Consider the following 71,386-nt stretch of genomic DNA (forward strand, 5'->3'; position numbering starts at 1 on the left):
TCAAGGAAAGTGAGAGTAATGGCTTCACTCTCTCCCAAGCTCTGAAGGAATTTCTCATGTCCCATTAAAGAACTGCAACAAAACCCCCTTACTGAATAAAAAGATGATATAAATCTTTGTTTTCTAGTTTTCTTTTTGATGAGGCTTACAGGAAAGCTAGAGGAGGAATGCTTGTTAGTGAATTTGGATGGAGTTCTGGAGGATGATAACCTCTTGGTGCTGAACTCTTCAGTTCTACCAAGAGGTAACATTCCTTGCACATCCCCTGAAAACTTCTGAACTTTTCATTATATCAGAGTTGGATTTTTCTGCTTACTGATGATTTTTGTTGTTTTTACTTATAATTGCTACTGTTCTCTAAAACAGTTCTGAAAAACTACAATCAACACATGAAGGCTCCTGTGGTAACTGGCACACATCCACACAACTGAGAGCTAGGTACTACAAACTTTAAAAATACTTCTGCCAAGGAACTATTCAGTGAGGTATGTCGTGGCTAGTGCTTCTTCCCTAGGAAAAAGAAAACACCTAAAAGACTTTTTATTAAATTACTCTCCTTTGTAAAATCATATCTCTTTACTATTTGAACATTGATGCTCTTTTTTTTCCTTCTTGTTGGTTTTGCCAAAACTTCAACATCTTTCAGATATAACAGACAAAATGAAAATGTAGTGGAAATTCAGGCATGAGGAATAAAGAATTGAGCTAATGTAATTTGCATGATTTTGATTACTGATGATGGGTCTTTATAGCTTGACGTTTTGGTCTGCCGCATGCACCCCAGTATTTATCTAACTGCCCCACCAAACACAGTCACACTCCAAAACAGCACAGATGGCAAAAGTATTTCCATATATGTTTTGCGGTAGTCTTCTAAAGGAAGCAAGCATTCTGCAGAAGCAGAATAATGCGATTGAAATATGTTTAATTTTTAACCTATTTTAGCGTTAGAGTTATGCAAATTTGATTAAAGCAGAGATTTAAACCAAAACTGAACTGCACACTGAGCAACAGCTGCATATGGTCTGCAGGTGGCTTTCCACAGCAGCATGATGTTCCACGGTCCTTCAGCTCCCTCTGCTGCTTAATCGATTCCCATATTTTTCATATTTGCAATGAGATTTTACTCATTTTTTTTAGCCTCTGTTTTGATGAGAAAAAATGATGCAGATTAAAATTGCACCTAAAGCAATTAAATGATTGCCTGAATTGATAAACAGTGTGTGCAAAGTTTCATGTAATTGTTGTCCCTCCTTTCCTCAGGGAATGACAAGAAGCCCATCAGCCTCTTCTGATTGCTTTCTGGTGAGTTGTAGTGCACATATTCTGCCATTACAATTTGACTTGGTGTAACGAAAATGTATCTGTTGCTAAAGCTGACGTTTCCTGGTTATGTAATTTTGTTTCATACTGATTTTTTTTTTTTTTTAAATAATTATGTCTTTATATAACTCAGGGTACTCTTTATTACCGACATCTCTTGCAGATATCTCTGGAATACTTTCTTTCCTAGATTTTGATGGTGTTCATCTATCAAAAATGCTAAAGAAAAGCAATTTCTAAGTAGACTTGACAAAGCTTATCCCAGATAGAAGACAGCTGTATATATTCAGACAACGTGTTGGTCCAAATGCAATATAAGTGCAAACCACACAAACACACACACACATTCATTAAAGTAGGACTTTGGTTAATAAGGTATAATGAAGGGAAGGAATTATCTGCCAGAATATGTGTGAGAAGTATTATAAAAAAACTCAGTATTATACATCATACTGACTAAATGGGGATTTGAAAAGCAGTAGAGGTTAAGGGAATATTAACACACAAGATTATGCTGTTCCAAGGCATCTCTGTTCCTCAGGGGATTTTAGAAAACCCAGAAGGTCTACCTAGATTACATCAAAGATGGGAAGCTTAGAATTCAATGTGTAATTTTCTCTATAGGTATGTAGGGTATTATATCCATTTTTTTCTGTTCAGATATTCAGCCATGCGATTATGTCAGTCACTGATGCAATTACCCCAAGAAAATAAGATTATGAAATCTCCATTTGAAATTCCACAAAAGTACTGAAATCACAGGTTTGGGGAATCTTGGCCAAGACGTTACTTCCTCTGAGACAACTAGGATGACTTTCCGAGGGATCTGCATTAATGCTTAGCCCCAGAAACAACGGCACCCGTGGGTATGAATTATGCTACACCTGGGAATAAATGCAACCCACCCGCAGTCCAACAGGAACAGAACAACTCAGACAAATCAGGCTTGGTCAGACCTCTCGGGCACTGCTTGGATGCATTGCTTTGTCCTTTGCGAGGATAGCACTTACATTTGAATCTTTTCCAAGTGTTTGCTGCTGTTTGGGAAACGGCGACGGCTCTGCTCGGGGGACAGGAGAAGTGGCTGTCTTTGCTATCGCCTTCTTCATGCAGCTTGCTCCTGAGTGACACCTTAGGAGCAAGCCTGTTGGGCTGGAGACTGATTACGTGACCGAATTCTTCTTGGGAGGAAATGACTGAATGATGGTCAGATCCAAAAGGTGGTAGGCATGTGAAATAAATAGGTGGATCGCAGGAGCCCAAAGCTGGGGTCAAACGAGAGCCCCCTCAGAGGCTGCCTAATTCTGGAGGTACTTGGGAGGACCTTCCCCTTCCAGCCTTAGCGCCTGTCAGGCACTTCAAATTTGTGAATGTCCTGACCTTCCCTTACCTGAGCCGTTCAGCGCCTCAGTCCCGCTCAAGTCTCACCAGGGAGTCTGCTGCCCTACTGCAGCCAAATCTCATGGTTACGTATTGCCTGAAAAAGCTTCATACGCCGACAGTCCCGTTGTCACAAAATATATGGGGACACAGAACAGGAGAAGGCAACACCGATCATCACACCCAGTCCTCCACCACTGGAGACAACCAGAACACGAGCAGCAATTCGGGGCATAAGGGACGCAAGTCACAAAAGCTTTCCCATTGCTGACGAGTGGTAGACCTACGGAAAAAAGGCCAACATCCCAGCTGGGATGTGCCGCCGTCAGGAAAGAGAAAGCATTCGAGGTCACGCCAATGAGCTTCATCCCTGCAGCAAGAAAGACCATCACTTAACATGAAATTCTCAGGCGATTCAGAGGGCTGCTCCATCCAGGTCTGCCTTTCTCGCTGACCACTCTGTCCCAGTGGTCACTACAGGCTCGGGAAGCGTAGCTCCCTACTAACACCCCAGTGTGCAGGGTAACCCGGACCGCACAGGCGTAATTGCCTGCTTCAGGTCTTATTTCTGAGGATCAGATGCACCCGGCCTTGCCACTGTCACAGCTCAGGTCAGCACCGGACTTGTCACACGCGACTCTGCGTTCAGAGGCTGCAAACGTAAAGCTGTGCACTGGTGCCTGAACAGCGCGAAATAGCGTCCAGCCGCTCAACAGAAATACCGGTCATCCCTATCAAATTAATCAAGTAAAATTTCCTTTCTGATCCCAGATTTGGTGATTAGTTTAACCTTGAGCACGTGAGTAAAATATACCAAGGTGGTACGATAAGGGTCTAAGATCTCAAATCCATCAGCTCGTCCTAACCCAACTGTACTCAGCCTATCCCTGCAGTCTCCTGCCAGGGAGGGCAGTGAAGAACTGAAACCCAAAGTTATAGATCTTTGGGGGTGGAGAGCGTAAAGGAGGCGGAATAGCCCTTTCCTTTACAAACTTTGCCAATGACCAGGAGGAATCCTGAAATACAGGATTATTACAACAGAAAGAAAATGCAAATAAATGTGAACACAAAACAATCTAGTTTCAGTTCATCCTTTTTGGAATACTAAAGGACTTAACATTTCTCATTCTGGGATCAACCTTTTCCCTAAACTTTTCATCCTCAGCATAAACAATGCATATTCCTTGTTCTCTATCTTATTTAGAACACCTTTACTCTTCAGATGCTTATATACCATCTTCTAATTTCCTCTTTAAATTAACCATGACCATTTTATAACTGTTCAACCTTGTACTTAAATTCCCTCTCCCAATATATTTATGGAGTCATCACTTCCACTCTCATCCAGTTTTTCTCGCTTTCTTTCCAAACCTTGTTGAGAAAGACAACTGAAGAAAGCAAAACTCATGGCGCCAAGGAAAGCAAGAGCAGAATGACAAATTTGTGGTCCTGCGATAGGGACATTCTTTTGGGAATGGGTGAGTGAGAACCTGGGCTGCAGGACCTGGGTGTCCAGGTCTCCCAGGACTGCTTTTGCATTTTACAATAAGCAGAGAACAAATAAAATTCCTATGTGTACGCAGCTATTCTTCCAAGTGATTAAGCCCGAGGTCTGGGTTCAAACTGCAATTTTGCATGGTGACCTTACACACTGTCTAAGCCCCTCCAGGTAGCAGGTGGCATTCTACTGCTATTTCCAGATAGTTTTAACCCAACAAGTAGCAGGGCAGAGTACTTTTTTGCCTAATTGAAATCAATGTGAACAAAACATGATTGGTAGATTCTTGTGCTTAGGACTCAAGTTCCAGGTAGGGACTTGACCTATCATCACACCTACAGCAGTAAATTAACATGCCTGGAACGGCTTTCTGGCACTTGAGGTAAGTGAACAGAACAATTCAGATTTATATTTTCAAACTTTTCAAATCTCCAGAGTGCATGCATGCAAGCTATCTAGCTGAGATGTTCCTAAGTCCATGTTGATTCTTTAGCCACGTCCAGTACACGTGTAAGGGTGCTAGCGGAGTACCCCAGGTACTGGTGTCGGGGCCAATGCTGTTTAATCTCTTCATTACCAACCGGGAAGATAGGAGTAGCGCAACTTCTGAAAGTTTACAGACATTACAACGCTGAGGTGAGCGGTTGATACACCAGAGGTTCGTGCTGCTATTCAGACAGACCTTGACAGGGCAGAAAAGACACTGGCAGTGCAGGTGGACACCAGCTTGTACGCAAGAAACACAGCCTTGCAGAAAAACAAGGTCAACAGCCCTCTCAGCCGCATTAGGAAGAACATCGCCAGCTGATTGAGGGAGGTGATTTTCCAACTCTGCTCAGCACTGGTGAGACATCTGGAGTGCTGGGCCCAGTTCTGGGCTTCCCAGTACAAGACAGACATGGACTTAGCAGAGCGAGTCCAGCAAACTGCCATGAAGATAAATGGATAGGAACACCTGACCAACAAAGGGAGACCGAGAGCTGGGACTCTTCAGCCTGGAGAAGAGAAAGTTCAGGGAGATCTTGCCAATGCGCATAAATACCTGATGGGGCGAGGGTGGAAGGACAGAAGACTGAGCCAGAGTCTTCTCAGCAGCACCCAAGAAAAGGACAAGAGAAGATTGGCACAAAGTGAAATACAGGAAACTCCATTTACACACAAGGATGTGTCTTGGTTTTGGCTGGGATAGTTAATTTTCTTTCTAGTAGCTGGTACAGTGTTATGTCTTGGATTCAGTATTAGAAGAATGTTGATAACACACTGATGTTTTCAGTTGTTGCTGAGCAGCTTTTACACCAAGTCAAGGATTTTTCAGCTTCTCATGCCCAGCCAGTGAGAAGGCTGGAGGGGCACGAGGAGTTGGGAGGGGACACAGCCAGGACAGCTGACCCAAACTGGCCAAAGGGGTATTCCATACCATGTGATGTCATGCCCAGTACATCAACTGGGGGGAGTAGCCCGAGGTGGGAGGAAGGAGGATTGCTGCTCGGGAGCTAACTGGGCATTGGTGAGCAATTGCATTGTGCATCACTTGTTTTGTATATTCCAGCCCTTTTATTAGTATTGCCATTTTATTATTGTTATTATTATCATTAGTTTCTTCTTTCTGTTCTATTAAACTGTTTCTATCTTGACCCAAGAGTTTTACCTTTTTCCTTCCGATTCTCTCCCCCATCCCACTGGGTGGGGGGGAAGTGAGTGAGCAGCTGCCTGGTGCTTAGTTGCTGGCTGGGGTTAAACCACAATAGGAGGAAAAAACCCAGAGCAACCTACAGGGGCGATCAAATGCTGGAACAGATTATCCCAAGAGGCTACACAGTCTCCATCCTTGGAGACACTCAAAACCCAACTAGACACGCTCCTCGGCAACATGCTTTAATTGACCCCGCTCTGTGCAGTGTGGGTGAAAGAGTAGCGTCTCCAGAGGTCCCTTCCAACCTCAGCAATTCTATGCTACTGCAGTTGCGAACAACTTTACACAGGAAAACTGACACGACCAGCACTACTCGGACCTTAACATCCTGTGAAGTTCAAAGCCTGTCTGAAATGTTTTGCACTTCATATGAAACAGTAGCAATCACGGCACCATCTCATCTTTTGTGGAACTAAATTTCCCGCTTCAGTCTGGATCCAGTAACTGTTACAGCAGCTATGCCTACAGACCTTTGACTGGGGACCCACATCTCCATTACATCAGTGAACCACACCTCTGGTTGAACCACACCTTTAATTTCAAGAGAAGAAAACATGGTTCTCTTGCACCCATGATGATGGTTATAATACCTTATACTTGGAAATAACAGAGGAACAAGACAGCTTCTCTCAGGCTTAGAATGAAGCTAGCAGCCTCTTGCTTTCCTCAGATGGACTTACCTAACAAGAAGACAATGACCATAGGCTACACCAACATTTTGAGCAAAACTCAAGCTGATGGACAGACTCTCGCCCATGCTTATACAGCTTGTAGGTTTGATCTGGTAAGCAGAATTGTCAGTCAAACTCCCCAAAAGCCAAAGGGTTTTATGTACATGTAAAGTTAATGTTAGATGAGCTAGAATTCCAAGAATTTCAGGAGGTGCTCAAAAACAACTGTGGCAGTTTGGCTAAACCCCAAATTTAATATAGTTATTAAATCTAGACCCAAGAGCTGTAGTTCAGTTGCCCATCTTTTAAGATGGAATGATGAAAATCAAGTTTATGACTGTGTATCAAAGATAGTGGAAATGTAAAGATTTTATGAAAAGATTTATTCAGTAACAACAAAACTTTTAGAAACCAAGTCCTAGGCAGACTGCGCAGAATTAAATGTGCATTGAAATGTGTAGATCATTGTTTGACAAGTCGCTTGGTGTACTAAGTTATGTTACTGGAACAGCAGGTGAGGAAACATGGGTTTTCATCTTGTTCATTTACTTTGTTTGCTTCCACGGAAGTCAGCTCTTGGAAAAAGTTTACAAAATTAATTGACACATTTGATAAACTGCCCTTTCCACCAGCACTGTGTGCATATACTGTAACTCCAGATGTTGCAGAACAATCAGATATTAACATAATTTTTCAGTTGTTTTTTTTTTTCCTTTACAAGTTAGCATTATAGCGATCTCTGTTCTGAAAGTCTCTATAAGCACGTTTTGCATCTGTTTTACTGTGCGGGATTCTTCCAAAAGGTTCCAGATCATTGAAGCAGGCATCAAAAACTTCATCCACAGCTTTTTCTGCCATTTCTTTGCTAACTTTTCTAACAGCCAGAATGGAACGAATTGCTCTGTCTCGTACACAAGCCTAAAGTGGGAATTAGAGATAAAGAAAAATCCGTCGTTATTAGGATAAGTAATTTTTTTTCCAGATTTTGTCAAGTATTAACTCCTACTACATACACAATAATTTTGTATCGCAGAAGAGTCAAACAATGCCTGTAATGAGCCTTGAAGTACATTTTTGCTCCATCCTGTGTTAATTAGGTGTTTTAGTTTTCCATGTGCAAATAAACCATCAGATAAGTAAAAGACATTCCTTAGAACAGGAATTAAAATACAATTGGGCATTTGTTGTAGGTACCAAGTAGTTGTACAATTTGACTTGGACACAGGAGAAAATACGTCAGAAAGAAACAGCCATAAACACCAGCTAGTACTTTTCCAACTGAAATGCTGTAAAACATAAAGGAATGACTCCTCTACGGGCCTTCATTTTGATACCTCTCTTTATGGCAACTTTTGCTTATACAGTTTGTCTACTAAAAGATAAAAAAAGATGTAAACACCCCCAGCTACAAGCTAACTGTCACTCTAAAATGAGCAACTACTTGGCACTCAACCCGTAGTCTTTGTTACTATTAAAAAAAAATTAATTGCTGTAAGACTTAACACACGTGGTTATTTAGAACCCTTGTCATTCTCCTTCCTCCAGTTTTCAAAGTCTTTTTAGAGTTTTACCCACTTACAGTGGGTAAGGTATTCCCACTACATTTCCTGCAAACCCCGATTTTTGTTTGGTTCTTATTAACCACCCATTACCATTGTCAGTGGTAATGCTCTATGGTATGAGGAATTTCACTCCAACAAAAACAAGGTGGAAAAAAAATTTATCATTAATCATTAAAGGTTATTAAAGGTTAATCAAGAGAAAGCAGCAAGTCCATGGCATCTAATTCTTTCTCTAATGTTTTCAGCTATGAAAGTGTAGAAGGCTGCGATCAAGTAGGTAGAGATGGCTTGTAACAAACCAGCAGACTTTAACATCTACAGCCTTTACCTGATGGTGTCCTTTTAACCCAAATTTAAACCTGGCTATTTCATTCATCAGTGTACAGTCTCCACTGAGATTAGCAGCTCGAATCTATTGAGAAAAAAAAGGCACACGATCAGAGAAACACATGGAAATACAAAGTCAAAAAAGCTGTAACATTTTCTTCTTCAATATCTTTCTGGTGACTGCTGGTAGAGAATATTCCCAAGGCCACTTCTACTCATTAACTACATATTACCCTTTACATCCGCCCTCTCAGCCTCAATGAACTGCAAAGTATTACTATAGAACCTGTAAGTTTCTCCAGGGACCAAGTCTCACATATTCCCAAAGCTTAAATGAATAAGCAGAAGAGGTCATACGTGTGTGTGTGTGTCTATACACACACACAAACTGCCAGAAGAACATGGAAAGTAGTATTCTCCCCAGTCTATATCAGAAGCTGAAACAGGAGTCAGGAAGAAAGACAGATACCTTTCAAAGACTACAGCTGCAATACCCAGAAGAGCAGTAACCTACCCGCTTTAGGAAAAGCCACATTTAAATGAGCATGTATGTTTTAGCTTGTTAACTGTCTTGTCCTGTGCACTGTAATTTCTTTTGCCTGCCAACTGTTCCACACCCTACCCCTCTGTTAGGAAATACAACTAAAACTAGATTTCCTATAATTAAGTACCAAGATGAGAATAAACGCATGGAAAATATGAAAAGTAAGAATTAAAAAGCTGACAATAAAAATCGTAAACACCATATAATAAAACAAGTATCAAAAGGCCTCCATGTCCTCATCCACGAGCTTTTTAATCTTTTTTTTTTCTCCCCTGTCCTACTGAGGAGGGGGAGTCAGAGGATGGCTTGGTGGGTGCCTGGCAGCCAGCCAAGGTCAACTCCTCACAAATATGCAGAATGGCTTTACTGATACCACATTGGGTTACTTCACTAAGTTTTATCTATAAAAAGATAAAGATAATACATGACTGTGACTCTCTTCCACAGCAAATATGAATTTAATTAACGAATTAAAATTAATTTTTATGAAATCTGGTTTGTTCTATACCAAACTCATTATTTTGCTTCTCTCATATACTGTTTATAGGCGAAACCTGTCCACATCTTAAGTCTGGAATCAAGTATGTTCTCATTAAAAAAACCACCAACCAATCAAACAAAAAAACCCCCACAACAACAACAACAAAACCCCAAACCCCAAGACAAAGCCACTATAACATTTTTGTATCATTTTACATATTTTTAAAAAAAGTTTAAAAGCCACCTAATTCACACAGTCACAAGAACATACCTTCATAATATTAATCATAAGGGTAAGTTCTTCTGTGGTCAAATGATATGGATCACATCAGAAATCAACTAAAAGCACGTGAATACACACAAGTCGTGTGCACAAGAGGAATCCTTCCTAGCCTGTGCTCAGTGTAATTTCACCTCCTAATGCATCAATTTTTAAGGCCTTTCAAGCAACAAATTCCTACGTCCTCTGAAATGGCCATGGAGTCATAACTAAAGCGTACTATTAGCAACACCACAATTAATCAAAAAATGTATGTTATAGGAAAAGACAAGTTTGCTGTTAACCAAAGAAATCTAAACAAAAATAAGGGTACCATACTTCTGTGACAACAACCCAACATCCCAAGACCTGCAGGCAAGAAAAAGAACCCTATAAACACGTGATTAATGTGTGAATGTGTTTTCACCTCTGACTACTCTCATTTGTTATTAAACACTACTTCTTGTGGTTACACTCACAGTGATCACATTCTACTTAATATGACACTGACTTAACCATATTTGTGAAAACTAAATATTTGTTTTCTGAAGGAAACTATTTAGGTTGATCTGACAGAAAGGACAAAATGTCTTAAGAGATTTAAACCAAACGAAGTCTGTGTAACAGCATGCCTATTTAAACATGAAGCACCCCTAATAACCAGCAGTAATTAATATAATGACTACATTAGAAGCATTTTAACTTACCTCTGAACATGCTAAGTGTTTGACATTATTAAACCAGTCAACATGTGCACGGCAGTGATCAAAAGCATGAATCAATTCATGCGTGACCACCCGGTTCATATGGGATTGGTGGCGAATGTTGTTCTGACACAGAACAATCTGTAGAAAAAAAAGATATAGGTAATATTTTCACCAAGTTTGAGTATCTCCCTTACTTCTCAGAGACCCAGCACACATCACCTACAGCATTTAGACTCTTTAGATCAGTGTTTTTCAACATTAACAGCCTCATCATTCTGCAGTGTACTAGTTCCAATACCATGGAACACCTTTCATTTATCTTGTTTTCACAACTAACTCAGATATCACCGTGAGTACATTTAATCCTAGTAACAAAATCCTAAAAAAACTGGTAGTCCTTTGAAAGGGGACAGCATCCAGTGCCTACCTGAGATGTGGCAGAATCAAAACCTCCACTGACACAACCATCACAGTTCTCGCAGGAAAAGTGCCGGTCATTGAAGACAGTGCTGAAAGGACCAAAGAAAGTTGTAGGGAAGAATTTGAAAGAGACCAGTAACTCCATATAATGGTGATGTTACGACACAGAACAAGATGAATTAGTTTACGTACCAACCAGATTGCTTCATAGCCTCAAGAAGAAGTTGAGCATATGGATCTAGAAAAACATTGCTGCAATCAATTTCTCTAGACAAAAGTTTTGAAAGTCATCTATAATCAAAATGTAAAGACAGTCAAGAAAAAAAAAGAAAAAGCACTACACATGCACAAATTCATACTTTGCAATATTTAATCCTAATGCAATGCAGCTGGCACCCTGTTACAGCTCGAGCTATGTAAAGGGATACAGAATCATGATATATACACAGCTATTCAGGAATCAAGTCACTGCTGACACTATTTTAGTAGTAGTGGACAGAAAGAGAGTGGCCTATAGCGACCGTTGTTTTGAGTAAGATTCACAGTCAACATTACGTGGCGAGGAGGGCCCAAGCGAACCAGAAAGGGACAAATCCTCTCAAACTTTCAAGAGAAACAAGCCAGAGAAGGTCCTTCTGGCAGGACAAAAAAAGCCCACAGCCGCCCTGGAAATTCGCCATTTTCCCCGCCCGACCCACAACCGGCCCCCTCCCGCCCCGACACCCCGCGGCCCAAGGTCACCGCGGCAGGCCGCACCGGCGGGGGACACGGACCTCCCCCCGCCACACACACACACACACCCCGGGATCCACCCGGGGCACCGGAGGGGGGCCAGGGTACGGGGGAAGCGCTTACTTGTGTCCAGGGTCATCCTCAGCATCAGCTGGCACCTGTTGTGGAAGGTGAAGAGGCTGCGGACGAGGAAGCTCTGCGGCTTCTTGTTGCGGTCCGGGAAGAGCCGGTAGCCGAAGTCGTCATCCTCCTCCTCCTCCTCTGTCCCCTCGGCCGCCTTCCCCTCAGCCGCCGCCGCCGCCTCCTCTCCTCGCTCCATGGCGCCCGGCGGCGGCGGCGGACCCGAAGGGGAAGAGGCCGGTGGCCAATCGCCGCGCTAGCTCCCCCGTCACGTCACCGGAGGGGGCGTAGCCGGCCCGGAGGAGCCGCGGAGCAGCGGCGGCCGCCGGATGAAGCGGGGCAGCGTTGCATTCTGGGAGGAGGCTCGGCCGAGCGGGCCGCGGCGGTGGCGGTGGCAGAAAGCGGCGGGACCCGGCGCAGGTGAGGCCGCGGCGCGACCGGGGTCACGGGTCCCCGGGATTCCGGGGGTGTCCGGTGTCCGGCCGGGCCCGGTGCCGCCTCCCCGTGGCCCACAGGACCCGCCGCAGGCGCCTGAAGGAGTCAGGGCCTGGTTTGTAATTTGAGGGGGGGGCGAAGGTGGCTGCTAAGCTGTGTGAGGCGAGTGGAAAAAAAAAAAAATACAATAAACACCAAAATTACAAACACGATGGGAAGTAGGCGGGTTTGGCTTCGCCTGAAGTACTTTCTCGCTTTGTTTCAAATGGGCCAAATATTGAGAAGGCTTGAGGAAAAAATACGTTGCTAAGGGTAAGCAAGTTACCGCCTGCGTGTAGGAGGTAACTAGGGAGAAGCACAACTGGTGCGTCGGGGCATCTACACAGCTGCTTGTTCCTGAGGGTGAAAAACCGCTTCTGCTCTGGGAGCGTTAGTTCACTAGTCATCGTGCAGTGTGTTTTTCCATCTTTTATGAGACTCTTGTCCGTAATTATGGACAGCATGTTGCATTGCAGAAGTCATTAGCTTCATTTGGCCCATAAATAGTTATATGTCTATGCTGTTAGGTTATTGTCTTACTGGATGCTAAAAATAAATAAAAAATCTAGTCCTTTTTCTTCCTTAAAAATTTTGTGTGTACTATCTCTGTGACTAGCTTATCTATCCTTACGTGAAGATTGTAACTGATCCTGAAGCTCTCTTGGTTAAGAGGTTGCAGTTATCAACCATTCACAGCTTGCTTTGTCTAAGTTTGTATTTAGTTCATCATGAATTACTTCATCATGATTGTTTTCAAAATACGTTTGCTTCATCCTTTCAGCTTTTTGTGCTACAGGCTGTACAAATGTCGGGGTTTTTTCCCTGAATTGTAACCAAGGCTTTTCTTAAGGTTGCTTTTTACTTGTGACTTGATACTTCTGTGATAATAAAATGTCTTTCACTTAAGACACTAAAATTAAGACAACAAAACTTATGAAGATTATTAAGTATTAGTAATTATTAAACAGTAGTTTAGGGACTTGGAGGGCTACAGATGCGTACAAGGATGCGTACATTCAAAGAATATTCTGGACTTGTAATTCACTAGAGTTCATAGTAAAACACCTCATGCGTTTACTCATTCCTGTGCTAAAAATGTGTGCATATTTAAACGTACTTACTTGTAGGAGCCAAAAGTGCTTTTTGGAGTTGGTTTGTCAGATGGCTTGTTTCTGTTCAGATACAAGGCAGCATGTATATCTGTTTGTTTGTTTGTTTTAGTTAAAACTTAAATGTTAACGTGTTAAATTTTCCTTCGTTCTGTCCTCTGGGAAACACTGCATAAATTGCTTTAAACTAGGAACACCTTGTTATCACTTTCAGGGTTTTCATTGACTGCTTGGGCCCTTTACCTTACACTTAGTTAGGAAAGCATGAGTTGCTGTTCGTTCTGATATACTTTGTTTCAACTAAATAACATGGCTTCCCATCGTTTTTTCAAAGACATTTAAATTGTGTTTCTTCTTAGCCTCTTACTATTTAATGTTCCTCCTATGCTATTGGAAGCCTGTCTTGCACGCAGGTCAGACTAATTCATTTTGAAATAGCTAGCTTCCTTCAGTACATACTTTCAAGTTCTCTTTAGAAAGTTTTTTTCCTTGAAATTCGGCAGATTACAATGAGTGCACCAAATAAAGCGATAGAACTACAGCTGCAAATGAAGCAAAATGCTGAAGAGCTGCAGGATTTTATGAGAGAGTTGGAGAGCTGGGAAAAAGATATTAAAGAAGTGGATTCTGAACTAAGGAAGCAGAGTGGTGTCCCAGAAGAGGTAAAAATCACAAGTCCAGTCGCTATTAACTGAGCTATTCGTAACGTGATAGTGTTTATAGTAGTTACTTTTTGCTTCAGCAAAATTACCTGCGTTGACTTAAAATATCAGAACAGAAGGTATGAGCTCACCCAGCTGACTTGTTCTCCATCTGAAGCAGACCAAAGATTCCTCTGTAAACTGTTCCACCAACAGCTGTGGGGCATTAGCCTCTGGAGGTGGTGGGGCCAGTAAATTTTTAATCATTTTCAGGTAGAATATTTGGGTTTGCAGCATCAGTATTACTTATTTATTGCTGACTTTTAATGTATTGATGTGATACTTCAGTGATACTCTGCAGAGAGTTGTCTTCTAAAACTTAACTTTGTACCATACATGTAATATTTGATATTATTGCCTATTGAAGGATTTATACTTGCTGTCCTTAGTGGTTTTGTAGAGTTCCTGAGAACAGCTTGCTGGATGGATTTCTAAAATAAAGCTAGCGAGTAGATACAGATACTGTATCTGGATATAGGTACTATAGATTCTTCAATACAAGTGACTTTCACACATCTGTTTTATAATAAATTACTTATTTCAATTTAGAACTTGCCACCAATTCGAAACAGGGCTTTTAAGAAAAAGAAGAAAAGCAAAAGTAAAGTCCCTTCAAAGATAACCACCGAGGAAAACAAGAAAAACAAGATCAAGTCTTATGATTATGAAGCATGGGGAAAACTTGATGTGGTGAGTCAGAATATTTGCTTGTTAACTGAGTCTTATCCCCAGTTGATTTTGTCTTAAATAAGATTTTCTTCCTGTCCTGAGAGTTCAGTCGACAAGTTAGTATTGTACTGTGTGAACATAGAAAGTAGCTTTCTTCCAAAAAGGTTATGGGTTGAAAATTTGGGATATTGAGAAATACTAGTTTTCTATTGACCGTGCTTTCATCCAGCAGATTGAATTTGACTAAGGAAAAAAAAAAAAAGTTTTAATGATACATCTATTAAAAGGTCATAATTCTAACAGAATATAAGACTAAACACAGCTGGCAGTATTAGAGGACAGATCTCTTACTTTTGAAGTGTGGAATACTCCTCGGTAAAGAGGACTTAAGCAATAGAGAGTTTTTAAAAATGCACTACTAGTTCTCCTAAAAGTCTGTCTTGATTTATTTTGTGTTGTTAAATTCTAATGAGATAATTTGTTTTTATCTGATTTCAGGATAAAATACTTGAAGAACTTGATAAAGAAGATAGTACACATGATTCTGTATCTCCAGAATCAGACTCTGAGGAAGATGGAATCCGTATAGATGCAGAAAAAGCTCTTGCAGAGAAAGAAAAGGTTATAGCATTATAACTGTTTGTTATACTCGGTATTAGGGCCAGTTCTGTTTAATATCTTTATCAATGATCTGGATGGGGGCATCGAGTGCACCCTCAGCAAGTTTGCAGATGACACCAAGTTGGGAGGGAGGGTTGATCTGCTCGAGGGTAGGAAGGCTCTACAGAGGGATCTGGACAGGCTGGATCGATGGGCCAAGGCCAGTTGTATGAGCTTCAACAAGGCCAAGTGCCGGGTCCTGCACTTCGGTCACGGCAACCCCATGCAGCGCTACAGGCTTGGGGAAGAGTGGCTGGAAAACTGCCCGGCAGAGAAAGACCTGGGGGTGCTGGTTGACAGCCGGCTGAATATGAGCCAGCAGTGTGCCCAGGTGGCCAAGAAGGCCAACGGCATCCTGGCCTGTATCAGAAATAGTGTGGCCAGCAGGAGCAGGGAGGTGATCGTCCCCCTGTGCTCGGCACTGGTGAGGCCGCACCTCGAGTCCTGTGTTCAGTTTTGGGCCCCTCACTACAGGAAAGACATGGAGGGGCTGGAGCGTGTCCAGAGAAGGGCAACGAAGCTGGTGAAGGGCCTTGAGCACAAGTCTTATAAGGAGCGGCTGAGGGAACTGGGGTTGTTCAGTCTGGAGAAAAGGAGGCTGAGGGGAGACCTTATCGCTCTCTACAGCTGCTTGAAAGGAGGTTGTAGTGAGGTGGATGCTGGTCTCTTCTATCAAGTAACTAGTGACAGGATGAGAGGAAATGGCCTGAAGTTGCGCCAGAGGAGGTTTAGGTTGGATATTAGGAAAAATTTCTTCAGCAAAAGGATTGTCAAGCATTGGAACAGGCTGCCCAGGGAAGTGGTTGAGTCACCATCCCTGGAGGTATTTAAAAGGCGTGTGCTTAGGGACATGATTTAGTGGTGGACTTGGCAGTGTTAGGCTTATGGTTGGACTTGATGATCTTAAAGGTCTTTCCCAACCTGAATGATTCTATGATTCTCTGATTTGCAGAGTAGCAAGGTAGACATAGGAGCATTTGTAGATTCTTTTAAAAGATTGTCCACTAAGACTACACTTTGGTGGAAGAACTGCCTGTTTGGAATTTTGTATGTCTGTTTTCCTGCCCGTTATTCCAACATCCAGAATTCTCACTGCGTTTCTGTTTCTTCTCATCACCAATTGCAGCAAAGCCTGTCAGACTCTGCTTAATGTGCACTTATGATGATTAATGTAGTGGGGTTTTTTTGCTTTGAGAAGTTGGATTGCTGTATAGAATTGCCATGTGGAACAAACTGGTGTTTACCTGAACACAAGGTCTGAATGCCCCAAACTAAATCACGAAGAATTTAAGATTGGCTCCTTTGCGAGGCCACTACATCTGGGAATGATGGGCGAACTTGCATGTCTTCCCTGCCTTGCTAATGGCAAGTTGGTTCAGTTTTACTTTATTGTGCAAGTAGAATACAGCAAGACCTATCTTGTGCTTCATTGCTATGTGAGATAGGCTAAGTTATTTGTATGGCAACTTCTGTAGTTCTGAGACACTTCTTTGTTTACAATCACCTAAGACCATTTGTCAGTCCATACTTTTCTTCAGTAGAGTTTCTTAGGGGTTTTTTATTGTCTGCATGGGTGACATCTGCCTTCTTTCCCTGCTGCTGTAGAAATTCCTTGATGTATAATCTGCAGTCTACACTGAGAAATTGAGATGTCGTTAACTATTATCATCTTGGCTGCGGTGAAGCAGTTGAGAGCACACAAGATAAAAGTTGTGTCCCAAAGGAGGCAGAAATGAGAATATTTACCTTGGAAAGCAAAGACGCCCAATTTTCACCAAAAATTAGTAATGTGCCTGTCAATGTATACTTCACTAATAAGACTTTCTTCTATTCACAGGGTAATAACTACTTTAAACAAGGGAACTTTGATGAAGCTATAAAATGCTACACTAGAGGCATGCATTCTGATCCATACAATCCAGTGTTGCCCACAAACAGAGCATCGGCTTTTTATAGAATGAAAAAGTAAGACTTACATTGTTAAATCTTTAATATTTTCTTCTTTCGAATGCTACCTTCAGATTTTTTGTCTGGTTTTAAGTCTTGATTATATTATTTATCCTGCCATAATATAGTCTGTGTAAGACTGCTGTTGCAATCTGCTTTGCAGTTTCAAAGTAAAATAGGAATTGCCAGGATAAGGAATCTGGTAGTCTCTCTCATCTTTTTTTTCCTCTGCTTTCATGTTGGAAGTTCACTGTCTTCTGTGTTTCAGTGTAAGACTTCAAAAAAAAAAAAAAAAAAAAAAAAAGAAAAAAGAAAAAAGAGGGAGGAAAAAGTTCAGTATCTAATTTGCCTTTCAGATTCAGAGAGCTCTATTTCTAAGGCTCTAATTTGTTTTGGGGGAAGAAAGGGTATAGGAGAGTTGGTTATTCTTTCTGTTGCAATAGAGATTGTTGACCTCTGTTTTCCTCACCTGTTCTAATGTATTCTGAATTGAAAGATGTTTAAATACTTGTTCTGTGCCCCTTCTGAAGCATGTAAGATTTCCACTTTAGAGAGAACCTGTAAAGCTTCAGAGTAATCTAACTGGGTGAAGTTTTGGGGTTTGTTACCTAGATGTGTCCAAACTAACTCTTTCATATTTTTGATAGGTATTCTGTTGCAGAATCTGACTGCAATTTAGCACTTGCTTTAGATAAAAATTACACAAAGGCTTATGCCAGAAGAGGGGCTGCTCGCTTTGCTTTGAAAAATCTTCAAGGTGCTAAAGAAGGTGGGTCTTTTTCAAAATTCTTAAAATACATACAAACTGTTTGTCTGTCTGCTTGATTAAAGCTTGTGTGATTTGCCTATTTGTTGTAGGAATTTAATTTTCATTTCCTGTAAACAAAGAAATGAAATAACCATATCGCATATTCTTCTGGCAAGGTAAAATTCAAGCAGCAGGTTTAAATGATTACTGTAGGTATTAGAAGTTATAGAATAATTCAGCTTTAAATATCTTTGAATAATGTGTTCTTTGTAGTATCTCTGGCTTTTTAGGTAACTACAAAAAAGGGTTATCTCAAAAGAGTGCTCTTATTTTATACTCTGGTTACTAGCCTGTAGTTCCTACCTGAAACATTGTTTTCTGATCTTCTGATAGATTATGAAAAAGTTTTAGAGCTGGATGCAAACAACTTTGAAGCAAAAAGTGAACTGAAGAAAATTGATCAGGTAATAAGATTAATAGGCCCTAACATAAATTAATACACCCTGTTCAGTTTGTATCTGTATCAACTTATATTTATAACAAGAACTGAATTCAACAAAATCTCATGAGCTTTTTCTAGCATTTGAAGCTCACTGAGGTTAAAATCTGTAATTGAGTTTCTTCCAGATTAACTAGCATGCATGCACACATCATTGTAATGGTGGATTAGCAGACTAAGACTGGATGTGTGCACCATCTGTGTTTTTTGTTTTTTGTTTTTGTTTTTTAAAATCTTCCCTCAGATGTTTTCTCTATCTCCTGTGTTAATGTTTCTTTCAGTCATGCTTAGTATTTTGGTACAAGGTAGCACTACATATGACAGAACCTGTGTGTTCTCTTGGCCGTAAAGCTAAACTGCTAGCCTGCTTGTAGCCGCACTGCTGGCTGTGGTTTGCCAAACCAGAAAGTGGGTTTAAGCCTGGCAGAACATAATACTCTAGTGCAAGGCTGATCCCTTTCATGACAGGGAGAGAATGTTGATTATGATGATCTTAGTAAATATAAGCCCACCTGTCATTACTGTGTGCTGTATTTTGAAAGTGCTTGAAAAATTTATTTTCAGAATGAAGACCCAAAGTCTCCAGTAATTGAAGAAATAAATGATTTGTGAATTGGAATATATATAGACAGGTTCCATGGTTCATTTTACATTGTGCTTCAGAAATTACATACTTTTTATTTACCAAGTAATATTCTGACTCGCCATCCCTCATAGAAATAACATTTTCAAGAACAATGTAGAATGGTCTCTTCAGTTTGCATTCAACTTATGACACAGGCAATTCTGTTAAAATGCTTGGCAGATTTTTTTCATCTTAAAAGTTTAGAATTTGTCGTAATTTTATGTTCTGAAAATGTGTAAGTGGGGGAAATACTGAGGAAAAAAATTACATCTTTGCAGGCTCTGTCATCAAAAGAAAGTTCAGAACAGAAAGAGTTAGAAGTTGCGGTCAGACCAGAATTAACGGACGAAGAGAAGCAGCGCATTGAAGACCAGCAGCTCAAGCAGAAGGCTATTACAGAGAAAGATCTGGTAAGTCACAGGTTCTGGTGGAACAGGAGAGAACTAGCGAAGAAGAGTGTTGTGTTGTGCTATTAGCATGCAAATGTGTAAATTAAACCCGATACTGTCTTGAACTTCATAAATATAGTGTCCTTGATATAACCTTAATTGTTTCCCATTTTGGGCTCTATAGAGAGGGAGGGGGACAGTGAGTTCTGTTGAGACTCTTCCGGAGGATTAATTACGCAAGGTAGCTTTTACAGCCCAAATTGTATATGATAGAATTCAAATATGTAGTAAGATAAGTAGAACTTGAACTTTGTTATACAAAGATCCCATTTATCCAGTATTATATGCATCTACACCACTGCTTGTCCAAATAGAGTTGTGGACTGTTTCTTGTGTTTTCAAACCTCTGATTACATGGTGAGAAGTAGTTATAAAAAGGACTTCAAGGAGTGCAGGCAGCAATGGCAATAAAAATGTATTTCTGGATACATGGTCTTGACTCACAGTTAGCTTATTGATTTCTCCTTCTCCTGACTGTTGCAATTAAGAAACAACATTATTAACTAAAACATAATTTTCTCTGTTTTCTTACCTAGCTATTTAACTTCTGACATTTTATCAATATTCAGCTTTCCTGTAGTGGTTGTGAGAGGTAATTAGCAGGAAAAAAATGAAAGTATACATTAAGTAGGTAAAAGGAACAAAAGTTTGAAGAGGCCACAGAAAAGAAATTTCAGTCTAGTGCAATACTTCATTGGTAGCAGAGTTGACTCACTGTGGGGCCTGTTCCTGGCAACATCTGAGCTGTGGCCTTCACTTTTTTTGCCAGTGAGTACAGTAGTAGCAGAGAAGATAATACATGGTTTTGTATTAGTACTGAGATGCAAAAGATAATTTTAGTCTCTTGGAAACAAACAAAAGTAATGTAATTTTGTGTATGGAGCATTACTTAGAAAATAACAGCAACATTTGGGCCCAAGTAATATTTGAGGGTAATGGTTTCATGGATGTAGCAGGATAAAGATGGATTTGTGCAGTACAGAAAGTTGTCCTGAAAGGGGAATTGTAAAGGTTCAGCTTGTGTTTAAATTCAGGAGGTACAGGGTGGCTTATCCTGCACATCAAGAGTAAAGATAAATCACAAGCTATAGATTTGTAAGTCTGCACTTAAACTATGCATGTAGCAAAATTTTTTTATCCTTGAAGTACTAGAAAAAATTTAAGGGGTTTTTTTTTTTTGGTGGTCTGCCTCCAAGCTTAGATATGAAGAAATATGCCATAAATATCTGCCCTGATGCGGGTGTGCTTTGTGATCCATTTTCTTGATATTGTGACCCTATCTACTAAAAAGGATAAGAAGAGCTCATTGCACTAGATTTTTCTGAACGCTATTTTTTTCTGACGTAAATATTACAGGGTAATGGTTATTTCAAAGAAGGAAAGTATGAGACTGCAATAGACTGTTATACCCGTGGTATAGCAGCAGATGGCACCAATGCGCTTCTGCCAGCTAACAGAGCCATGGCCTATCTAAAGATTGAAAAGTAAGTAGGATTGCTTGTGCTGTACCTTTTCTTTCTTTGTTGTGAACTAGATGGAAGAATGAACCAGTAGATTTTCACTCAGTTTAAGTTACTGTCACTCCTTCTAATTCTTTTTAGAATTCAGTGTAGAATAAATTGTATTGAAAACAGTAAGGGAGAGAGAACAACTCGGTATGTGTGATCTGACAATGCATTTCGCAGGAAAGAAATTCTGAGAGAATAAAAAGCATCAGTATGAAACAGTTTCTCAAGTTTGATTTTCATTCTTCTGTGTGTGTAAAATTCTAGATATTCACCGTTCTCAAAGGACCTGCCCAAAGCTTTTTGTCTTTTTTGGCTATAAAACCCAGTCAGCTACTAAATGTTGCACTGTAAAAAGAAGTGGATTATAACTTCTGACTTCAAAGGGAATGGACAGGAGCTTTTTCTGGAAGTTGTCATCTTTTAAAATATTTTCCTTTAACTCCACTAATGGAGATATGTATGTGTAGTTAGTTTATTTTTAATTAAGCTTTATTCAAATAATCCAGTAGCAGTGGGAAATGCATACTTTCTACCAAGTGAGAGAAATTCCATATGACCGTTTTTGAAGTCTGAATTTTTTTTGACTCCCTGATGGTATGGTAGTTTAAACCTTTTAAACTGGTAGTATGAGAAGCAGATTGCTGAGCATTATGTTGGTCATCTGTTCTAACATGACGTGGCTGGGTATCTGTAGAGGCAATACATTGATCTCCAATTATGAGATTATAAAATAGATTTCACAGGTAGTATTTCTGACACAACGTTTATAATGTAGTACTGAAGCCATAGAGGACAACATAATGCAAATAATGTTCTCAGAGAATCAGAGGAAGTGATACTTTAATTGAACAACCAAGCAAGCAAATTGATTCTGTATGATAAATCAGTGTATCATGGGTCTTTACCTTTCAGAGGGGATCCAAACATAAAAGGCAACAGAAGCTCATTGGTATTCTTATAAATCTCTAGAACTGATAACTGCAAAAAGAAAATACTGTTTCCATAAATTTAATGATAGATTGAAGGAGGAGAAGAGGAATGAATGAAAATAATTTAATATGCACATAGTGGAATCATGATCTAATACAACTAAATATAACTGGGATGAGGAAGTTTGATCTTACAATGAAGCAAATTACTTTAATGCAAGGATATACTGACTTCTCGTTCTGAAATAGTTAAGGACAAGTCGCAGAAATTCAGATTTAGAGAAATTTATTCTCATATATGCTTGCTTCTCCTTTGTTGTATTTTTGCTTGTTTGTAACGGTATTTCTGGTTTTCAGAAGTACAAAGCTATGATGCTGACTTTCATTTTAAGGCTATCTAATGTTTAAAGTGGACTCGACTCTGACAGGCTTTAAGTGTTTATTTTCACAGACGAAGTGAATTTCTCTGTGATGATAAAAAGCGAGTCAGCAGTGTGTCATGAGATACCAAAAGATTTGGCTGAAATTTCAAGGTGCTGAGAAATCATATTTTATATGTTTGCTTTTATTTTACATTTTAGCTCAGTGATGTGTATTTATATGTATATAGGTAATTAAGATCTGTCTTCATATTTTAGTTGTTTTGGGTAGCTCTGTCTTTTCAGTTGAAACTGCCTCTTGAAACTGATTTATTAATTTTGTACTAATCTTTTGTTGAGATATGAAGAGGCAGAAAATGACTGTACACAAGCTCTGCTCTTAGATGCCTCCTATTCTAAAGCCTTTGCCAGAAGAGGAGCTGCCAGAGTTGCTCTTGGAAAGCTAAAAGAAGCTATGCAAGGTATGACTTTGAATTAGCCAAAGTGTGATAGGTAAGAGATGAACATAAGGACATCCTGATTTTTTTTAATCTTCTAATAGAAATTAAATCAATTGCTGACTAATTGAGCTTATCAGTGCAAAAGTTAAGAATGGTGGGGTTTTGTTGTGTTTCACTGAATATGTATAAAGTTTTTTGTGTTGGTATCCACATGATCAGAAGGCAGTTTTGTGTGAAATTACAACTATTGTTGCTTATGATAAGTAGTAAGAAATAGTTTGAAAAATGTGTTTAAAAACTAGGTCATGTTGTAAGCATTAGGATGACTTACCTGCCTTTAATTATTTTAGAGCTGTGAGAGGAAAATAGAAGGTTTAAAAATTTGCCAGGATTACTTTGTAACTTGAAACGTCTACGGTCTTCATATGTTATTTTTCACTCAGATTTTGAAGCTGTTTTGAAGCTGGAACCTGGAAATAAACAAGCAATAAATGAACTCACTAAAATAAGGAATGTATGTATACTTGTGCTTTTTTTTTTTTTGGTAAGCCTATAGTAGTAGTATGTTTTCATTCTTTATTACATAATTTTTAACATACCTTATAATTATTCCTCAAACTTTTTATCTTTTGGACAACTTCTTTTTTTTTTTTTTTTTTTTTCTTTCCAGAAATTAGCTGAGAAAGAACAGTGGACTCATCAAGAATATCCTGCAATATTGATAAAAGAAACAGAAATAAAAAATATAGTGAAACTGATTGATAATCCATTACACCTGAAATCAACAGTAAGTTGTTTTGTTTTGTGAGTTGCTTTCTGTAATGATGGGAAAGGTAGAGCTTAAAGTTAAAACACGCTTCTTGCTTATTTATGTAGACTTAACTCCTGACAGATACATCTTGCCTGTGGAAAGCCCAAAATTTACAGATTTACTCTTTTGATATTTTTCAAGAACGTAACTTGAGCATTGCCATGTGTGTGTAACAGTAGCAGTGGTGTAAGCATTCAGCCTGCAGTACCACACTCGGGCAACATGGTGTACGCCCATATCTATAATATGAAACGGGGAGGCAACCCCACAACCCTGTCCTGGGTCCAGAGGTAACATTGCAGTCAAGAGTAAAGGGGAGGCAGTTGAGTCTCTGTGCTTGATTGCAGATTTGAAGAAAGCTCTGGGTAAACTTCCCTTCTTTTTATCTGCTGTTTACAGTTTCTGTAGCAGCTGTAGAAGTAACAAGACATGGTGCTTACCCATGTGATATGCTGGTGTCACCCAGGCCTGCTGCAGAAGCCTTGAGCCCGCATTTTCATTCACATAAACTGTAGAATAGCTGGGTATTGGTTTTCAAGAAGCAGTATTTTTGGACTATGAATTACCAGTGGTTATAGTCAGATTAATGAGTTGCACATGGCAAAACGCGGTAATACAGGGAGTAATATTAGCTTTCTTTATGTATTAGGCTTCCCCTTTTAGTACATTTAATCTTTATACATTCAGCAGTGAGTTGTGAAAATACAAAGCATGCTCACACTTTGTATGGAGTACTGTAGTGTTCTGCTCTTGATGGTTTCAAAACGTTTGTTTATCTCCATTAAATATATATAATTCAGGTGGATAGTTTTAGTAGAAAATGTGTGATATTTTGATCCTTTTTTTGGGGGAGGGCGGGGAGTATTATGCGTTCTCTATAACCAGATACAATATTTCTTGAAACCTAAATGAATCTGTTGTAAAGTAGCTGAAATACAATAGACAATTATACTGAGTTTTCAGTTTGGCTTCTAAATTAAGTGGAGATACTAGGTTGACTGTTTTTTCCTTGTTATTCTTTAAGGTAGAACAAAGTATAGATGAACCATCTATGCTTTTAGTACTGCCCAAGGATTGTAGAGAACTGTAATTTCGTTTCATACCCACAGGCAGCCTCCCAGTCTTAGCACAATGATAACATGGTATATTGTCAAAGCAAGCCGTGTATCATCTGTCAATACACCAACAAGACAGGGTTTTTTTGGCATGATTTAAAGCAGCTTGCAAACTGCAGTGAAGACTTATGATGGGATTGTGTTAGAGTTGGACAGAGAAATCTGTTGTTTCTAGAACTCTAAATTGTTGAGTATGTTTAATTGTGTGTATTTGCATCTGTATTTCTTGACCAATATATACTATGTTCATGTTCAGGAAATGAAATTCCAAAGTAAAAGGTGATGAATTTTTTTTTCTCCCCCCCCGCTCCCCATGGTGCTTCCTTGTAAGACCTGTGAAGGTCAAAAATAGTGGTGATCATGCAGAGATTAAACAAGCCGAAGCATTTTAGTTAGCACGACCTGTAGTGGTGGAATTAATTGCCTTGCAATGTATGTAACTTAGTCAACCAGCAGGGCTAAGTTACAGATATTTATCTCAAAATTTTAAGTTGAGGGTGAAGGCATGTGTTGCTGGATACTTACTTGTTTAGCTAAATTACAAAGCTTGACCAGATCATTGGTCAAAATACATGGTAGTCCTTGCCCATTCAACCTTAGTAGGGGAAAAAAAATATTTTTTATAACTGGGAAAACAGAATGCAGATTCTGAGATCCTCTAGAGTAAGGATACACTGGTTTATGAGAGTAAAGCAATAAAATGGTCATATAAGGCTTCCTCCAGAATGTAATAAAGTTTCTTTTTTTTGCCATTTATCTTGATTGAAAGTATCTTCCATGTGTACCACTACGAATGAAACTGGTTATCATGAAATTATTTAAAATTAAACATAGCTGTTTATCTGGGGCTTGTATATACACTGATGTTGAGGCTACACGTGACATGAGGTATGTGTTCTGTTCAGAAGCCTTTGCAAAGAATAGCCATTGAAGAAATTGATGATGACACACCAAACAGTGATTTGCCCAGCACTACTTCTTTAGTCAATAACTGGAGGAATTCAATGAGTGTTGAAGCAACAGAGAATCTAGATCAGGATGATCAGTTGACTACAACGGACATTCCAAAAGCAAAGCACTTGAAAATAGAAGAAATCAGTGATACATCACCATTACAGTGAGTACAAAAATTCTGATCCTCTTTTAAAAAGTAAATGTAGTTGAAATGTAATCTTCATTTTCAGATTCTACATGTGATGAGGTATCAAACATATTTTGGAGAATTTGAATCAAAAAAGATATTCAAAGAAACTGTAGTTATTACACATCTACCTCTTCTGTCATGGAGTGGTTGAGACAAGTATGATCTATTTATTGTCAGATGGAAAACTAGTCTTGTTCTTACATTTCCAATATAAAGAATTCATAATATTTTCCTGTATGCCATATCTCTTCCTTGTGCACTTCATCTTCTCTAGCTGTTTTTTATTTGTAATGTTTTAGAGTAGATTCTGAGCAGAGTTCAAACAGTCTTTGCACACCAGTTACGTGAGAGAAAAGGAGCAGATGAAAGTGTCACCACTCTTCCCTCTGCTGAGCAGGCAGCCGATAACTTCAGGTTTGCTCCAAGTTCCACTGTATTAGCTAGGCAAACTCAAGTCTGGCTGGCTGAAACTAGGCTGAAGTATAGAAGCCACTATCCTAATTTTTCCCCTGCTGGAACTCTACTTGTTGTCTGCTGAGGAAAACTCTGTATGCATTGTCATCATCTTGTTCTGTTAACAGTAAATGCTTTTTATGGAATTCTGATTGAAGAATTTCTATGAGAAAGACCGTCTCGCACCCACCTTTTCCAGCTCAGTCAGATGGATTTACTGTGAAGTGTAGAAGAAAAAAGTGTATTTTTTAACAATTTTATAACTCCTGAAAAATAAATGGAGTGAACTGACAAATTATAGGACAAAAATAGCTCCACTGCAATCAGGGTTGAAAACAGTTTGTTTGTTTGACGTGTTATTGTTGTGCATCGTGAACTTGCAGAAAATGTAATTTTTTTTTGCAGCTGTGTATGGTAGGAATCTGTACCATAAAGTGCAGTTATTTCCAGAAACAAAGTAGAGAAAGGCTGAGTATATTTGTAAGTATTTGCAGGTGTGGTTTTTTTTAGAAAAGATGAATCAAGTGTAAAGCTTCCATAATTTGAAGGTTTTTTTTTAGACACCTGCTTAAACTAAACCCCGTTATTTTTAAAGATTTTGTTGGTATTTTAAATGAATTGAAGGATCTCCAGTTAGGTCTCAGGGTAAGATTTCCTTAAATGTTTTCTTGTTTGTGTTTCAAAATCTCTCTGCAGGCTTCCTGCTAGTGTGAAAGGAATTTCATCAATGTTGCATCCATCTTTCCCTGTGAACAAACAGAGAGAAAAAGAAATCAAAAGGTCATTTACATCTGCTTCTCCAGTCCCTGCCATTCCTGCAAATTCTTTCCAGCTTGAGTCTGACTTCAGGAAGTTGAAAGACTGCCCAGAAAATATGTACTTGTACCTGAAGGTATGAAACGTAGTATTGATTGACAGTGCTTGGACAGTTTCTTCAACTGACATTGAAGAAATAGTGCAAACTTAGGTCGAAAGGGGTAGCTATGTTTAGAGTGTCTTAACAGTGTACAATAGTCCCTTGCTTTAATTGCCTTCAAGTAATTCTAAGTAGTTTGATCCACATTTGAGTATTTCTTCTCTTGTGCCTGACTTTTCACTTACCTCGCTTTGAGTACAGTCTCTGCATAATCTGTATCTTCTTTCAAACATAGGCCCTGATTCTGTAAAGATGTAAATATGTTAGTAACCATGTTAAGTTCTAATTTTTCAAATTAATGCTTCTAGGGTAATTAGACATAGCAACATTCTTATCTCTTTAAACTGAACAAATGCTTGAAATGCATCAATCTACTTAATGTGTACTTCTTATATATATTTTGCAAAAAAAAATTGCTTAGAATACTTCTAAAAGCAGTTACCAATTGTCATCACAAAAAAAACCCAAATTAATATTCAATGTCAAATAGTGCAAGTGATTTGTTTTTCTTTTTTTTTGCTTTCATGCAGTTCAGCATTGTCCAAGACATCCTAAAAACTCATTTCTCATTCTCATGACTCAACTGTATTTTTTTGCCTAAAAATAACGCTTTTTTAATTTTTCCAAAGCAAATAGAGCCTTCACTTTATCCAAAACTGTTCCAGAAATCCTTAGATCCAGACTTGTTTAACCAGATACTGAAAATTCTACATGATTTCTACATTGAGTAAGTTTAACTCCTCCTTTGTTTTCCATCGCTTATTGCTATTCTGTTTTTTTGCCCTTTTTGTTTTTTTCTCCCTAGCCCTACCCTTGGGCTTACAAAATTATTTCCAGCATGCAGCATTACATGAGCATGATGCAATAATTGGAATGATTCAATTTTTCCTTCTTAAGAAATTAAATGTATCTTGAAAAATCAGATAGAAAAGAGGTAAAGAAATAAATAGCCTTTACTGTATGCTGTTGAATTCAACTCTGCTAAATAGCATTGGAAACTGAATATTAGACTGTATGAAATAATTTTTGTTCATATTACTGTGTATGTTCTATTATCACATATAATTGCACAATATTAGCTTTCTATATTAACTTTCTAAAGCTGAGAAATACAGAGGTTTTCATTTTTGTGCAGTGCTTACTGTGATGCATTCTGGCTTTTAATTACCTGCTAGCATTTTACAGTAGCCTGTAGTAAATGTGTATTGGAGCTAGAAGTTCTGATAAGACAGGACCTGACAATTATTTTTGAAATTTCTATCCGTGCTACCATTTGAGTCTTAAAGTTCATTTTGCCTGTCAGAGGCAGTGTATCGCTTCTCTGAATTACTCTGTCTGAGAGCACACACTCAGAATGTTTTTAAGGTGTTTTATGGAGAAAAGCAAACATAAATCAATGTTAGCCTTTCCCTTGGTTGCTTTAAAAGTAGATATCCATCCTGTGGGTGAAACATGACATCTCAAGAGATACAGTCCTACATTTGGTGGTATGACACATAAAGGCAAGGAAGTTGAAATTGTTTGCAGTAAGGTGAAAGACGTTTCAGGAGGGAGACAGGACGAGATACAAAAGAAAAATACTACTTGTTGTTAGTATTTGTAACAAAGGCACTGCCTGTTTACTGTTGACCAGAAAAATGTAAAATGAACACAATCTAGGAATTTTCTGCATGGATAAAAATGATGGCAACCGTAATGTGGTGCTTTTTGCTGAGCTTCCTATGACCACAGGTGCTACTTCCCCTCACAACACCCCGATATATATAAGAAATGGTGACATTATGGCAAGGTGTAAGCATTAAAACCTATAAGCAGCTATTCTGTACATGAACAGCAGTCAGTTTGCATCAGTCTAGGTTTTTATATTTCTTCACTCTTCTCTGTATCAGAATGATACTTGCATAAAGATTTCTGGATGTTGACTTTCTGCTTCGTGGGTGGAAGAATGAACAGGAAAGATGGGAAAGGCAGGGAACATGAGAGAGGCAGAGAAGGGAATTCCATTGGTCCTTTAATTTCTTATTCCTCAAGTCTTTAATATTGCTTGCAGCTACTGAATCTTTCTAATCAACAGTAGTTATTTTTATATTTCTAACAATCTTCTTCAGGAAAGAGGAGCCATCTCTCATCCTTGAAATCCTCCAGAAGCTATCTGAATTAAAAAGATTCGATATGGCAGTAATGTTTATGTCGGGCTCAGAGAAAAAAAGTAAGTAATTTGGTAGTGTCTTTTTAAACTTCATTCGTGATACTGTAGAATCTAGCAAAAAATACATAAAATTTAGTGCTATTCTTGTGGTTTATTCCATGTAATAATCAGTTAAGATTAGTTGTCTAGCTTTTTGATTGCTTTAGAAGTTAATATGAATGTAATTTTTCTTAATCTTTTGATTCCTTATTAATTGTTAAGACTTGAAAACTACAGCTAAATCCTTTTGTTTTTATCAGTAATACTACTGCATTTTAGTCTGATAAACTAAGCTTCTCTAGCATTTCAGTTTGTAGCTGGTAATGTTACAAATCTGTGAATTTGTATGAAATCTTATATCTGAGATGCAAAGTGTCCAAATTACAGTTTCCACAATTTACGACCATTTCTTGGCAATCCTGACTTTACAATTGGCAAAAAGAATGCAAACGTCTCTAAACCACTCAGCCTGGTCGTCTGTCCTGTTCTTGAGGCATCACTTAAATTAGTTTGCAATTCAGGTTGACATTGACTTGGGTTCATGGTTTATAACAGTGGGGTTTGTCTCAAACATTTTCTTTATTTAAAACACCAGAGAGACTATGTAACAGTGAGACACTTAAAAGCAAAACATTCCTCTGTGACCAAATAATGTTGAACTTACTATCTACAGCTGAGTTTCCCTAATAACCATTATACTTTGAAAATTTTGATATGTGAATCTCCTTAAAATAAAATTACTTGTTTGACGTACTGGAGTGCAAGTAAATTCCTCTTATGAATTGCATTCATGCCTTTAACCTGATGTAAGCTTTGTCTGCCATCTGGCATTAACTTTTATCTTCTGCATGTAATGGCATAATGCCGAGATAGTAAACAAAATAAAAGTTGTCTGTTTATGTTGTCAGGATTATATACCTGTTTAAGGAAATGTTAGGTGGCTCATGGGCATCAAAACAAAGTGAGAGCTTCCCTTTGCTACTTTTTTTCATCCTCTCAGTAGTTCTAAAAATTTACTTGCATTTCAGCTATATAATCCAACCCTTACTCTCATTGAGGGAAGAATTGGGCTAATTTACCTTAAGAGTGTGGATAACAAAAATAACAGTTTATGTTGGGATTTTCTTTTACAGTTACACAGGTATTGTTCAATCATGTGAACCACATGGGATTGAAAGATACTTCTGTTGAAGAATTGGAGAAGAAATATGGCATTTTCTCCTAGTGAGGTGACTGATGTAAATTTCTGTTTCCGTACTTCTTTTGTGTGGAAATCAGCTGAAGAAGCCTGTAAGGACTGGAATTTTGTTTCTTTTGTATAAGTAATGAAACTCTTAAACTTGGTTTAGCCAAATGGCAGGTGCCTGAAGAGATAATTATTTACTTCTGCAGGTACATTTGCTTTCCAGCACCTGAAACAATACAGATGTACATTGTCTTCAGTGGAATCTGTTTGCCTAAAAAACAATTGGGCAGATTGGCATTCAGGATTGGGACTGTAGATAGAGATCTTTATTAAAAGGAAAAAAAAAATTATTTATAAACATGTCTTTGGTAAGAATCAAATGGTGTATATTACAAATGTGCGCGTTTTTTATTTTAGAAAATAAACTGAATGTTGAATTAAAGATACTAAATTTTTAAGGATTTTTTTTTTTATTAAGGTGCCAAAGTTATTCTTCTCTAAGGATACACCACATCAGAATATGTAATGTGCAAAGTAAACCTGAGGTATGATGGCCAAAAAATTCCAGAATTCTTTTGCTTGAGTTTACCCAAAAGCTGAGTTTTAGCATTGACAGCTGAGGTATTCCTGTGAACCTCAACTGTAATTGCAGAATAGAAGGAAGCCAAATACTGTAGGATGAAACTAAAAGTATAGGGGAAAATCACTTTTTGTTTTCTTCGGAGAGTACTTTTAAAATATTCTGATGAAACTTATCTTTTTGGGTCAGTTGTTCCTAACCAGGTAAAGCCCTCAAGAAGCCTCAGGAAGGTGAGCAGAATACCTTTCCAGTATGAAGAAGGCAAAGGCATGAAATCACCTGAAATTTTTAGATGAGACAGGAAATAGCAGTAGGCATAATAAACTATTCATACTGTTCACGTGACCAGAAGAAGGAAATAACAGCACTTGTGAAGTACACTGTAAGACTTAACTGTAGTATCCAAGTAGCAGCATCTAAAAATTTGCTTGTGTCTCTAGGCTTGACTGCTGTCTCTCTCATCCTGCTCATACTAATATTCTGTCAGCTTGCTTTCATCCTGATTCAGCCCTTGTGCTTTACTGATGCTTCTCTGACTGTGGAAGCCTTCTGACATTAGTGCTTTTGTTTTGGTAGTTGTGCTCTTTTTCAGAGGAATGATTAAACAGCTATAGCATTCAAAAAGACTTCAAACTTCCAATATGGATTAATAGGAAAAGGTATGAATGTTATCTTCTATGTAGTCAGTATTAGAAAACTAATTTTAAAACATTTGCAGCTGTGTAATATCCTAGTTCAGATATAATCTGGTTAAAAAAAAAAAAAAGTAACTGAGCTACATCCTTGGGCTGAGTAGCAACTGGCATGAATGGAGCACTAGATCCCTAAGGTAGCTTCCAATTAGAAACTGGAACTGAGCACTAGGAGAATAGTCAGCATTATTGGGGAAATGGAAGAGCCTTTATGTAACACTGCTTGCAGCTTACCTACAATATGAACTGTTATTACTAGGTGTGTCCCAAGTTACTTCATAACTGGCTATTTCTTCCCCTTGTTGTAAAGCACTTCTGATAATGTATCAGGGATACTCCTGTCACTAATAGAAGCGGGGGGTGTAGTTACTGAAGTAATTTTATACACCTTTGTAGATACATCATACCTTCTTATGGACTGTTATGAGTTGTTCAGTGTAGAGCAGAGGTGTATGCCTGACTAGGTGATACTAATCGAGCATTTGGTGCTTTCTCAGAAGCTGCTTCTTGAAGGCTGTTGGATGAAAACATGTGATTGTAACGTGGATCCTTGACAGTAAAAGCAAGATGATAGCAGAAGGGTTTGACACCTGTAGGCCAAGAGTCACCTACAACTCCATCCAGGCTGCTATGCTTTTAATGAGAATAGGCTGGTCCCAATCTTGCTTTTACAGAGACTTCTGTTCAGGATTTGTATGTGGTAAGGAGGGCTGTTTGAAAGGAATCTGTTCAAGCATGTAGAATGTGGTGAGGTAGGTGGGTAGATCTGGTTCATGTTGCTACTGAACTTAGGCCACCAAGATTTATCTTGCAAGCAGTATGCTACTGTAGCCTTTTGATGTATTTCTAAAGGCAACATCTGATGGTGACTTGCTAAGTCCCTGAGGTTACTTTTCAGTGCATAGAAAACAATGCAAGATGGAGAGCAGAACGCAGGCAGGCAGAGAACTGCAAGCTTCACTTGCTCCAGGAGATGGCAGTGTTTTTCCCTTCTAAATTGTTAAAGCTTGCCAGAACTCCGAATTGATGAGTTTAATGAAACATGGAGAAGATTCGTAGATCTGAAGTAAGTCAAGAATTCTTTCTGGGGGGAGAAGGGGATTTTTTTTGTTCTTTTTTTAAATCCAACACTCTCTCAGTCGTTATATCCCTATTGTGTCAGGGGAAAAAAGTCTGAGGTAAATAGTGTGAGGCAATTAAACAGTATGGAATACTTTATAGCCCTTTGCTATGTTATGGCATTCAAATTGTCAAAAATCTGAGGTCATGTTTGCTGCAGCGACTGATTCAGACTTGAGTTTTGAATGATTCCATTACTTACCAGTATTAAATGTTATATTTTTCTAGACAACTTAACTCATCAAGATCATTTTTTAATTTGAATATTGTCCTCCAGTAGATCTGGGAGACACTCAAACTCCATGTTGTCTATTGATTTCATCATCTAGATTGTTAGAATATCAATGGAACTGATCCTAGAACATAATTCTGCAGAATATTCTTACAGCTTTCTGTTTTGACAGTAGACTGTGACTTTATTTTTTTTCCTTTCTGATAACTCTAGCTAGCTCTGCGTTCATACAGTAATAGTTTAATGTGAGTTGTGTTTGTCTTATGAGAATGTCCTGTGATAGTCAGATGTCAAGATAAAGATACTTCATCTACTGCTTTGTCACTACACTACTGTGGAAGAAAGGATTTTAATGTGACTTATTCTTGCCTGACTTGTGTCAGTTACTGTGGAAAGCATAAACAAATGTAGTTTGAGTACTTGTTCCAAAATATTTTTTAGAATTAAAAATTAATGGTCTTGACTTTGGTCAGGAAGTTTTTGCTGCTTCTCCTTGTCTTTCTGTTTAAAAATAGGCATTTCAGCTTGCCAATTCTCAAATATAACTAATATTACTAGTGGTTTTGAGGCTACTTTCTAACATATCATTAATATAAGATTAACATACCAATATTTGACATACCTTATAGAGAAGTCTTTGGGGCCCTGAGAACCTGTGAACATCGAACTTCAAGAAACCTACATTCTAACCCATTCTTTTTTTTGCTAGGCAGAGATCTTCCTTTGTCAATGATGTGACTACAGTTGCTTGCAGTTGCCATCACTGGGGAATACTACAGTGAAAACAGCTGTTGAACAGTTCATTTCTAATGTCATCAGCTGTCAGTTGTTTTTCTTCCACCTTGCATAACTAACACTTCCCTTGTTTTTCTTTTAATGCAGGTGCATTTACATTGCAGTCTCTTCTTACTCTTGTCAACTGCTGCTTATTTTGTTTTCCTCTTTCAGTTCTGATATGGTCCCAGTGTTCTCTTGTTGGTCCTACTTAATTCTTAAATAACCTGTCCTCGTTTCCATTACTTGCGTGCTTTTCTCTTCCGAGATCGTCGAAGAGCTCTTTGTTGGTCAGGTTGGTCCCTTTTTACACTTCCTATCCTTTTTTCTGTTGGCATAATTTTAGCTCGTTGTCTTGATACCATTTGTTTGGGAACTGCCAGGTCTGTACCCTTTTCCGCCCTTAGATTTTCCTCCCGTGAAACTTTACTGGGCAGTGTTAGAACAGAGGAAGAAGTAGAGAGAATAGAGAGAAGTGCATGAAGTTTTCAAAGTTGCGTTTAGGTGCTCTGATGTCTAGGCAGCTTGAGATTGCTCTACTGTCAGTATTAGAAACTAAGAATTTGGGGCATTAAGTATACATCCTCTTTCCTCTCCCTCGCCTATGTCCCACCTGATAGTAACTGTAAGCCAAGGAGACTATACCAGTCTTCTGCCACTAGGGTTCTTTTTTTTCTTTCAGTAAATTAGTGCTTTTCTAGGGATAGCAAGAAGGGCTTTAATAAAAGCAGAGGGATGTAACATTTGTTGACTCTCACTTCTCCCCAGATAAGATTCACCTTGTAGCTTTTCTTTTGTAGCAGCTGTCAATCACACTCTATTTTTCTTTCTTGGATCTTACAGACCCAATGGTGTTCTGAACTGCATTGTATCACTGCTGCCTTTGCATGATGCTTTAGTAACTTCCTTAAGGTGTATTTCCAAGGGTTGTGTTATTCAGAGGATATAATTACCCTCCAAAAACCTTTATTGATTGTCCTTGAGAGAGCAGGAAACTAGCCTAACCTCTCAGGAACATGTCCTAAGTTTGAATCTAGTCTTCATTTAATATTAGCAGGTACAAGTCTGCCAAAGGACCCGGAATTGCATTAGTGATTAATCTGACCTTATCTGCTTTGCTGGTTAGGCTTAGGGAAAATAAAACTTTTGGAATAAAAGGCGAAATTGTATTTTTCACTGTTGTCACATCTCTTAAGTATGCAGTTCAGCCTGATTGCAGCAGTGAAGTTGTGTGGGTTTTATGCATCTGTCTGTTCCTTTTTCTTTGTACTATTTCACATGAACCGTTTGTATCAGATCTTTCTCATTACATCTGTCACCATGTGCCGACTCCCTCTCTCTGAATTTCAGTCTTCCTTTTCACTGTGCCCTCTCTGTTTTCCATCATGTTCCAAACATTGTATTCTCCACTGCCTTCCCCCTCCTGCCATTAGCTGCAAGCAGCTCAGCCTCTAAAAGTGTCATTTGAATGCTCCTTCTAGTTTTCTAAAAATTTCTGCTCAAGGCTCTTTGTTTCTGAAAGCTCCTTCAAACAGCTCCACTTCTTCAGGCTCCATTTTGTAGGAATATTCCACTCTAATGTCTGGCTTTATAAACTGAAGCGAGTACAGCGTAGAAACCAAGGGAATTCCTTTTTCTTTTTTCTTTTAAATTTTTTCTCCTTGCTTCCTATTCAAGTTGTTGCAGCATTCAGTTGTGGTTGGATACACTGGAGTCTTCTGCTTTCTTAATAGTAGCAGGAAGTAGTGTTTGCTTTCCAGACTTCATCTTCAAACTTCAGACTTCCCAATCTCTCTTCCAACAGTTGTTCCATTAATAAAGTTTAAGGTGGCAGGGTAAAAGATAAATTGGATTCCTTGTTCCTTCATACTAAATAAGTCTACCTGGGTTTTAAAGCAAGAAATGTACAGTTAGCACAAATACTGATTACATTAACCAACAACTGAGTATATGAAAGTCTTCCTTGTCCTGATGCCTGATGAGATAGGACAGATTAATGTTCTGTATAAACTATTAAAGTCCTGTTTTGTGGCTACATACTTGGGCAGGTCTGCCACAATGAGCTGAGCAGCAGATCAGAGTCTAAGTGAGGAAACCCACAAAAAGACCCAAATAAACAAAAAACAAACAAACAAAAAAACCCCAGATTTTTTGCTTGTATGTGTATTAGAGGGATGACTGCTTGTAATTCAGGTTGCAAGGGCATGTACTTGGAGGCAGCTTCCTCCCTAAAGAATTGGCAGACTGTATGAGTATTGCCAAAAAGCAGAGAAGGATTAAATGGTTGATTTGCCCAGCTGTGATTGTGATAGGAGAATAGTATCTGACTCCTTAAGTTGAAATCTGGTGTCTTTCTGGCTACACCAGGCTGAGTACTCAGCTTGACAAGTGGTGCTTGAACTTGGTTTCTAACAAATTGCTACCACTTTTGGAAAAATAGGGAACAGTTTGCTGTCTTCAGAAAAGTGTACTCCACAGTCTTTGTTGGGAAGTGGAAATGCTGCCAACTTTTTCTAAAATAGCCTGAAGTTCAGATTGTTCAAATAGGAAGTAATGAGCTACTGCTGTATGCCAAAGCCTATGTTTGTAACGCTATGTAGCACATGAGCCTTGAGGACTCCCAATTCTGACCTTGGTGTCAAGATTTCTTTGCATTTTGTGATTGGATTCTGGTGGTTGTGAAAATTAGCAAGGCTATTACAGGGTTACATCTTATTAAATGCATTATTTAAGTGAAAATGTGCGTGTTTTCAACAGATGGGTAAAAACATTTTAGGGAATATTTTCCGTACAATCTGTAACAAAGAAAGGACATTAAATAAATACTTAAGAATTTGCCAGATCTCTGAGATTTTCTTCTGCTTCATGTTTCATTCTTCTGTGGACAAGCTTGTCTGATTGATTGGTAAAGCTGGCATCTCTCACCCAAAAATCTGCAAGCATTGATTGAGCTTAAGGAGAACATCATTTTTGTTTAAATTTTTATCATCCCTAGACTTCAAAATTAAAGCAAGAGAGAGAAGTAGATTCAGCCCTTGCACTGGGTTGCAACTGTCAAGCTTTGGCTTGATCTGACCTTGAGAGAGCTCTTGTCCTGCATCCCACCCCCAGTAGCACTTGAAATACTGCTGCGAGTGACTCGATGCTGCCTGAAAATGGTGCAGACCACAGCAAGTGGGGTTGTACGTGGCTGGAGCCTTTTTGAGGAGCTGAGGAGCAACCTCTACTTCATTTCTGTCTTAAATTTCGAAGGTGACACCTGGATAAAACAAATGCTTTGCAGCTTGATGAATTGTTTGCCTGCTTTGTTCAAACTGTGCGTTGCATACTTTGAAATACAGAGCCCTGGCAGTCCCTGGGGCTCTGCTTTCTGGTTGTCTTCCTGGCTTTCACAGAGCCAGGGGTGAGGCAGATGACCTGTGGGTCTTGCACAGGGACTTGTACCAGCATCTTGTGGTCACTGGCTTGTGACGGCACAGAGCAAGTCCTTCCTCCAGGGGTCTGCAATCTAAACAGACAACGTGTAGCGTAGTCTTCCCACTGTTAGAGATGTGGGACTGAATGCCTGGCGAGGCTGAGGAGAGACTTCCCTTTTTGCAGTAAACCCCTTTCTGTGCGTGGTCTGAACTGACTCGATTTTCCCTGAAGTGCTCAGCTGAGAGGGGTGAGAGATGGTACATGTTTCTGGACTGTGATGGAGGCAGGGCCATCAGCTGACACATCCCGTCATCTGGGACGCAGAAGAGGATGTGTTTTACTAGTGTGAGTTCCAGCTCATTCCCAGCATAACGCAGGAACTCAGTGACTGGGGAGTGAAGGAGACATGAATTTGTGTTTCACATGACTCAAAGTCAGCATATTTTTTAAGACTAAATATTTAAATCTCAGTATTCAGTGTTTTCACATTTCTCTCTACTTCCGTAAAATCTAAACATTAATGAACATTTTTAACGTTTGATTTGGAGAAGCTAGGAACTGAGCAAACCCCACTAGCCCTTTTTGAGCCCTTGGTCTGTTTTAGTAACTTCAGCTAGCTTGCCTCTCTCAGAATTACATTTTGTCCTTGTCTGTCCTTTCATGCTTTTGCCTGTCACATACCAGCTTTATGTGAAGCCAGCTGTACTAAGGACATATTCCTGTGGTCAATGTTCCCATTATCAGATTTTGTCAGAAGAGCTCTGCTGGTTCAAAAGCAAAGAAGAAATTTGGCTTGATCAGGATACCCACGTGCTGCGTATAAAACACCCAGAGACTCTTCGGCTGTATTCCTACCTGGTTTGGGCTGACAGAAGCAGGAAGCTACTGTACCACACCACCAGAGCTCCAGTCTCATTTTGTGTAAGGCATCTTTCTCTAACTGCAATAATGCCAAAGCAAAATAACATTATAGGGATGAGCTGCTGTGTTCAGCATCTTGGCTGACTAGGGGTCTTGTTTGTTCCGGTTCAGCTACTTGTGGTAACAACATCCTAACAACATCTTCATCCTAAGATTCTCAGACTTCAGAGCTTGATGAAGGAAGTTTGTTTATCATCCCTAGTTGCCTAATGCATAAAACAGTACTTTTTCTAATCTTCATTCCCTTCTTCCCCTGCTGATTCCCTCTAGGCTGATACTTGCCATCCTTCAGCCTGCCTGTGTTCTCTGTCACTGCCAGTTCTGGGCTGAATACAGCCCATGCGTTTTTCAGAGCAAGAGGGACATTTTCAGTGGGTCAAATTAACAATAGACCAAAGCAGCATTTTAGGTGCCTCAATGTATTTGACCTCCCTGTGTACAGGATTCCCCCAGGTACAGTACTGCATATTGACAAATTTCAAAACTTAACAAGATGGCTATTTCCAAACTGATGAGCATCTGTTGGGAGGTTGCCAAAGACACAAGTGACAATTAGATGCCTAGATGCCTCTGAATCTCAGGAAAAAACAGCTGCATTATCCGCCCTATGGGAGCAGTGCTAGGTCCAGCTTTATTACAGACCACAGGGACACTTGGACTAATCAGTGCTTGGGAAAGGAAGGGAAGCCAGGCAATGAAGTGAGTGACAAGACCAAGCCCCTCCATCATTATCTTCCATTATTACAACCAATTGCCCCATGTTGAGAATTGCCCTGCTTTTCTGCATAGCCCCGTGCCTCAGGCAAGTTCCTTCCTAGAAATTAGTTGTTGTCCCATAAGTTCAAGGTTTGGAGTTTTTTTTTGTTTTCACCTTTACTGATAAGTTATGGCTGTGCTGTTTTATCCTTCTCTTAGGCTTTCGCTCCTCTAACTTTTAGGTTCATGAAGCAGCAAAGCAGGTTTGATTTGTTTGAAAGTCATGTGGAAAATTGAAAAGACACCATCACAGAAGGTCTCTCTCTCAACAGAAATTGTCTGTCACCCTGTGCACTATAAAACCTTTCTCAAAGAGCTAATTTGCATGTGTTGATAGTTTGTTATTTTTCTTTTATTATTGAAAGCATTCTGGGTTTGCTACCCCAGTGTCTCAGGCCAAAAATTATTAGAGGAGCTTCCATATGTCATCTATGACTTGAGACATTAGAGAGAACTTGATTTCCCTCAGGAAATATTTTTCAGATAATTCTGCCTGAAGATAGAGTGGTATGTGGCTTCTTTGTGGTTTTTTTTCTAGATTCTTATAAATACTTTCTTCCCTGGAGAAAAGAGAATATTTCCAATAAATGCTGTCTTCCCCATAATTGCTCTCTTCTTTTTTACACTGTCTCTTCTTCCACCTCCTGTATGCTGCCTTTCTGTGCTGAAACTCTGCAATGAGTCTCCTGTTTAGCCAAGCCAGCTCCTCTTACACCCACCCGTCTTCCAGAATATCAAGGTGGGCCCTGCCTGTCCTTGGAGGATGCCATCCTTAAAAGCTTGCCAGCTCTTCTGAGCATCTTTCAGAGCTGCCCCATGGCATCCCACCTACCAATTCCCCGAACAAGCAGCAGCCTCCTCGCCTGGAGTCCCAGGTCTGTGCTGCAGTTCTTTCTCACTCCTCACGGGGTCTTGGACCCCACTATTGAGCGGTCACTACAACCATGGATACCACCGACTACCATGTCCCCAACCAGCTCTTCCTTGTCAGTGAATAGCAGGTGCTGGGGAGCATCACCCTGCTTGGTCCACCCAATACCTCTATCAAGACATTCTCCCTGACACCTCTAGAAATCTTCCTCAACACTTGTGTCCTGCTGTGTTGCCTTTCCAGCAGATGAAAGGAGGTGAAAGTGCCCCAAAGAACAAGGGTCTGTGATACGAAGGCTTGAGCTGTCTAAAGAAGTCTTCGTGTTTGCCCTCACCCTGATCAGGTGAGGTGGCATCCTCCCACGTGATGCCACCCTCACTGGTTTCTCCTCTGATTGTGACCCATGAGCCCGCACCCAGCCCATCGCCTGTCCCATAGAAATGCTCTGCACCTCTGAGCTGCTTCTTCGCCCAGAGGGCATCTCCTCTCCTCTTCTTCGTTGCCTGTCTTACCTGCAGAGCCGGTACCCACCTGTGCAGGCAGTCCCAGCAGCTCTCCAGTCCTCCAGCGATGCCGCTGCCCTGTGGCCCCACTGGACTGCTCATCCCTCCGGGTTGTTTCGCAGGCTGTGCACACGTGTGCACGTGCGTGCTAGATGGGGGATGCCTCCTTTCACCCTCTTCCTGATGTCTCTTGTTCTCATCACCCTACACACTTTATTAAGCATGTCATATTCGCCCCTGGGCTTGGTTTTAAAAAAATAGAAAATGAGACTCCTTTTACAGACCTCAAGTGTTTGTTTAGCTGCAAACCCGATTTAAGTCTTTCTCCAGGTTAAGTTCCTCGCCTAGGTCTATAGCTGCTGGCACTCAGAAAGATAAATATGATCAAAATGTTCCCAAAATGAGGACTGGGGGGACGTGTGGGGTGTGTGTCAAGATGACCTGAGGCTTCTGTCATGTCACTGTACCTGTACCCCTCGCTCATGTGCTGTCACTGCTGTCTAAAACAAATCCTCAGCATGTGAAATTGCAATGTGATGGTGGAGCTGGAGTCCCCTCGTACACAGGAGGTGGAGCATCTGAGGCTTTCAGAGATAATTAGGAAGACTGTTTCCCAAGTGTAAAAGATGAGATTCGCTTCATTGGCAGGAAAAGGTAAAAATGTCTTCTGCTGATGGGGGAGGCAGCTCGACATCTGGGGGAGAGTTGGGGCAGAGGGAGGTGTGCTGAACGTCTCAGTGGGAGGTGTGCTGAACGTCTCAGTGGGGCAGGAGATTCTCACAGGAGCCAGGTGAAAACTGAGAATTAGGAGGGAAAAACCTCAGAGCAACTTTTGGGCTCGTGTTATGGCTAAGAGTGCTACTCACTGAAGATCGTATTTGATGAAATTTGCATGAAATATCCGTTTCTCTTCCTAATTATAGAGCTGGCATAATGATTCAGGAATATCCACAGACTATTTATGAAGTGAATTTTGTGAAGCGAAAGCTATGAACTATATTTGATTTGTTTAAATATTTGACAAGCTTTGAGTCTGACCCAGCTTGGGAGCAAAGAAATGCTGGCAGGGAAAGAGAGCGCAAGGCCTTTATCTTTACTGGATTATTTCTGCTAGGAAAGAAAACCTTTGGCTCTTCAATTATTTCAGCCCCAGCCTGATGTTTATTTCCTATCACGCAGTCCTGGATCATCTGACTTGTCATACAGGATCATGGTTGCTTTTTCCTTTTCTACCTAATGCTAAAAATGAGAATCTCGATTTCCCTTCTTACCCAACAGCCTACTGACAAGGCGGTTTTTGACAGGAAATTTTGGAACTGCACAGAATTGCTGTAAAATCCAGTATTGGGGGAAAATGATCACCCCTGACAGCTACAGCACAAACTGGAAATGCGTCTTCCAGGCTAACATGTCTTGCAACATCGCTGTTGCTATTAAAAGGGTAGCACAAGACGATTAGGTACGCAGGGAGGGTGTGAACGCCCAGCATAAACGGATAGATAGAAAGAGACAGTAGTGGCCAACCCGTGGTTCATGGGCAGCTTTTCTTCCCTGAAATGACTCGCTGGCACTATTCGGAGTCAAAGGAAATAAAAAAAGGTTAGAAGAGAGCCACAGCCTCCTGCTCCCACAGGAAGAGCAAAGTTTGCCACAACTCCTTGCTTCCGCCCTGATTTATCCCCGAATTGTTGAGGTGCTGCGATAGCTGATGCAGAAATTTCTTCTGATTACTGATTCATTCTCTTAGACGATGTAAAGTGTGTGTATTGATTAATGGATAAATAGGATGCATTGGCTGTACTGAGCCTACTGATCATGCTTGTATTCAATCATGGAAACAACGCTCCTTAAATGAGTACAAGCAGAATTGCAAAGTCAAGCACTCAAAAGGCTCAAAATGTCAGTTATGCCCAAAGTGATACTTAGCCTTTATTCAGCCCATTTGTGTATTTTTCATACCATGATATAATCTTTAATTACATGCCACACCCGATTTCTTGCCTTCTAGCAGCAAGGCTCAAAATGTATTTATCCTCCTGTAGTCAGTGGATTGTTTGAAAGACTATAGCTTTTTTCCAGGAAGATTTTTAGTGCCTGTATTTAGCCATCAAGAGGGCAACCTGTCTCTTCTGCTCTTCTGCAGCACAGTCCCTGCTTTTAAGCTTTTCGTAATACAGTTGTGCAAAAAAAAAATCTAATAGTGTGTTGCAGCCACAGGGAAAGTAAAAGTGAGACTAGTGGTCCTTGTTCGGCTGGTTGTTAAAAATGTCATGATAGCATCAATGACACCCCTACACGCAGTCTGTTCTCCCTATTGAAGTACTCTACTGTTTCCTGGCTGTTTGGCACCGGAGAGGGACCTGTCTGACAGACAGACATACCTCTAGGTGTGTGTGCAGGTTCAGCCGGACTACACGCCACATAGTACTTGCTTTATGTTAGACAGACTGGGAAAGAAAAATTACTGTAAAACCTACAGTATCAATATATTTTTTATTAATTTTTTGAGTGCTTTGCTCTTACAGACCTACGTTGTTCTTCTTCCAGTTCATTTAAGTTGTTCTTACTCCTCTAATTTTCCTTCCTACTTTTCTTTTATTCATAAGTGCTAATTAACTGTGCCTACAAGCCGTAACACTTTCCTAATGAACAAGCCATGAGCTTTATGAAAGTACCTCAAAAGACACGGAGAGAACCGCTTCCAGCTGAGCCAAACCCAGCACATCTCCTCGTGTCAGCCAGACGGGGCGAGAGTGGCTCCATTTAACAGCCTTTTGGAGAGTTGCCGACGCTGTGCAATTAAAAGCAAGCCTGCAAGAAGCAAGAGCGTTGGTGCTCAGCCGTGGCAGGGGGTGAGAGCGTGCCAGGAGGAGAGGTGTTTCCCGGGAGCCTGCTGAAGCCGTGCCGGCTCCGACTTGCGACATCATCCTCCGACCTTGCCTGAAAATACACCGCGTTCGAGAAAAAAACAAAACATCTGAGGACAGAGTGAAAGGAAAGTGTTGCAGGGAAGAGAGCCAGCTCAGCAGGAAGATGTGGAGTTGGTGTAATTGGAGGTGCATGGGAGTGCCTTGGGATGAAGGAGACTTTAAACGGAGAGGAAGGATTAGTCCTTTCCGGGTAAAGGCAAAATGGGAGAAATGGGTTGATTCACTGCCTCCACACTAACAGCAAATGAGATGGGTCTGTATTTCCATCCCTTCTTTTGCAGGCAGAGTCAAAACCAAAAGAGGTCTTCAGAGCTTTTACATTCTGCAACATAATAGCCAAAAAATGGCACTGGGAAGAAATCATTTGTTTCCTTATTTTTTATGCATTTTTGATGAAAGGCCCCATGCTGGATTGTCTTTACAGTGTTAGCATAAATACAAGTAATAGGAAAGAGAGAATAGAAATGGACTTCCATTTGGAAAAATTAAAATCTTTTAATATAATAACAAATTAAATTCTTGTTATGAACCATTGTGTAACAGAGAAAAAAAAGAAGGGATGTTTGATTTGCAGAAGTTCCTGCTTATCATTCATGGCAAATGAAGCAAATGCAGTTTTATTGCATGAAGGAACAATCTCCAACTGGCTTGAACTATTACGCACTCCATTTAGCCCAGAGGCTAAATGAGACATGCAGCAAGAATGAACGTTATGTAAAATAGGCATAGGTTGAGGGAAAGCTGCAAGAATGAAGCTGCATGGGGCTGAAAAATGCTTTTCCCAAATTTCTCCGTTTCTTCCACCTTGCTCATAGAACAGGGCCTGGAAGAATCCCAGAAACAGCGTCTCTCAGGCTGAGCTCGCTCTTCTGTATGGAGAGCAGCAGCAGCAGCAGTGCCATGCAGCAGCAAGGAGGGAAAGGGAGAGCTGGGGGGGTATAAAGGAGCACCAGGACCCCCTCTTCGGCTGTCAGACCAGGGTCTGACTCTTTGTAGCCCCCCACTTGTTGAAAGCGCAGCCGTTCTTCCTGTGGAAAGGCGAGTTTGCAAAACACAAAGAATGAATGAAAATCACTGCTTTCAGGCATAGAGCTGTATGTAACACATTCCCCTCACCAGCTGAGAATATCCAATAGCGTATGCAACACATACTTCCCTTCTGTGGTTTCAAAATCACTTTTCCTCAGTTAAATCCACTTTGTGAAAACATGACAAATATGAATCTTTCATGATTCTTCAGTGCTTCTTTGGACTTTACACTATAGCTTTGTTCACGACACGAAGGAGAACAAGGTTAGAGCAACACTGATTTTTCCTCTTAATGCTCTTTTATCTGTGAACATAAATGGAAGAAAAGCAAAGCAATAAATAGTTTTATAGAATAGCTTCCACCAAAGGGGTCTTTATGCCAAAGAATAAAAGAAAGATGAGGTTAAGTGTGCGTGGTCACACCAAAAAGTACCCTTTGACTTTCTGGTTGATTGGTAGGCTGTGCTGCGAAAGCCAGCATTAAACCTGATTTAGAAAAGAAACACACAGGGAGGAATATCTAGTCAGAATAACCCTACTGCCAGCCTCATGATTACATTTGTAGCCTGTAATTTTTTTCTAAATCATCTTTGAGAACAAGAAATATACAAAAAGTATTATTTAAAAAAAAAGGGGGGGGGGAGCGCCCACAGAAAAACTGACAGAACAAAAACAGCAACAAAAATAATAAAAGTAAATCAGGCTGAGCACAGTGCAGTGTGCCCAAAAGCCCAGGTTTTGAAAGTAAATTAGGATAAAAACAAAGTCTGGCTTTTTTCTTTTCAAACTGTTCTACACTCAGCCTTCTTGACTTGTACAACTTGCACTTGTGAGCACAACTATTGCTATTTTACATTCTTATTTAAGAGGGCTTTTTATCATAACCCATTAAAATTCCAATATTCCTGCTGGAGTCTCTCAAGTCATTTAATAATTCTGTGGTTTAATTATTGAAATTATTGCAATCTATATTGAGTAAGTGCAGCAGCATGTTGGTGATTTGAAGGGTGCAGTATACAGGTATTCTCAGCGGTAGAGGAAACATAAAGAGTCATCAGTCATGTTGGCTCTTCCACATAAAACAATGATGGGGAGAGAGGCTTTTTGGAGGTCTGACAACCCAAAGAGGATTTGGGACCCAAATTACTGTATCACATCCTCTTCTTCTCTTGCCCCCATGAGGTAAAAGTTCTTCAGCACATCAATTTCTGCCACTGAATTTTCACAATCATCTTAAGTTCCTCATAGTGAGTACATGCAGACCACCAACACCTGGGCAGGATAGAGTTGCACTACACTTACCTGATGCTGAAACCAGTTTGCTATATTTCTTTATCTCCCCTAGTTTAACCATACCTCAAGGGAAAACTTGATGCCCCTACGCACTCCCTAAGATCACAGTGGATGAGCATCGAAATGGGAAATCCTGATTCAAGTTCCTTTCTCCATCCTTATAGCACAAGCCAGTGCCCTAGAACATCCTGGGACAGTGGGTCGTAAATCCTTCTGAAAATTCCACTTTGCATGATCTAATCAGAGGTCAAGTTTTACAATAAAATTCCTGATTTATATTAAAATAGGAATTGAAATGCCCCAAACATCTTCTTCAATATTTGGTAAAAGGAACTTCTCTTACTCACATTTTCACATGCAGAGGGCAGCACCTTCAATAGGCAATATTGAGCCACCTTTCTCCTCCTGCCACCTGAAGATTACTGTACAGTCTGGTGGGGTACAGCAGAAAGTGTAAACTTGGGCGAATGGAAGACCTGAACTCACCTTTATACAATTCCAGGTATGTTTGCCCTGACTACTGGCTTATTTACTATGTCAAACAGAAGATGTCCTACCCTGACATCTTTTTAGAATGAGAAAGAACTGCTATAAAGGTGTTTTAAAGGCAGTGAGCGTTAACAGGAAACTAATAATTGTGTAAATCCCAGGCAGAGACAGGAATCTCAACCAAGCGAAGTGTTAGGTTGTGCTGTCTTCGAGGAAGTGGAGATTAAGATGTGCCTCTTTCTATACTTTTTAATAACTGCTTGAGAAGTTTCTCTTCTCTTGCTGCCTTGACAAGACACAGACTGGTATATACTCATCTAATAGACAACACAGAAAATACTGACTGCGTGGGGAAATTGTGCATTACAGTTAAGATTTACAAGAAGATGGGACTACCAGTCACCTCAAGGACTTGTAGGGCATGGATCATTGTCTGTTTTGAAAAGATGTGGAAGAACATGGTAGAGTACAAAGATAAAAAACTTGATCTCTCTCCAACTGCTGAGAACAAATTTCATAACTAGTTCATAACTGCATAAATACTGGATTGATTGCTACAGCAGCAGTCTCCAGCATGTGGGCCACATACGCTAAAACTGAGGCTGCTGATGGAAAACAAAACGTGATGTTATCTGCATAACATCTCCTTGCCCAATATTAGCTGTACCTGCAGCAGTCAATCTCGGTGTGCATGCTGGCTTTCTGGCTTGGGTGTGTATCACCCTCTCTTATCTCCCATCTCACTCCTTCTTCCTCCTGTGGAAATAAAACCCAGATTCAGGGGGAGAGGAACATACAGCATCTTCCAGGCAGATCTCCAGTCTGGATGGTCAAATCCCAAAATACCAGGCTGTGGTGGACTTCTGCTGGAGAGCCTGTTAAAATAAACAATTTTCTTAGGGAAATCACTGAGGTCTCCACTTGCGTTGTAGCACAAAGCCCCAGTGTAGATTCTCTCTGATAACAGAGAAGGAAGAGGGTTGATGGAAAACCAGCAATGTGCTGGGAACAAGAGTATGTGTTGCCCAATGTGTTTTTAGGCGCAGTAGGAATCCATGCACAGACATAAATTATCAAAGAGAGAAAGTGCCTCAGTATCAAAGCCATGTTCAATCTGTGGGCGAGCCTCAATGCCAGCTCAAATATAGCACAGCGAGCAGATGTCTTTACTACAGCAGGCATACTTAGACCTCCCTGGATTCACAGCAATGGCATAGAATTACAGCCTCTTTCATTCAAAAATTATAGCAAAAAATCTATGTTGCCACTCACCTTTTATATAAGCATGGGATGCTACAACACTCACCCACAGTGAGCGATCTGCAGTAAAGACAGAAAGGAACAGGAGAAATTAAAGGAGGAAGGAAGGAAGCAATTTCCATCCTTCCTCTTGAAACCAGGCTTCCTTCTGTGGAAGGATGCAAAAGTCCTTGTAGCCAAACTCAGGAGGTGTAGGTGGATGGGGAGGATACAAGATGGGTGAATAACTGGATGGGCCTTCAGGTTTCAAAAGTAGTGATAAATCACTTGAAGTCTACTGAGTGGCTAGTAATGACTGGTGTTCCTCAGTGGCTGATACTGGGGCCAATTCTATTCAGTGTCTTCCCCTGGACGATGTGGGGGAATGCAGTCTACAAGCTAGTGAATGGCACGAGATGGAGATAGCAGTTGACACACCAAAGGGCAAAGATGCTGTTTTAGGAGACCTCAACAAGCTGGAAGAATGGACTGGCAGGAACCTCATGATGTTCAGCAATGACAAATGTAAAGCCCCTGGAACAGAATAAGCCTATGCAACGGCACAGACTCTGCATTGGCTGGCTAGAAAGCACTTTGCAGAAACAGACCTGTGAACTGTTGTCCTCATGGACAAGTTGAACCTTGAGTTAGCAGTGTGCCCTTGAAGTGAAGGCGGCCAGCCTCGTAAGGTATTAGCAAGGATACAGCAGGTCGAGGGAATGACTCTTCATCTCCATTTAGCAGCTATGGGCTGCAGCTGTCCTACTGGGTTCATTTGTGGGCTGTAAAGTACAAGAAACATCAACAAACCAGAGCAAGTTCAACAGAAAGCCCCCAGGCTGGTTGGGGCTGGAGCACTTGACCTGTGAGGAGAGGCTGAGGGACCTGGGCTGGTTCAGCCTGGAGGAGAGGTGGCTTCAGGGACACCTGACTGCAGCCTTCCACGGCCTAAAAGGTAGTTGTAGAAAAGGTAGAGCCATACTCTTCTCATAGCTGCATAAAGAAGGTCTCTTCCCTAATAGGGTAAGAGGCAATGGACACCAGTTGTAACAAGAGAAATTTCAACTGCATGTATTGAAAAACATGTCCACAATGAAGGTGGTTAAACACTAAAGCCAGTTGCCCAGAAAGGTTGTGAAAGCTCCATCCCAAAAAATACTCAAAAGCTGACCAGACATGGCCTCAAGCAACCTGACCTAGCTTAAAAGCTGGCCTGGCCTCGAGGCCTTCAGAGCTCCCTTACAACCTGTTTTTTTTTCTATGATTTTGTGTTCCATAGAACCCAAGAGAGAAAATAGGCAACAGAAAACCTGAATTCTTAATGTAATGCTCAAAACTTTCCCTCAGAGAGGCAGTTTCTGGGTGGAGAGGGTCCGTGCCTGAACCTCACGAGTTTAATACCATCCCTACATATTCAGAGATAAATCCTGTTCCCAGCCTTTGAGTGATAATCTCCTGCCCGTAAAAATCTCACAACTGTGGATGTTGTTTCTGCAAATAGCTATTGCGAAAACCTTTGGGTATGTATGAGGGTGGCTGACAGTTTTCCACACCTTATCAGGTATTTATGTTAAAATGCTCGCTCCCTTTTTACTGGAGAGATCTTCACAGCCCATTTCACAATGTTTGTTTCTTTAAGCTATGAACTACAAAATTCATGTCAAGCTTCTGGAAGATACTGCTCCGCACCTACCCCTCTGGCTTTGAAACCACTCCCCAGAGAGTCACAGAAAATTGGTAGGTAAAGGAATTAATAAATACATAGCAACAACAATTACTATGAATACAAAACAAGGCAGCAGGAGAAGTTAACTATCATGTTTAATCCCTCCTAGCACCCTTCCTCTCATAGACATTGTAGGAGAAGCTGTTTAAAACTAGTGGTTGACATCAAGTTCTGTTGAAAATATTATATAAAACCTTACTGAGTATGGCTACTGCGGATGCGTTGGGGTTTTTTTTTCGCTTTGCCTCTATTCAGTGGAATACAGGATGGACAACCTGAGTGGAAAACTTAATTTCAAATAAAACCCATTGGTGATTTAATATGAGAAGTTACTATTAATGATAAAGAACAGGACACTAACATAAATTCTTTATTGGGATGTTGTCATTAAAAACAACTCTTCTTCCTATTTTAAAGCTGAATTACTGGAAAACAATATTGAGGTATGAAATGCTCCTGTTTTATTATGATTCTGAAGGTATAGAATTAGATTTTTCTGACAGATTTATTATTTTTAATTAGAATCAAAAGTGCAGACTAAAGTCATAGTTATAATGAAATCTTAAATTCACATTAATATTTTAATAGAGGCATCTGAAGCAGTCATTTTGCCCAGAAGAACAGGTCAAGTCTCTGAATATTTGATTTCAAAAGCTAAGTAGAACTAAAAATATTGACTTAAACATAAAGTGTTAAGTATATCAACCAGGTACTGCCTTGAAGAAATAGACTGATGTGGGACAGCAGCAAAACAAAAGAAGCAATTTTTATCTTCTTATTAGACTTCTAGCAGCAAATATATGGAATTCTGAGTGCCTGACGTCAGGCCTCTCAGATAATTTCTTTTTGTAATGTAAATGAAAATCAGTGATTAATGTAGCATTTCCTGAATGGATACCAAAACTACTTCATCTTTTTGATTAATCTCTTAGGCACACGCTGCAGTTTGCATTAAAAAGAAAATCAGATATGAATTTACTGAGCCAAGAATACAGCCCTCTCCCAGTTAAAATGCATGGTCTGTGTGCATCCACTGCCTGTATCACATTGTGAGGAGAGGAGAATGGTTCCGAGCTGCACTGGCAGCAAAAGCCCCAGCGTCTTTCTCCCCTTGCCCATCTTTACTTGTCCCACCTCTAAAAATGAATACACAGTTGTGGGTGAAATTCAGTCTGTCAACGGAATATGAAAAATAATCAGAGGACTTCCACTTATTGCTGCATGAATTGGTTTTCCAGTTTTTATTTTCGTGTCATAAGCAATATAAATTCAAGCTTAATTTTACCAATTTTTTTTTTATAGTGTAGGGCGAATTTGAAGACCCTTCTAAAGAAGCCAATCACCAGGTACAGGAGTGCTGCACAGCCCAAAAGTACTACCTTGACCCCTGAAGCAATGTCAGTACGGCCCTGCAGACTTTCTCTCAGCAAGACTTGAGTGTTGGCTCAAGTATCTCTGTGTGGTGCACCATGACATAGCCATGCCCATCACCACACCTGACCGGAGCTGGGTTGTCACGGCTTCTTCCCAAGGTTGCACCTCACTCCAGACACCTGAAGCCACCGAGGCTGCATCCGTGTGGCTCGGGACCACTGGTTTTTTCCCGTGAGATATCCTATAGACAACAAACTAGGTTTCTCTCTCCTGGCCCTGTAACGAGACCACTGATTGTATTCAGACAAAGCAGATCACAGGAAGGCATCTGGATGTGATCTGGAGATGGCAGGAGAAGGAGAACCGCCTGCTCTTTGGTCGTGGTTTCTAAATTCCAGTTCATCGCTAAAAGGGTCAGTACCTCGGTTCTAGCTGGATTTGGGCTTAACTTCCAGACATTAGTTTTGTTCTGGTACGTTAATGAGCTCTTCAGTACCTCTGATTTTCTTCTCCCCAAAATGCTCATTGGTAATGTTTAAACTGTCTTGGCAAGTCTGATGAGCTTGACAGACTTCTATAGTGCCTCCCAGTACGACATCTCTTCCACCACAACCTTTTGATATTTAACATATAGATTTAATTATCAGGGAACATAGAATCATTTAAGATCATTGAGTCCAACCATAAACGATAGATGAGAATATAAGATGAGAATTAAAGTAAGGTGTAAAGTTTAAAGCATCTTTGATTGCATTCAGCCTTAAAAGCCTCAGCATTAGTGTGAATCTTATCTTTTAAATACCTCTCTCTGTCCAGACAACACACACATCAGTGTAACACTCCATGGATGTGGATGTGTTGAGCGGGGCCGGTGCTGTCTGCGGTATTTCTGAATAGAAGCCTCTGGGTGTAGGAGATGGTCCAAGAAGGAGCAGCTGTGCTCAGTCAAGACCTCGGTTTGGAGCTCTTGGCAAGTGGAAGTGTAAGTTGCTACAGATAATCCATTATCATCTTTGACTTGTTTGGCTTCTTTCTGTATCTTCCCTGGGAGCACTGCAAAAGCCAAAGTTGTGTTTACATAGCTCCGTTCCTCCTTAGCAATGTCCTTATCCTTTTGGAAACTAACTAGTGAGGCACAAAAACTGCACACTGCAGGCACATTTCTAGTAACCCTAACTTTGCCTATCCATAAAGCAAGCGGTATAACAAGTGGCAGTTTTGCCTTCAACCTCTCTTTTTGAAATTAGTACTGGAAAGGCACACACATTCTGTATCAATTAAACAACATATGGATGCCAGGAACCGACCCAGAAAAAGACAGCACTTTACTGGGATCTGTGCTAGCATCAGAAAAACCTACAGCCTATTTCTAATCAGGGTTTACTGTGCAGTGCCTGGAAAAGAATGGATGGGACAGACAGGGTTGGTAGGGAGCTTCGTGAACCACAAAAAAGACCAAGAAGAGTTTTCCCTTCTGAACCCCTGTTCTCCGTTTGAAGGTTTGAGCTCATCACTCTGAGCCTCTTTCAGACCCAAATGCCTATGGCAGTTTTCCCACACGACATGCCAAAGGCAAACACACGGTCTTTTGATGGCTGGAGCAGATTAACAAGGGGTAGAGAAGTTGTTCATATCTTTCCTTTAGCCTGGGAGGCAGGGATTGAAAGTCATATCTCATACTTCCTAGGCCAACGTCCTAGTTGTTGTCTAACTGTTCTCTCTTCCTTTCATTTAATAAAGCTTCAATTAGCCTGTTTGAAATGGGATGCAGTTAAAAAAAAAGAGACTAGGAGCCTCTTTTTCTGCCCGTCTTGTCAGGGTGGCTCATAGTTTAGTGATCAGATGAGATACGGAGACTGAATTTCCTCAGAGAAAAGAGGGAGTAGTCTAGAGATGTCCTGTGCTGGGTGACTCCTCTCATTACAGAGCTATTGAATAAAAAAAAGGTAAGGTGCATTTTTGCATAGTTCTCAACCTGGTTGGAGCATTTCTCCAGTCAGATGTTCCACTACATCCTGACCAGACGTGGACACTGAATACATTTCCTCAAGTCTTCTTCACAAGAGCAAATTTCTCACTAAGACGTCGCCATATGGTTAGTACTGTAACATAGTAATGACCAAAAAAATCTCACTAAAGGAAAATCATTCATGAGAGTATTTTCAAAAAACATCCTGCCATCCTCATGCTATCCTCAATTATTTTAGGTCCGATGTTTGTGAGAAAGGCTGAGGACTCTCTGCTTTCTGGCAGAACAGCTCTGCTTAATTAAAATAACATAATTTGGAACAGCAGACACAGATCAAGCAATAAATGGTATAAAAATGAGCCAGACCACAAAACAAGAGAACAGGCTCATATTTGTTACCAAATCTGATTCTTACCTCTTTTGCTTCACCAGTGACATGTAGTTTACCCATTCTAAGTGTTTTTGCTTTGCTGTTATATGTGATGATATCTAGATCACTTCATGAGCAATTTTCACATTGCACAGTGGAATAAACAGCTCCCAAAACATAAGAGAGACACCTCCTCTGTATAATATTTTCATGACAAAATTAATTCTTGCAAACATAGTGAAGGGAATCTTACAGAAATTATTCTGAAATAGTGTGCTGTGAAAACTGAAACCTTGTTATATAATTCCTTAAACTATCAGCAAGATTTTAAAAAAATCAGTATGTTTTCTAGATGGAGAATCTGCAACATTGGCCAAAAACACCTGAGCAATGCCATAGCCTTTTCTTTGACTTTGTAAAAGTTATTTTCATCCCTCTTATTGCAATTTCTTTAACCTATTATTGAAGGAGTAAATGTCATTCCTGAGTTATTCCCTGCACCTCAGAATTTTTAATGGGAACAGGGGGAACAGGTTTGCTCTCAAGTAATGTATAGCTGCGCCAACACAAAATATATTTGGATATCACTCCTGTAAAGTGTGAGAAATGAGACCAGAAAACTTTATATGCGATACCAAACTTCTTCCAGTCGGATCACCAGACTTGTCAAACCACTAAACTCTTGGTTCAAATGAATGCAGACATTTGTGAGACCTTTGTGACTATCAATAATGATAGGATGGAGAACTTATTTCTAAAGTCCTTCAGATAGTGATGGGAGGCTCGAATCTGTCCAGAAGCTATTAGACTAAGTTGTCTTGCAGTGGAAGCATTTCATCATATACGAAGCAGCTCCTGAACGTCTTCAGCCTACAGCATGGCATGTTCATACAGCCCTGAAGAAGCTTTGATTTAGTTGTGGGGGCTGACAGGAGTTACACATATGGTTTGCTTGTTGCCACAGAGGGGGTGGCATGCCCGTGAGAGGGGGCGGTGGGTAAACAGGCATGGTACGCAGCCATTTCATTTTAACCTGCTTGTGTGTGTGCAAATCGCCACCCACAGCCGCGTAGTGAAGGGAAAATGAAGGAGAAAAATTGCATTTTTAGAGCAAGATCCTTAGTTATTTCCCATCTGGTAGGGCATGCCTAGCACATGCAAGACCTGATGACAGCAGAGGAGGAGGAGGAAGCCCTCCATCACTCCCGTGCAACTTGCTGGTTGCTCTTAGAGTGAGTTAAATCAGCATGAGGGCTGGATTACAGCTATTCTGGTATGTCATGACACAAACTCACTGAAAAAAGCGATCCAGAGCCATTATTTAATAGAGGGATTGATCTAATGGGAGACTTTTTGCCTAGAATTGTGATTATTCATTCTTGTACTCCCACTACGTGTGTCAGCTCTGCAAGATGTGTCTTCATTCAAAACCCCAGCCCTGTCCAGCCAGAGATATGCTCATCTCTTCTGCTGTGATTTATTTTTACTGCTTTGTGTCAATATTAAACAAGCGCCTTAACACTTTTGGAGCAAGTGAAGATGTGATAAAGAGAATAACAGTTTTTCCCTAATAAGCTGTCATTACCTAAATAACTGTAAATGTTGTGCTATTGCTTTCATACAATTTAAGATACCGCAATATAGACATTATTTTGCTATGTGATTTTTAAATCTTCCTCTAGCTTTTATAAGGGCATCTGTCAGGTTACAATTTACAAATTTTATTTACTGTGAAGAAAGCCAATTCATTACACTTCACTGAAATCTTAAATTAATGGAGTCGCTTTTCTGAAACTTTGCTAGTTTACAAGTTATTTGTCTTTATTCAGGAAGCCTGTGGATACCCAGGTAATTTTGTTTTTTAAGCCTTCAAACTCTGAAAACGAGTCATTTCATACACCTTCTGTCTCATGTAACATCTATTAGCTTCTTAAGAGAATCATCCTGATAAGAATATCTCATTATAACACCCAGAATGCATTTCCTACATTTGTTTATGTCGATGTTGGGGGAATTAAATTTTTAACATATGAATATGTGTCTAGTCTAAACATGACTAAGAAATGGCACACATTTACATAGCCACAAGGTACGTAAAGCATTTCCTCTTTGACACAAGAAATATGCCTGAGAAAAGAACTTACAGACCCCCAAATTAGATGGCTACACTACTGTTTTGAAAGAGTAAGTGAAGTTAGCCAGCAATGAAACGTTACCCTTGTGCTGACAGCTGCAAGTCAGTACAAAACTAACCTCATTTCCCCTTTTTTTTTTTTTTTTTTTTAAGAAGAGAGACAAGGCTAAGCTCTCTCTTTTTCTGTGTGGACCCTTAGAAATAGCAGCTGTTATATGAGCTGGCTTCACAATAATACTTCTGTTGTTAGAGCTCCCATTAGGGACTTCTAGCACTCAAAGGGAAAGCAACCTACCTTCCATCTACCTTCCTGCATGTCCGGGGAGGGTGATCAAGTACAGCATTTCCAAAGTTGTTTTGTTTTCCTTTACAGATTTTGCTTTATCCTTTGAGAACTGGATACCCCTCCAGGTGAAAATAAAACAAATTCACTTAGCTGTGCCTGAGGGGTGATGAAGTATAGGAAAAGCCTGTGTATGCTGAGTAGGATTAGGAAGCCTGAAGGGGAGCTGGGCAGAGCCTCTCGGTTTAAAACTCCAGGCACATGCCAGAATGAAAGTTAGAGCTACGTTACTAAAGAATATAGGCTGGAGACGGTTCTCTGCAATGCAGCCAGACGGTACTGGAACTTGACAGCTAAATTCCCTTCCTCTCCCAGCAGCCTGGCTACGGGCGGGTTGCCACTGCCAGCTCTATTGGGTGCTCTCTCGGGACAATGTAAGTTATCATGTCTGCACCAAAACCATGCCAGGAGCAATGCTTGCTGTCTGACAGTGCCTACTCCTTGCTGCTATTTTACTGAAGTGGATTTATAGATGTAGTCCTACAGACGCAAGCTACAGGACAGGCCCTAAGCTCTTCTCATCGTAAGGTAAATCCCAGTGCCATAAATGAACATAACATTTTACTGGGAAATTTAGTAGGTGAGAGGATGGGTAGATGTCAAGTAACCAGGGTGGCTGTCAGACCTTTTTCTTTTCTTGTCTTTTAATTTCTTTCAACTAAAATTCTTATCTCTTGGCAAAAAATCACCTATCCTTCCTAATGTGCATAGGAATTACTCAGCAGAAGAAGGATGGGGCGTGTCTGGAAAAGTTATTTCTGGCTTTGAACTGTTAGGATTTGGAGATGGCCGGCTTATTCAAAAGCTTAGTTTTTTCTTTTTTTTTTCTTATTTCCTATCTCAGAACATAATTCCAGTTGCTAGCAAAACCTGCATCAATGATATTGCACCAAAAAAAGAAGATTGACTTTCAATTTCTATTTCTTTTGTGGCTTACAAACAATGTGTTTCTTTTAAAGGAAGCTTATTTTCACTTGAGTTTCTTGAATTACATAAATTGCTTTCTTATAAAGGAAACCACAGTACTATTGATCATGAAAGGTGATTATTTGTGTGAAGATCTGTATAAACTCAGAGGTTACATTTTGAGATGTCCAGGTTACGACCATTGTTGGGAGTCTGCTGTAAGCAATTTGGGTAAGTGCAGAAAATGTTTCTGCACGCTTACAGGAGAGGTGATGCTGCGTGGCATTCTGAAGGGATGCTGCTAGGAGGGTGACGCACGTGAGAATTAGCTATTCTGAGAAGTGTTGCGGATTATGAACTGGCAATACGCACCGGAGAAACAGCTTGCTTAGTACAAATACAGTCTACATCAAAATTTCATAGAATTGAGTTGAGTTCTATTAATGGGTAGAAAAAAAGTGATTTTTTTTTAAAGTTAAAACATTTTATTCAATATTTTTGATGCTGCATTTAAAAAACCTGTTTAATTGAATCTAGTTAGATACAACTATGAAAAATTCAAAAGTTATTTCAATTATCCCACCATGGACAATTCATTTTCAACCTGATCATTATTTTCCAGAGGGCAGGGGGAAGAGAGAAGCTGTTTTATAAGAAAAAGAGAAGAAATCTCTTTATGTTAAAGGATTTTTTTTTCTGTTTTGCCATTGATTAAAAAAAAATATTTTCACAATACAAGCACTGATAATGAGCCTAAGTCTGTCACCCATAGTCAGGCTGTTTTCCAGATTAATGAAGGAGAGTAACATCTGGTCCTTAATCAAGACATACCTTGTTTTGTTCCTGCAAATCTGTATTGATTTTTGCTCTGATGTGTGACAAAAATGATTACAAATCACACCCTGGGATGTATTCCTAATATCACTTATTTTAAAGTCAGTGTAGACAAACCTTTAATTTTTATTTATGTATGTATTTAGTATATCCATGTATTTACTTATTTAAATCATACAGTCATTATCAGAGTCTCTTAAAAAGGAAAGAATTAGGATCTTCTGATCATGAATGGAAGCTGCAAAATAAACCAAGAGTGTATCAGTAAATAAATTAGTATCTGGATAAACTTCTTGATTAAATGAATCTTGCTAAAAGCACCAGATGCGAAAAAGACAAAAGACTAATTGTCAGCATCAGTGATGCTAAGTGAATGTTTGACTTACTGATTATAATGAACCGCTGCTGTTAGTGGGAGTTTTGTGAAAATTGTTTGTTCTTGAGTTATTCTTCCATGGTGAAAATGCAGTTTTGGTGGCATTTTTTATATGCAATTATTTTGTCTATTGATATACAGCTCATTTGCTCCAGGAAAATGTCTCTTATTGTAAGTTGGGGGGGGTTGTAGTATGCAAATCATTTTTCTATAAACAATATTGATTAGACTAATATTGGTGGGGTTTAATTTTAAAGTGCTACACAATGTCTAGTTTGTCTCCATTAGTCATAATTTTTGATCCATGAACTTTCTTCTAATTGCCACTGAATGTCATTTGCAACCTCATAGGGATTTATAAATAATAAGTCTGAAACATCAGAAGCTCTTCAGCTAGTAGAAGTTGTGAAATGTTCAAAGCATAGCAGAGATTCACAAAATGGCATATGACTAAATACTCGTAACAAAAAAAACCCTCTAATAATAGCTAGCTGAGCTGTGTGAATATAATCATCAATCTCCCATTGCTAACAATATTTAGTTCAAAAGACCTTCCAAATACATATCTTTGGCACGTCATGCATTTTAATTCATGTAATTGGAACAGAAAAGAAAATATAAATAACTGTCAAGCGACTTACTGGACGTGGCTGTCATTTTCTCGATGGTACTAAAAAAAGTAAAATTAAAAGCCATGAATATTTTCAATGTTTAGAAAACAGCATTAGTTTGGTTGCAGATTTTGGCTTGTCATCTGTGTTAGTGCTGTGCAAATACCTGGGAGTACTCCTGAAGAGAAAAAGAGGGGAAGGTAGCTCTTTTAGTGGCTCTGTGCTTCTGATTGATAGCCATTTTGTCACATCTTAGTATGTAAGGATTTTTGTTTTCCATCAACCTCATACTGCCAGGTGTCTCCTGGGTGAGGACTAGCTGCATGATCAGCAGGAGGCTATAAACTCTCTACAGACCCAGTCAAAGCAGTAGCAGACTCATACCTCACACTTTGGCCTGGAGTATTTTTACACTTGAACCACAGTCACAAGAGGTTCTAGTTATCCAACCTAAATTATCCCGTTACTGACTGTCATAGCTTAACTCCTCCTTATGGACCTCTGGGGTGAGAAGGAGGTTTGACCCAAGCATTTGTGGGGGCAGTCAATGAAAAGGGGTGAATCATGATAAAGAAGAGGCGAGGATTAATGGCAGAAACCTGAAGCAACCTATTCTTCCAAAAATGTTTATCTCCTCTTCCTCTACATCCTTCCTAGTGGTGAGCGAGCTTTGATGGACTTATCTCAAGGTTTCACTTTGCACCTCTGCAACCCTCTCCTGGGTTGCTTTGCTCAGGCTCAAAGGAGCCTGAAGGAGCCAGCTAAAGAGCTGTGGGCAAAAAGACTCTGCAAGCAAGAAATGCACAAATTTATAGCGTAAAGCAATTGTTGGTTATCACTCCCAAATGCTGCAAGTCTAAGCTTTAACATGCTCGCCGCCCTGAAAAGACACCTGAAGAGGTTTTGCTGGTTAGAAGGTGACAGTCGGAAAGGAAAGAGCTGGCCCCTGCCCCTGGATTGAAACCTCCATGCTGACGAGTTGTCAACTGCTGACTCCACCTTTCTCCCTTCAGGGTTTTATTCCTTTCTGTGTTGACATTTTTCCTTTTCAATCTGTCAGCTGCCAACAAACACCATCTCCCCATCTCTGTCTGCAATTTTACCCTTCGTATTTTGCATCATTCTCTCTACAGGCCTTCCTGTGGGCTTTCAGAGCTGAGTTACTTGCTCAGAAGTCTGGGACAAGTTTATACAATGAGAACACATCAGAAATAGGCCTGAGCCACTGGAAGACCGACAGCCGTCACAGACAATCACAGAGCAAGGGGGTTATGTTTCTTTTTCAGTGTGTCCAGCTCATAGAGGATTCAGCAGCTCTTCCTCTGCTGAACAAGATAACTTGCTTTATTAGCAAGTGTCCTGCAGGAAGATTACATCTGTGCTCTGTTTTTGTTTCTAAGTGTAACTGAGAATAAGTATTTATCAATAAAATTCATGGCACAGTTTGGCCCTAACTGTATAGCAGATATCTGGATAGATGTGCTTCTGCTATCACCCTGACCCTAGAATTTGGGAAACCGGTTGTCTCACAGTTGTACTACACTCTTGACTGGTTCCCCATTTTCCAGTTTCTGATATATTTCCAGACAGTGCCCCAGTCTTTTTGTTCCAAACTGACACTGTGACCCTCATGTGACAGCTTTTACAGAAGCTTCCCTGCAAATACATTAAAACACATGTTGAAATCTCGGGGGGGGGGGAATGACCCTGGAGAAAGAGTGGCTTGTTTTAGAACTGTACAGGTGCTTGGGGTGACATAACTCTTCTCATTCGGAGTCTAATCACAGCACTTTGTGTCAGTCCTGGAAGACTGCTTGTGGTGCATTCAAAATGCCACTTGCCCACCTACTCAGCATGTAAGTTTACTGTGTACTGTGCATGGGATTACAAAATAAATGGGTATTAAATTAGCGTTTTAATGATGCTGGGATCTCTAACAGGCACAGAAAGCAAAGGAATTCCTCACTGCCTTTGCACGTGGTGTCACGTATGTGTTGAACAGAAACACTCTGGAGGGCATGTGATGGGGGTCACCAAAATGTTCTTTCCTCTTTGTGCAACTGAATGTGCTGAGGTAATTTTCTCAAAAGTATTTTTAAGGAGAAGTTGTTCATTGTTATGTGGAAATGTAAAAGCTGCAACATTATGCGAGAATGTTGCTTTAATATCCACGGTATTCATCGCTCACAAAGGGGTCTGATGAAGACTTTACTGAAGTGAATAGAAAGATTCCCATTGCCTTCAAGCCCTAAGCATCAATATTATTAAGCTAATGACTACTTTGAGGCAACGGCTACCAATGACAACTGGAGGATTTCTGAAGCTGATGTTTGTTCTGGGCAGAAATCAATTACTTGTATGTCAATTATGGTAAATAAAAAATACTGAGTTCAGAAAATTGAGATGTTGTTAGCCTGACGTGGCCAACACAACTGGAACATTTGATTCAAGGAAGTAATGCACAATAAAAGAAACTACCCTTCTATGAATCAATTGTTATTATGTGTACTGTTTCTCCAATACTAATCAATTGTTAAGAAAATAAATGGAAAACATTACGCTTTTTACAAAGTGACACTTTCATCAGTATTCAAGCAGAGACTTTCTGGAAATAATTAGTTAGTTCTCGGTGGGTCTGAATCAAAGCCTAACACTGAATATTGCCAAAGTTTGGCTGAAGACATTGTGAATATTTTATCCTCTGGGAACAATCATGTCTGTCTTTGCATTTTGGTGCTGTCTTCGAATTAGTTTAATTAGCTCCTGCAAACTGAAGATAAAATGGCTTGCAGAGCTGTCTCATCAAGAAGAACTTTGGTCAATTTAGGTCATTAAGACCCTATCAAACTCTCACATTACTGCTGTTCTCAGAGGAAAGGATTTCCCCCCCCCCCCAGCAAAACCTTACAAAGAATAAACAGTCTAGATATTAAGGAGGCAGGAGGAATTGTTTCAAATTTAACTTACAGATAAATAGATAAGGCTGTAAATCGAGGAAAGGAGTCCACATGAACTGGAATATAACAACATCACTATATCGCTCATCATGATTATCACTAATTTACTGAAAGAGTGTATGTGCAAACCAAAGAATATTAAATTAATTGCAGAAAAGCTTTGGATACAACTGCTGGTGTTTCATCATCTGGAGCCTGAAGTGAGGTTCCTAGGCTCCCTGAGCTATCACATAGGCAAAATCAGGGGCCTAAGAAGGGATGTCAACATATTCTTTACAAAGCATTTGAAGAGCCCTATCTAGTTTGGATGTGAAGCTTTTCAGGATATTTTTGGTGTTAGCTTGATCCTTCTCTGCAGACTATTTTTATTCCAGATTGTGCAGGATCTGGAATAAAAATCTTTAGTCAGATCTTTAGTCAGACTGTTATTTCACAGGACCTGGACATGGAGAAATAACAGCCAGACAAATATAGAGTAATTTAGACCTAGAAGTTGCAGAGCTGCCATGGTAGGGTGCTGTAGCTGGGCAGTTAAACTGCATTACATAGTGTGTACCATGCATGAAGAACTAGGACTAGTAAAAGTGAGTCTTAAATAGACTAGACAGCTAACTTTCAGATGGCTAAACTTCAGGTAGTTGGATACCAACTCCAAAATGACAATCCTAGCTTAGATACGAGATCCAAAGTTACAGTCCTCAGTGTCAGCATGTACCTAAAGGCACTGGGAACCAACCCTTGCACCCAGAAGTTCCCTCAGCATCTCGAGGCTATGACTGCTCCCACCGAGCAGGTCAGGCACCCAGTTGCCATCCAACTTTACCCATCACCTGAAACTGATGCACAGGAAAGGTCTAGGGCAGTGCACAAGGGTAAGTGCCAGGCACCATACCTCAGGTTACAGGGCCTTTGCTTCAGAAACACTACGGTTCCACCAATAATCACAACAGAAATTATGGCACTTGGAAAGAAAAGTAGCTGGCCATGGAAAGCATACCATGGTTTCCCAGTTCGCTTACTGCTGTGCAAGAGTGTTTTTTATGGGAAATAAATGTCAGGTTTGCCTTTGCCAGTTGAAGGCTGAAAAGCACTTGTCAGTGACAGAATATGCCCTGTATTATTTTATGCTCTCGGCATAATCAAAAAGTAGAAAAGGGAAAGTTAATGCAGGAGGTGTGTGCTGGCAGCTAGACGTATTGATGGGAGAGAGGAAAGATGCAGATGCAGCCTCTTTCTAGAAGTCATCTATCTGGCAGTGCTGCATCAGTGAAGCATGAGGAGGTTTTTAAAATTTGAAACCCCTAGAGTGGAGAATGCTTGGACTTTACCACAGTGTTTCAGAACATGGCTTGCATTTTTTTTCACAAGCCAATACAACTGCTGTTTGACTGCAATTTCCCTTCCCTTGTCGACAGTGCAGCTGCATCCAACTCCTGCTTCAAAGGGATTTAGCCATCAGCCAGTTCCTCTCATCCTTGGAGGGAATGGAGGAATGATCTTTGCACTGTTTGGGTTTAATTTTGGAGCAGTGGGGATCCTGCTGAACATGTCATGTCACTAAATCAGCGAAGCAACACATGTCAATCGTCTGAGGGGGATTTGCTCTGAGCCTTGTCAAAGCATGGGATTAGCCTTGCAGGCTTGTGGGACTCTTACTTTGAATTTTGGTTGTGTTTCATGTTCAGACGAAACATTGGAACAAAGGCAACTCATCTGAAAGAGCTGAAGGCTCATCTGCCTATTTTGATCTCAGATTACACCACCGGGCTCATTGGTTTTCCCTCGCAACAAAAACCAGCCAAGTGCCGCTCAGTCGCAACCCTTGGTCAGGATGAGAGTTGTGGGCCGGTCCTGAATTTCAGTTTCTTTCTTTGGCAGCCTTCTCTTCTTCATGCCCTCATCTCTTCTTTCATCTTGGCAAGAGGTGCATTTGCTCACTCCCTCTCGCTCCCACCAGTGCATGGGGTGGCCCACACACCTCGTTGCACACTGCAGGGCCCTCCTGTGCATCCCCCTGTCCTGTCCTGGGTGCCCTGCCAGCGGGCAGCCCCTGCCCACCCAGCCCCAGTTCTCCACACCTTCTCCTCAGCCCACTGCCCCTGCATGCCCCCCGGGCGCTCGTGCATGCCCCCCAAACCGTCAGTGTCACTTGGAGCCCATCCACTCAAAACTGGACTCCACAGTCACCTCTACATGTCTGTCCTCCAGTGGCTCCATTTTCTCACCCTTACATCCTGCTGGACACCAAGAGATGGGACATCTTGTCATCTGGGGAGGAGGGGAGAGTGGTGGTGTGTGTGAAGAACCCTTCGGAGCCAGCCTCCCCTTGGACCTCAGGATGCGGGGTGGCACATGGAGACATTTCCTTCATAGGCTGGTGGGCATGGGCACATCCCCCTCACCAGGGATACCCTCGCTCATGACCTTTCTGCAGCAAAAGGTAAACCCTGGCATGCACGTATAACCCAAGGGCTTCGGATCATCGTCACACTGCCAGCTCCTCCAGATCCTCTTGCTGAGGCTTTGGCTGCACATGTCTCCTCACCATTTCCTCTGTCTGAGGCCCAACCAACTCACTCCACCTTCTCATCCTGGCCCTGTCCATGCTGCCCATACCCACCACCTGGAGGAGGAAACTCAATGTGGAAGAGGGGTTCTGAAAGACTTCTTCTCCCTCACCAGTCACTCCTCCAAGCAGTACTGTGTTCCCAGCTCCACAGATGCCTCCTAGGACAAGTGGGTGCTCTCAGAAGTGTTCTGCTGAGTGTCACTCACCAGCTCCTCTGCCACCCATGTCTGAGCCCCCAACCCTCACACTCCGCTTTTGTCATTCATTATTGCCCATCACCAGCTATCTGTCCTCCTTGTGTTTAATTTTTCCTTGTTCTCTCCCCCTTGTGCACAAGGCACAGCATCACCTACAGGACTTACGCAGCTCTTTGTCCACTAGTGTTCACCATGCTCCAAATGCCCCTTTACTTTTCCTACCGCTACAAACACGCCTTTGTTGGCATTTCTTCTTGTCCTCAACAGAAAAGGCTATGACAGTGCGTTCAGGAAAAATATGAGAAATGACTTAATCCCAGAGTGAAATTCTGGAACTGCAATAATAGACACTTTCTCCCAAAACAAGGCAAAACCCTCCACAAATAAACGTTCAGGGAAGTACTTTGTGCATGCCTTTTGGTTTGAACAACAACATACACCTCTGTGTTTTGGATGAAAATTTCATTTAATTTCATAAAGAAACATAACTGGTTTTGATGTAACACAACGTTGCATAAATGGTGTTAAACATGGTGACTTTACTGAGGTTACTTTAATCTGTAGTTTCTTAATAAGTACAAAAAACCTCTAAAGTTGCATTATTATTTTAAAATGGAGGCTTCACACAGTTCAGATAAAAATTTATCATTCCCATGTCTCCTTTTCTTTCTTCTTCCTTTTTTTCAGTTTGATAGTCAAATATTTGAATTACTCACAAGGCAGAATACATAAAATTTATAATATAATTTAGGAATCTATTATGAAATAAAAGAAATACACATATTATTACTTTGTCTTTTAAAAAATGTTAGCCCATATTTCTCATCTAGTGTGTTCTTATGTCTACAGTACCTTATAAACACTTCAAAGTTAAGATTAAGCTCTTGCTTTGTGCTTTAATAATACTTCATGTCTGATACCACTAGAACAGTCTAAAGTCCTACACTTAAACAGCCAGGTCTCCTGGTTTCAGCTGGGATAGAGTTAATTTTCTTTCTAGTAGCTGGTACAGTGCTATGTTTTGGGTTCAGTATGAGAAGAATGTTGATAACACACTGATGTTTTCAGTTGTTGCTGAGCAGCGTTTAGACCAAGTCAAGGATTTTTCAGCTTCTCATGCCCAGCCAGCAAGAAGGCTGGAGGGGCACAAGAAGTTGGGAGGGGACACAGCCAGGACAGCTGACCCAAACTGGCCAAAGGGGTATCCCATACCATGTGATGTCATGCCCAGTATATAAACTGGGGGGAGTTGGCTGGGGCAGGTGGATCACTGCTCGGGAACTAACTGGGCATCTGTCGGTGAGTGGTGAGCAATTGCATTGTGCATCACTTGTTTTGTATTCCATTATTATTATTATTATTATTAATTATTATTATTATTATTATTTTATTCCTTTTTGTCCTATCAAACTGTTCTTATCTCAATCCACGAGCTTTACTTTGTTTTTCCCTGATTCTCTCCCCCATCCCACTGGGTGGGGGGGAAGTGAGTGAGCAGCTGCCTGGTGCTTAGTTGCTGGTTGGGGCTAAACCATGACACTAAGATAGTAAGAAAGTAAACCTCAAGAATTTCTAATCTTTTGGCCCATCACTTTGTGTTACAATTTTCATTTTGATGCACTAGAATTGCATTTGAATTGTGTCTTGTTCTTCATGAAAATCTCACCTGTTCTGAGTTCCTGCATTCATGCACATCTGCCAGCTCCCATTTTTGAACTTCCCCTCATGATATTTTGCACAATTAGGAGCTACAAAAATTTGACACAAAGCTTTAGTTTGAAGGTTGCTTTTAAGGAATTCTGAAAGTAAAGTTGCAAAAACATGAGTGAGGCTTGAATCCTAACACTGGCTTGATTTTTACTTTTTAATTTCGTTTTGCATTAATTAAGCACAAGATGAGAATTTGACACAGATCATAGAGACCATTTAGCAGCAGTTTGGAAACCTATAGGTTTGCAGATGGTCCTGTCCCACCTGTAAGCTCTTCTGTATTCCTGAAAGGTGCTCTATTAAAAATGACAGTCCATCCAGATGGGAGGTAGATCCAAGAGCAGACAGCAGATCGCTGCAGTAAAAGAATATGACCTGAAGTATGAAAACACAAAATAATCGTCTATGTGAGAGAGTACCTGGATTTGTGAGTCTGAGGGCAGTTTGGAGAGAGCAGGGAAGAAAGGGAAGTATCTTAACGAGGAAAGGCCATCCAGAAGGCAGGCCAGGCAGGTCGCTGGTAATGAGGATGGTGAGCGGAGCTGCCGCAGGCAGATGACGGTGTTTGTCAGGACGGGGTGGAAGCCGATCACAGGTCCCACTCACACGGCAGCAACGATGAACATAGATGCACCAAGTAGCTTTTCACAAAGCCAGACACTAAGGCCCACAATCCCTAAGCTGATGAGCCAGAAACTCTGGGGGGAGAGGAAGGCAGACCTCAAGCAGGACAATTTTTAGTTAATGATTCTATTGTTTTATTACAAAAGGAAGTTCATGTGATGAAATTATATTGACAAGAACAGTTTAACCAAGGTTAAATTACATTCCTAATCTTACCTTTCTTCCGTTTTTCCAACAACCTTTTATTAAAATCAAACACTGAGAAGCTAATTTGTATGTGATTCATGCAGCTCCTTTCTTCTTTGCCTCTGATTTTTATTCCCACACAGACAGACAGAATACTGCTCATATTGATATAATGGGAAACACTGCCATTGATTTCGGTAGGAGCAGCATCCAGCATAGCATAGGTGGGTTATTGAGTTTCCATGGGATATCCATTGTCACTATTCACTTCCAGTATCATGCAGGCCTATTACAGGAGCACAAAATACCGTATGACAATTATAGCATTAAAGATCAGTACACTGCAATCACATCCACATTGTCAGCCTTAGTGTAGAGCAGTGCTTAAGGGGAAAACTGCTCTGTTGCAGACAAATGCTTAAAGAATAGAAGTAGCTGGATGATTTTATTGTACAATAATGTATGCAATGTCTGATTTTCTATGTGAGACCATCAGGAATTATCTAAATCATCATGTTCACTCTAGTTAGGGCTTCATGTAGTTTAAATTCATGTAATTCTTCTTTGAAGCTACCATGCGAGTTCCATAAACGCACATTGCAACAATGCTTGGCTTTCAAAGCACTTTCATAAAACAGCTGTGCAGAGACCATTTCAAGCTACGGAAATGAATAGTTATTTTGACAGCCAAGGCAGTGATGCTGAGATACTAAGGACTACTTTCCACATCATTAACCACAGCCTTTCCCCCTTGCTAGAGTAGCTGGTAAAAAAGGGCAGGCTACTTTTTGTCATGACAACTTCTCAACGGCTCATTTTGTAGGGTATTAATCATGAATGTCTTTTCACCTCTCAGAAAAATGATTTTTGTTTGCATAATGGGCCAGATATAACATTTGCCAAATTGGCATACTATGATGATAGACAACTGGATTACTGAAGTTTATTGAATTTGAGATTAGGTATTCTAATGTTTCAAAAACTTCAGCCAGTCCAAAATGCCAACCACCTTCTCAAACACAGCCTCAGTGTAACACTACCCAGCAGTCAGTGTAGACTCTGCAGCATACCTCTTCTTAATAGAAAAAGTCAGTTTAGCAGTCCTCTCGGACTATTTACCTTCAGCGGGATCACTGAAATTACCATGAGAGCTCATGAGAGCTTTCCAAGCAGCTGAATTAAACCTGGAGTGCTTTATGAAGAATGACAATCAATCTCTGAATCTAAGGACTGAAGAGCAAAATTCCCTTCTTTGGCCCTGTCACAATAGAGGGAGGAATGTTGAATGTGAAGAGCTTTATATTCAGACATGTTTTGAAGCACTGACTGCACTCACAAATTGGCCTCGGCTGCACAAAACTAAAAGCAGGCATGAGAGTGAACCTCTATCTTCCAGTCATTTTCCATCTGTATTATTACTTGTTTACTGGAATTGATTTTCAGCTCAAAAGATGCATGCTGGGCTTAGGAAAACCCCAAGACAGGATAGGTGCTCCAGGATAAATCTGTGCATGCTTTGCCCCATTTGTACGTGACCCGAATAGAATGACCTGCTCCACGAACAGGCACTTGGACCTACACTGGGACTCCAAGGGCAATCCAGAGCTAAGACCAAATCCACAACTTGTACTTCTATAATAAGGATGGAGCACGAGGAAAACACATTTTGACAGCAGGCTTTGGTGTGCCGTTCAAGTCCTTAGAGCTCTTTTTCTTTGGAGGAAGGGGCACACTTGTCTATGGAGCTCAGCACTCGATAACAATAAAGACAGACAAGGAATGCAATAGGAACCAAAGGTCCGGTATGCAAGCTGCACAGCGTGCTCAGCAAAACAATTGTATCATGAAAGCACTGACATGAAACAAATGCATTTTGCTGTATTTATTAATAGAAGAACTTGGTTGCCAGAAAGAGATCTCAGGGGATGATAAATAGGTTCTCTTCTCTTTTTTTTATTGGGTATGGTAAAGTTAGTATTGTAGGCTTAGAAGATGAACATAGGAAATCTGAATTCCATTAATTTCCTGACTATCGTAATGGTACAAACAAATAGAATTTTCTACAGGAGGGAACCAACTTGACAGAAGGGTTGAATCAACTGTGATATGAGGGTACTGATTAATAAGATACTGCAAACACTGTTTATCCACACCCTGGCTGAAAAAGAAATGGCTAGAAAAGAACATTTGGTACCATTTGAAACATTAACTTTTAAAGGTTCCACAAAGTGCTGCTGTTCTTAAGGAGTATAAAATAAAGACTTACTGTTATAAGGAGTTTGGGATTTATTTCAGTGAATCATTTTGCATCTGCAGAAATTCACAGTTTTCTCACGGGGAAGATTTTTTTTCTTTTTGACAAAGATTTGGAAATGGGTGAAATTTAACCTGACAATCTCGCAGTTCAGAATTTTCATTAAGAACTTCAGAATCACATGATGTAAGTCTGTAGGAGCATAAGTATAAGTTAATTATGATAATTTTTTTTAATTATAGAAAAAATATTAATTCTCAAAGTGTTTGAAATGAAATATCTAAGTTACATTAAATTCTATTTCCCCAGGATTTTGAGTTATAAAAAAATGTCAAAATTAATTTATGTACTTTTTGGAGAGGTCAAATAAATACAAATTATCAAAAATATACAGGATAGAAAAGTGTTTTCCACCCAGCTACACTCCTAGCAGTATTTCCTAGAGCTCCTAAATGTCAGATCTCAGCTCCAACATTAGCTTCTATTTAAAGACAAATCACTTACTTACTTATTTATAGTATTTTTAATGATGATAAGTATGCACTAAGTGGAAACAAAGCAAAAATACTGAAATGCTTTCTTACAGCACCAGTATTTGGATATCCAGGACAGAAACCTCATCCAGCCATGTGCTGATCCTCCGAATTCTGAAGCACAAATTGCTGTTGTCTTCTGGTACAACTACTATGATACTGTCTGACTAAGCAACCCTTACTGACAGCGTTATCATCTGAGACAATGCCTCAAAGATGTGCTGTGTCCATGTCCATTCTTGGCCTGCTAGTAGAAAATGGTAGGCTGTGGTCTTTGCATGGATGACTGACTGCAGAGGTGTCAGGGCTGGTGACTTCACCTTGGAGTGGCGGCACAAAATTCAAGTTGGCAGAGTGCAACTGGATATATTTGAAAAAAAATCATTGAGATTGTTCTTCAGAATTTTTATGCAAGTCAAAACCCGTCAAGATTTAGGGAATCATCTAAATGTAAAAAAATAGCTAATGTTTTCAAACTGGAGTTGCAAGCCTCAACATGTTGTGAACAGTTTTGAGAGCTGTGAACCATCCCTCTGTCAATAAAAGATGAAGGGTGGGAATGCAAACATTTTCCTGTTCCCTGCCACCGTAATCCATTCACAAGCACAATGCTAGCAAGGTCATAGCTCCTTCAACCCGGTCACAAATCTGTCCTGCCTTTTTCTACGATATAACTAGACAAAGAATGGTAAAAACGGTCCCATTCCATCCATCTACTGCAAAGTGGGGCGAGAAGACTGAAGCAGTTGAGTCACAGAGAGAGGCACAAGATATTCCTTTCCTTTTGTTGACTACACGGGTTGGTAAAATATTTGAGGCAGATGGGAACCCTCCTGACTGGCAAGTTTTTAAACTGCTGTTCATATGAACAGAAGGATAAACAGTTGCCTGATTATATACAGTATACATTGCAAGGCTTCTTACTCAAAGGAAGTAGATTAATATCATGAAACATCTACCACTCAAATACAGATTATAATGCATACTGCATATGCATTACTCATATCAGTGGTATGTCAATGAAATACAGAAATCTGAACAGATGTGTTTATTCATTCAACTCCAAGAAAAAATAAACAACACTTTATTAGTAATTACAAAGAGATCACATGACAAAACAAAATTGCATGCATCTTTTTCACTTAGATCTTAAGTGATAGAGGAGCACAGTCTCAGTATATATTGGGTATCTTTGAATACATTGTTTATCCAGACAAGCAATAGTAAAAGATAATATGTTGTGATTTTTACACAGTAGCATGCCTGGATCAACCTGGAATATATATTTCATTTGTCACTGAAGATTATGAAAATATCCTATACAGCTTTACATCAGAAAATAGTTTTTGAGCTACACCTTTGGATTCAACAAAAACGATGTCTTTCTAATGGAATCCCATAAAGAGGTAAAATATCCCATAGGTGTCTTGGTTTAATTCCATAATTTTAATGCAGTTTTAATGTACCTGAACTATAGTTTCATAAGTGCAAATCAATTTGTCCATCTAGTTCTATAGCCATCTCCAGCACCAGTACCAATAACTAAATACTGAATGCCTTCAGACACAGAAAGTAGCTGTGGCATAGAACAAGTTGTGCCATGAACAACCAGAGAACTTCTGAAAGGTCCTTCAGATTTTTGGCCTATATTCATTAATCAAGAGAGAGATGTCCAACCTTTCAGGATATGGGGAATGGTAGGATTTCCTTAACACAGTTGGTGTGGGACAAATCTTGTGGAAAAGGGCCAAATCTAGGAACAAAGCTTCATGTCTCCACAAACGCATTTGATTAGGAACTGAAATTTCACGTCAGTGCAGCTGAAATAATTCAGTTCTGGACAGAAAACTTTCTGCAGTGTGAAGAGTAGGAAAGTAGATGCTTTGCAGGGTTGATAGGTGTTATGGATTTGTGTGGTGCGGGTTTTTTTGTAGCAGGAGAGGGGCCGCAGGGCCGGCTCCTGTGAGAAGCTGCTGGAAGCTCCCCTGGCTCCAAGCCAGACCCACCACTGGCCCAGGCCGAGCCCATCAGCAACGGTGGTTGTGCCTCAGGGAGAAGTTAATTAAGAAGGGGAACCTGCAGTGAGTAGTGGGACTGGAATGTGAGAGGAACCCCTCTGCGGATACCGAGGTCAGTGAAGGAGGAGGGGAGGAGGGGATGCCCCTGCAGCCCGTGGTGAGACGGTGGAAGAGACTGCGTTG

At 40.3% G+C, this 71,386-nt stretch overlaps 2 protein-coding genes and 1 long non-coding RNA gene across 11 annotated transcripts; 2 read left to right on the forward strand and 1 right to left on the reverse strand.

The window, feature by feature from the left end:
* Positions 1 to 6,409: 6,409 nt before the first annotated feature.
* On the reverse strand, positions 6,410 to 11,940 carry ATP23 (ATP23 metallopeptidase and ATP synthase assembly factor homolog). 3 transcript variants are annotated; one of them, XM_052790548.1, is made up of 6 exons: positions 11,720 to 11,940; positions 11,057 to 11,102; positions 10,872 to 10,953; positions 10,445 to 10,582; positions 8,456 to 8,539; positions 6,410 to 7,483 (listed from the first exon to the last, which is right to left on the reverse strand). In XM_052790548.1, the coding sequence occupies exons 1-6, from the start codon at positions 11,913 to 11,915 to the stop codon at positions 7,280 to 7,282; spliced, it is 750 nt and encodes a 249-aa protein (XP_052646508.1). In that variant the 5' UTR covers positions 11,916 to 11,940; the 3' UTR covers positions 6,410 to 7,279. The 3 variants fall into 3 exon arrangements, with proteins under 3 accessions (XP_052646508.1, XP_052646510.1, XP_052646509.1); XM_052790550.1 differs by having other exon boundaries at positions 11,057 to 11,155; positions 11,720 to 11,898; XM_052790549.1 differs by lacking the exon at positions 8,456 to 8,539.
* Positions 11,941 to 12,036: 96 nt separating this feature from the next.
* Positions 12,037 to 36,906, forward strand: RPAP3 (RNA polymerase II associated protein 3). 7 transcript variants are annotated; one of them, XR_008235520.1, is made up of 18 exons: positions 12,271 to 12,492; positions 13,803 to 13,961; positions 14,550 to 14,690; positions 15,168 to 15,290; positions 17,167 to 17,294; positions 17,924 to 18,045; positions 18,418 to 18,488; positions 19,427 to 19,558; positions 20,954 to 21,081; positions 22,754 to 22,875; positions 23,298 to 23,368; positions 23,525 to 23,641; positions 25,686 to 25,897; positions 27,074 to 27,269; positions 27,923 to 28,020; positions 29,402 to 29,502; positions 30,615 to 33,005; positions 34,000 to 36,906. XR_008235520.1 is itself a non-coding variant. In XM_052789422.1 (17 exons), the coding sequence occupies exons 2-17, from the start codon at positions 13,809 to 13,811 to the stop codon at positions 30,704 to 30,706; spliced, it is 2,007 nt and encodes a 668-aa protein (XP_052645382.1). In that variant the 5' UTR covers positions 12,037 to 12,136; positions 13,803 to 13,808; the 3' UTR covers positions 30,707 to 36,906. The 7 variants fall into 7 exon arrangements, 4 of the variants coding, with proteins under 4 accessions (XP_052645382.1, XP_052645381.1, XP_052645384.1 ...); XR_008235521.1 differs by having other exon boundaries at positions 30,615 to 31,906; positions 32,838 to 36,906; XR_008235519.1 differs by having other exon boundaries at positions 30,615 to 31,212; positions 31,824 to 36,906.
* An 814-nt stretch (positions 36,907 to 37,720) lies between these two features.
* On the forward strand, positions 37,721 to 45,399 carry LOC128142829 (uncharacterized). The gene is made up of 2 exons (XR_008235522.1): positions 37,721 to 39,897; positions 43,139 to 45,399. It is a non-coding gene; the product is annotated as an uncharacterized LOC128142829 (long non-coding RNA).
* The last annotated feature ends 25,987 nt before the right edge of the window (positions 45,400 to 71,386 follow it).

Source organism: Harpia harpyja, chromosome 6, assembly GCF_026419915.1.
Source record: "Harpia harpyja isolate bHarHar1 chromosome 6, bHarHar1 primary haplotype, whole genome shotgun sequence".
Classification (NCBI taxonomy): domain Eukaryota; kingdom Metazoa; phylum Chordata; class Aves; order Accipitriformes; family Accipitridae; genus Harpia; species Harpia harpyja.

Excerpts from the sequence above, each read along its gene's own strand:
- RPAP3 (XM_052789422.1), top strand. The coding sequence starts at position 13,809 with ATGAGTGCACCAAATAAAGCGATAGAACTACAGCTGCAAATGAAGCAA. Across the intron at positions 15,291-17,166 it reads CTCTTGCAGAGAAAGAAAAG|GGTAATAACTACTTTAAACA; the intron begins GTTATAGCATTA and ends TTCTATTCACAG. Across the intron at positions 25,898-27,073 it reads AGTGATACATCACCATTACA|GCTTCCTGCTAGTGTGAAAG; the intron begins GTGAGTACAAAA and ends ATCTCTCTGCAG.
- ATP23 (XM_052790548.1), bottom strand. The coding sequence starts at position 11,915 with ATGGAGCGAGGAGAGGAGGCGGCGGCGGCGGCTGAGGGGAAGGCGGCC. Across the intron at positions 11,103-11,719 it reads GAGGATGACCCTGGACACAA|ATCCATATGCTCAACTTCTT; the intron begins GTAAGCGCTTCC and ends ATGTTTTTCTAG. Across the intron at positions 8,540-10,444 it reads AACACTTAGCATGTTCAGAG|ATTCGAGCTGCTAATCTCAG; the intron begins GTAAGTTAAAAT and ends TTTTCTCAATAG.